Source organism: Indicator indicator, chromosome 4 (genome assembly GCF_027791375.1).
Source record: "Indicator indicator isolate 239-I01 chromosome 4, UM_Iind_1.1, whole genome shotgun sequence".
NCBI classification, from domain to species: domain Eukaryota; kingdom Metazoa; phylum Chordata; class Aves; order Piciformes; family Indicatoridae; genus Indicator; species Indicator indicator.
Window position 1 is genome coordinate 13,089,777 of NC_072013.1, and position 69,161 is coordinate 13,158,937.

The following is a 69,161-nucleotide window of genomic DNA, read 5'->3' on the forward strand; positions in this document are numbered from 1 at the left end:
TATTTAAATAAATTCTTGTTGATCTAGTTTCTGGAGATTTAACTCTGTATTATTTTTTGTTTTCCTTTTCTTTTCTGTCATAGGTAGGACAAACTTGCTGGTATAATAGGAGAGGATCTTTAGAGACCAGAAAAGCCAAGTGGAGGGTGAGTAGGTGTTTGCAACATGATTTTCCATGAGCCCCCCATTAAATCCCATCCAGTCAAAGGTGCTCAGCCTATTTTTGTTACCCAGCACCAGCTGCTCAGTAGCCCTTGCTGACTGCTCTAGCAACATCTAGCAGACACTAGATTAACTCTGAGGATACACAGGAAAAAGAAAGAAACAAACCAAAAATGACTGCTTCCAGTTGACTTTGTTTTGTTCAAGAGATTAAAACCCTCAGAAGCAGCCAACGGCTGTGGTTCCACCAGAGGTTTCCCTTCCACAACAGTTTTGCAGTGGTGCCCTTGTTAAGATGAAGCACTAGCAGAGAAACTTAGTGGAGACAGGTCCCTGTGCTCATGTCAGCCAAACACCACTAAGCTTTTTACTAACCCTCTGACTTGTGCAGGGAGCCCTTGGGTAGTACCAGGATCAGTGCCTGAGACCTCTGTTTGAGGCTTGGGGCTCATCTCAGGGAGCATCTTTGTGGTGCAACAAGCCTGAAACATTCAGTGGACTTAAAATTGACCCAAAGCTACAGATAGTTTAACTGACTCCTGTGAAAGCCTTGATTAGATGGCAGCAAAGCACAGCCAGAGGCAGGGGTGGCTGACACCCCCTCAGGGTGTGCTGCCAGGCTGGAGAGCTGGGCAGAGGGGAACCTTATGAAGTTCAACAAGGACAAGTGCAGGAACCTGCACCAGGGGAGGAACAACAGCAGGCAGCAGTACAGACCAGGGGTTGTCCTGCTGGAAAGCTGCTCCATGGGGAAGGACTTTGGAGCCCTGGTGCACAGTTAGTTCTGCATGGGACAGCAATGTGCCCTTGTGGCCAAGAGAGCCAATGGCATCCTGGGGTGCATCAAGAAAAGTGTGGCCAGCAGCGCTAGGGAAGTTCTCCTGCCCCTCTACTCTGCCCTGCTGAGACCACAGCTGCAATCCTGTGTCCAGTTCTGGGCTCCCCAGTTCAAGAGAGAGAGGTGCTGGAGAGAGTCCCAGGGACAGCTACAAGGGTGACTGGGAGACTGGAACATCTCTGCTGTGTAGAAAGACTGAGAGCCCTGGGGCTTTTTAGTCTGGAGAAGAGAAGGCTAAGAGGGGATCTGATCAATGTCTGTCAATATGTGAGGGGTGGGGGTCAGGATGAAGGAGCCAGGCTCTGTTTGGTGGTGCCCAGTGATAGGACAACAAACAAGAGGTACAGGCTGGAACCTAGAAGGTTCCAGCTCAACATGAGGAGACACTTCTGTATGGGGAGGGTGCTGGAGCCCTGGAGCAGGCTGCCCAGAGAGGTTGTGGAGTCTCCTTCTCTGGAGACTTTCCAGCCCCACCAGGACGTGTTCCTGTGTGACCTGCCTTGTGTGATTCTGCTCTGGCAGGGGTGCTGGACTGGATGACCTCTGGAAGTCCCTTCAAACCCCTAATGTTCTGTGATTCTGTATTCTCTGCTACAAAAGCCTACCTCAGCTCAGAGAGGTGTCCTTGGACACCACCTGGGTCTGTCAGGAACAACTTTTCTCTCACCTTACACACAGAGAAAGAAAATAAGAACGAAGTCTGCAGGGGTTCCCCTCCCCTTAGAACAAAAGGGAACTACAAACCCAAAGTGGCTTTAGAAATGAAGCTTCTTCCCAGTGTCCTCTGTGAAGAGCATCACTGCCAGCCCCCTGCATTGGGGATAGCTGAACTTCATCACTCAGAGGGTTTGAAAGCATTTTGTAATTAGGAAGCCTGACTATTAAACCACATTTCTTCTGTTCCTTGATACAGAAGGAAGCCACCTGAAGTGCTCCAGGTCTGGTGAGGTTTTTTTGGTTTGGTTTGGTTTTATTTTTTGTTTGGTTTTGGTGTTGTTTGGCGTTTTGGGTTGTTTTTTGGGGGGTTGGTTTTGGGTTTGGTTTGGTTTTTTTTTTAAGAATTTGCCATCTGCTGTAAAGTGGCCAAAAAAAAAAAAAGTTACAAACATATTTACCAAAAACTGTGCTTAAAACAAAAAAAAAACAAAAAAATCATTTAGAGAAAGGCTGCTGGTTGTTTTGCTTGGTCCCACTAGTCAGGGGGCTTTGTGAGATGTTATTTTTTTACCTGAGGATTTCAGAGAGAAAGGAAACCCCAATGCCAGTGGCTGAGGCATTCCAGCATTCACTGGAGGACTTGGACTGGCATCATAGCTGCTTTCTGTGAGTTAGAAATCTCTCTCTTCATGTTTCAAGGTGCTGTATGCTGCAGTTTCATTTCCTTCTTGGAAAGCAAGTCAGATGTTTCCTAGGAAAATACTTTTATTGGGAAATACTGGAACTTAATTAGTTTGCTGGATGACCCACTTGAAATGGGAATTATGTCATTTTTGCATAAGCCTACCTGGTGATGCTCAGCCTAGATAATTGCCTTCAGTGGAGATCAAGTCTCTGCTGCCAATGTGTAAAAGACTGAGCTAGCTTTGGTGAGCCTACAGCTCGTATCAGAAAACAAGGCAGAGTTAGAAGTGATGGGAGTTTGGAAGCTTTATTCATGGAATCATAGAATTGTCAGGGTTGGAAGGTACCACAATGCTTTACTGCAGAAGAGTTTTGTCAGAGCCTAGGGCCAGACTGTCCATGGGGAATGAACACCCAGCGAGCCAAAGAGGCTGTTTGTGGCACAAGCTCAGCACAATGCAATTACCACCAGCTAGAGACCCAGGGCACAGAGACTCACAGAATGGTTTGGGTTGGAAGTGACCTCCAAAGGTCATCCAGTCCAACCCCCCTGCAGTCAGCAGGGACATCCTCCACTACAGCAGGTTGCTCACAGCCTTCTCCGGCCTGACCTCTCCAGGCATGGGGCCTCAACTCCCTCTCTCAGCAACCTCTTGCAGTGTCCCTACACCCTCCTGGTGCAAAACTTGTTCCTCACATCCAACCTAAATCTGCTCTGCTCTCATTTCAAACCGTTGTCCCTTGTCCTGTCCCTGCAGGCCTTTGCAAGCAGTCCCTCTGCAGCCTTCTTGGAGCCCCCTTCAGGTCCTGGCAGGCTGCTCTTAGGTCTGCCTGGAGCCTTCTCTTCTCCAGGCTGAACACCCCCAGCTCCCTCAGCCTGTCCTCACAGCAGAGCTGCTCCAGCCCCTGATCATCTTGGTGGCCTCCTCTGGGGCCTCTCCATCAGGTCCATGTCCTTCCTATATTGAGGGCTCCAGAGCTGGACACAGCACTGCAGGTGAGGTCTCAGCAGAGCAGAGGGGCAGAATCCTCTCTCCCCTTCTCTGGCCACACTGCTTTGGATGCAGCCCAGGCTACCATTTGCCTTCTGTGTTGCAAGTGCCCATTGCTGCCTCATGTCCAGCTTCTCCCCCCCCAGCACCCCAAGTCCTTCTCTGCAGGGCTGCTCTCATTCTTATCATCCCCCAGCCTGGACTGATCTCCAGGATTGCTCTGACCTAGGTGCAGGACCTTGCACTTTGCCTTGTTGAACCTCAGGAGGTTCTCCTCATCCTGTCCAGGTGCCTCTGTCCTTCAGACTTAGCAACCACAGCACTCAGCTTGGTGTCATCTGCAGACGTGCTGAGGGTGCCTCAGTCTCACTCTCTGTGTCACTGATGAAGACATTGAACAGCACTGCTCCCATGTTGTGCTACAATCAGTGTTCAGACATAAACCACAGAGAGGTCAGTGCTCAGCAGTGGGGGAAAATAGAAGAAGCTGCTTCGTCAGGATCTCTTGGTTCAGCAGAATACTTTCCACAGATTTCAGTTCTCCCTGAACCCTTCAGGAGATGCCTGTGAACAAGTAGCTAAGTAAGTCTGAACAGTCCCAATGAAATGGGGCAAGTGCTGTCTGCCAGCTCTGGCTTCAACTCTTCTGCCCCAGCTCTGCTTCTCTTTTGGCTCACCTCTGAACTGATTCAAGTTTTTACCAGTGGCTTTCCTTAGGAAACAATAGGATAATGTTCTTCCCCCCAGTCCCACAGCACTCTTCTCTTACTTTGAAACTTACTTCACCTCACAGCAGCTCAAGAAAGAGCCAGAGATGATGCAAGGTGAAGATGTGGGAATGCATAGCCCCTAGCAAATAAGGTCAGTTGGTGCTCATCCTGTCTTGGCTCTCCATATTCAGTCAGGAAGTTGGTCAGTCAAGGCTCAGGCTGGTGCTACTGGGGGGCACTGCAGGAGATTTGGAAAGAAGACACTAAGGCACATAAATAGGTGAGATCATGATTTAATCAGCAGTTTGATGAACTCTCCCTCAGGCTGGCTGAGCACACATCACAGAATCACAGAATCACAGAATTATTGAGGCTGGAAAAGACCTCTGAGATCATCAAGTCCAGCCTATGAGCTAACACCAGGACATGAGCTAAACCATCACCAACAGCTTGTTCAGAGTGGCCACCAACAAAATCTCATTGACAGTGAAGGTTAAAAGGCAGACAAGGCAAGAGCAGCCTCTCATCAAGGGCTTCCAAGTGCAAGCTGTGAAATTCTGTTTCCTATTCATGACGACGACATTGAAGAACATTTCAAAGCACATATGCAGCAGGCTGGATTTAAACCCCCTCCCTGTGGCATGAATGAACCAGCTCTTGAAGTCAGGTTTTAAGCTTTATATCTAACTTCTAATTAAAGGGTGATCCTCTCTGTTTCTCCCCTGAAAAATAAAGGCCACCATATGCCTCAGCAGCTGGGAGCTAGAACATGTCAAATGATGCAGCAGCTGAAGTGCAGGTTGCTGAAATGTGGATTTTTAAAGCCCATCAACAAAATGTCACATTAGTTCCCTGTAGCTTTTTCCCAAAATCTTGGTTTTGCACCTGAATTTTCATCCCTCCTCTTGTGGCATTTGACAGGATTCAGAAGTAGCAAGGCATGGTTCAGTTCTTGTTTTGTTTAAGTCTCCTTTTCTTGGCTGTGTTTTACCAGACTGCTCACATCTGTCAATCAGCACCACCTTCTGGTGCTGACAGCATGAGGGAGAGTCTGGAGCTGCCACCAGCAGCTAAGAAACCTGTGAAGAGAGACAAGAGCAAAGTGAAACTCTTCTAAACCCAGGGATTTAGTCATAGGAAACAGGCAGAGGAATAAATATTAATGCCACTCTCTAAGCCCTGCCTGTTGAACTGCAGGGTCTGAGGAGCAATTTTAGACATGGATCACAGAATGTCAGGGGCTGGAAGGGACTTCCAGAGATCATCCAGTCCAACCCCCCTGCCAGAGCAGGAGCACCCAGGGCAGGTCACACAGGGACACATCCAGCTGGGTTTGGAATGTCCCCAGAGGAGGAGACTCCACAACCTCTCTGGGCAGCCTGCTGCAGGGCTCCAGCACCCTCACCATACAGAAGTGTCTCCTTGTGTTGAGGTGGAACCTCCTGGGCTCCAGCTTGTTCCTGTTGGTCCTTGTCCTGTCACTGGGCACCCTCGTGGTTCTTGCAGTCCATGAGGTAGCTCTGTGCAGAAGTGGTGACTCCAAACAGCTGCTCACACAGACACTCACTTGACAGCAAGCCTCCTGTCCTGCTGCTTCCTGCTCCACTGTGGGCACAAGGACCCAGGGCCCTGTTTGCTCTAGGCTCATGCTGCCTGAGCTGCCATTTGTCAGCTCTTCTGGGAGGCTGGAGGCAATCACCTGGTGGGCCACATGTGTGCAGTGAGTTACTCTGTTCTGTGCAATCAGCCCTGCACTTGGCCTAGCATCTTCCTGACAACGCCAGGACTGCTACCTTTAAGCTTGCTGAGACTTCCAGGCTCCCAGCCCCTGACACGTGACTCCACCACTGTGTCCTGCCATGCCAAGCTGTGTGTTGCTTCTGTGAGCTCCTTCATCAGAAGTCCTGCCTGAACCACTCTGGGGGATGACCTCCTTGAAAGCAGCTCTGTGGAGAAGGACCTGGGAGTGCTGGTGGGAATCAAGCTCACCATAGGCCAGGAATGTGCCCCTGGGGACAAGAAGACTAATGGGATCCCAGGGTTCATTAAGAGTATGAGCAACAGGTCTAGGGAAGTTCTCCTCCCTCTCTACTCTGCTCTGGTGAGGCCACAGTACTTGGTCCTGTTTTGGGCTGCTCAGTTCAAGAGTGACAGGGAACTACTTGAGACAGTCCAGTGGAAGGCCACAAAGATGCTGAGGGGGCTGAAGCATCTCTGACAAGGAGAGGCTGAGAGCTCTGGGGCTGTTTACCCTGGAGAAAAGCAGCCTGAGAGGGGATCTGATCAATGCTCAGCAGGAGCTAAAGGGTGGGGGGCAAGAGAATGGGGCCAGACTCTTCTCAGTGGTGCCCAGTGACAGGACAAAGGGTGATGGGTGCAAACTGGAACCTAGGAAGTTTCACTTAGACATCAGGAAACAATTCCTTAGCGTGAGGGTGCTGGAGCCCAGGAGCAGGCTGTGCAGAGAGGCTGTGAAGTCTCCTTCTCTGGAGACTTTCCAAACATACCTGGATGCATTCCTGTGTGACCTGCCCTGGGTGATCCTGCTCTGGCAATGGGGTTGGAACAGAGGGCAGTCCCTTCCAACCCCTACCATTCTGTGAATCTGTGAATGTCTCAGTTTTATGCCCTGGGATGGCAAAGTCTAGGCCCTGACTTTTTCACAAGTCCTGTAAGACTACAAGATGGAGCAATCAGGCCAGGTGTGTTAGGAGTACTGATGTATGGAGCAGGGAAGGATGAAGATCTGGGTCTAGAAGGTTTTTATTAAGTTACTGCTGCACTGTGCAAACACATCTTCCTAGCCTCACATCAGGCTAGGAAGAAAAGCCACCCCAAGCAGTTGTGGAGTCTCCTTCTGTGGAGACACAATCCTGTGTGACCAGCTCTATGCTGACCTGCTGGTCTGGACTGGATGATCTCTGGAGGGCCCTTCCAACCCCTACCTTTTTGGGATTCTGATCACATTACCTCTGTGCTTTCACTGTAAAACACTAGTTATGGAAACCTGCACACCTTTGAGCCCAGCTGCATTAGCAGACTGGACACATGGGGCCAGGAATCAACAAAGCTAAATCAACTTGCAACCAAATGTTTTTGCTGAAGGAAACAACAAACCCCAACCCACCATCTAAGTAATAACCACTGAGACAGACTGAACTCAAAGCTGCTCAAAGGTGGTGGTTGAGCATCTTTGTATAGGTGAGCTTGCAAAGCCTGGGTCTATTTTCTCCACTGCCCCTTCCCTGGTAAGAGTTTAGTTTGCAGAGGCAGCTACACCCCACGCTGCCCACAGGTGCTGAGGCATGCACAGGACATACTTCACTCTTAATGCAGAGCCTTTTGCTGCACTCTGTGGCACGGGAGGATAGTTTCAGGCATAGATACACTTGTGGTGCCAAGGGAGAGGGGTGGGGGAGATGTGCAACACTGAAGTTTCTTGGGTGGGAAAGCAGGCTGGGGTGCTAGTTCTGGAGCCCCTATTACAAGAAGAATATGGACGTGGTGGAATGTGTCCAGGGAAGGGCCATGAGGATGAGCAGAGGGCTGGAGCTACTCTGCTATGGAGACAGACTGAGAGAGTTGGGGCTGTGCAGTCTGGAGAAGAGAAGGCTCCCAGGAGACCTTCTTGTGGCCTTCCAGGATCTGAAGAAGGCTAGAAGAAAGCTGGGGAGGGACTTCTTAGGATGTCAGGGAGTGATAGGACTGGGGGGAATGGAGTAAAACTAGAAATGGGGAGATTCAGATTGGATGTTAGAGGAAGTTCTTCCCCATGAAGGTGATGAGACACTGGAACAGGTTGCCCAGGGAGGTGGTGGAAGCCTCATCCCTGGAGGTTTTTGCAGCCAGGCTGGATGTGGCTGTGAGCAACCTGCTGTAGTGTGAGGTGTCCCTGTCCATGGCAGGGGGGTTGGATCTGGCTGATCCTCGAGGTCCCTTCCAACCCTGACAATTCCATGATTCTATGTTAGTGTTAGCTGCAGCCTCTCCCTGCAAACACACCGTGAGAGAGAGAATCCACACCTGGACGTGGATGTTGTCATTTACACGATCCCATTTTCTCCTGCTGGATGCTTGGAAGGATCTAGGCCATGCTGCTTCATCTGCACTGCGATATCGAACAAGTAGTCATAACACTCACACCTGGAACGAGAGGAGAAGAGTTCTGCACCCTGCTGATGGTGGCAGAATCAGGGGTAGAATCCCTAGACATTCAGTGTGACCAGAACTTACTGTTTTCTAATCCCTTGTCCCATGGGTTGGAAATGCACCTACCTCGAAGGCCACTGAACCTGTGAGGTGTGACAGCAAAAGCTGCTCCATGCCCAACCGCTACTCACATCGTCTTGGCTTTCTCCCACGTCTCTCCCCACACGTAGACTCCGTGCCGCCGGACCAGCACAGCGCAGGAGTCTGGGTACTCTTCCATGGCACGAGCCATCCTCTCCTTCAGATCCTGCTCTTCTGGGGTGTTCTCCACAATGGGAACCACCAGCGTATCATCATAGCTGAAAGAGAAATGGATGAGGGATTTCAAACCAGTGCTGTCTGCGGACATAGGAAACTTCTCCTTCAGGAGGAACGACCGAACGGGCGGATGTGGGGAGAGCAGTGGACGTTGTCTGCCTTGACTTCAGCAAGGCTTTTGACACTGTCTCCCATAACACCCTCATGGGAAAGCTCAGCAAGCGTGGCTTAGAAGAGCAGACAGTGAGATGGACCAAGAACTGGCTAACCAACAGAGCCCGGAGGGTCGTGACCAACAGTTGCAGAGTCCAGTTGGAGGCCCCTATCTAGTGGTGTTCCCCAGGGGTCAGTGCTGGGTCCAGCCTTGTTCAGTATCTTCACCAACAACCTGGATGAAGGGGTGAAGTGTCCCCTAGAAGGGTGAAGTGTCCCCTAAGCCAGTTTGCTGATGGTACCAAACTGGGAGGGGTGGCTGATACCCATCAGGCCATGCTGCCATTCAGCCAGACCTGGCCAGGCTGGAGAGCTGGGCAGAGGGGAACCTCATGATGTTCAACAAGGATAAGAGTAGGATCTGCACCTGGGAAGGAACAACACCCTGCATCAGGACAGGTGAGGGGGGGACCTGCTGGAGAGCAGCTCCACAGAGAAGAAGCTGGCAGAGCTGGTTGATAGCAAGTTGTCCATGGGACAGCAATGTGTCCTGGTGGCCAAGGCGGCCAAGGCAATACTCAGGTGTATCAAGAAAAGTGTGTCCAGCAGGTCTAGGGAAGTGCTCCTCTACCTCTGCCCTGCCCTGCTGAGACCACACCTGGAATGCTGTTTCCAGTTCTGGGCTCCTCAATTCAAGACAGACAGGGATCCGCTGGAGAGAGTCCAATGGAGACTATGAGGATGATGAAGGGCCTGGAGCATCTCTCTTACAAGGAAAGACTGAGAGCCCTGGGGCTGTTTAGTCTGGAGAAAAGAAGGCTGGGAGGGGATCTGATCAATGTCTGTAACTCTTTGCAGGGTGGCTGTCAGGAGGATGGAGCCAGGCTCTTTTCAGTGGTACCCAGTGATAGGAGGAGGGGCAATGGACGTAAACTCAGTCACGGGAAATTCCACCTCAACATGAGGAGACACCTCTCTGAGGGTGCTGGAGCCCTGGAGCAGGCTGCCCAGAGAGGCTGTGGAGCCTTCTTTGCTGGAGGCTTTCCAAACCCACCTGGATGTGTTCCTGTGTGACCTGCCCTGGGTGCTCCTGCTCTGGCAGGGGGGTTGGACTGGATGATCTCTGGAGGTCCCTTCCAATCCCTCCCACTCTGTGATTCCATGATCCCATTCTGCACCAAGGTGTTAGCAGGTTCTCAGCGCATTCTCTCATCAGGTTCACTCTGTATCAGAGGAGCTCTCAGGAACTCCTCTCACACCCATACGTTTTGCTGCGCTGGCAACACTTGCGCTCCATCTGGGGCACAGCAAAACAGCACTTTCATGTGTTGGGTGTAGCTGTTTGTTCACACATCACTTTGCTGTTGGGTCCCTTGACAGCCTTCCCAGGCTCCCTTCATCATGCACTGGCATCACCTACAAGCTGCATCTCAGATTACAGCGTTTCAAAGAACCACACGGCGAAGGAGGAAATGAAGCTGTCTGCTGGAGAGCAGGGGAAAAAAATCCTTTGGGTAGTCCAAAAAGCCCCTGGAAATAAGATTGTCCTGCTAAGACATATAAATAGAAAGCAGAGTCAAGAGATGAAAAACAGTCTGTGATGGAGTCATTGGTGGGCTACATGTGATCTTCAGCAAGCCTGAGAACCCCAGTTCCAAAGACAAGATGATGCATGTTCCTCAGAGCAACTTGCCTAAGAGTTTCTTCTGAAGGAGGACTGGGATATTTGGCATTGGCTGAACCTTAATTAACACTGGCAGAAACTTGTTTAAATAGATGTAATAAATCCTCAGTCCAGGCTGAAATCCATCACTGAGATCACACAGATATTTCAGGAGTGGGTGCTAGTAGCACTTTAATGAAACAAAGAGAGCAAAGTGGTGCTAAAAATAATCCAGCAGAGCAGATCCTGAAAACCCAAAAGGTCTCACCCCTGGCAGCTTGCATAAAAACACTGCAGTGCCCTAGTTTGCTTTGACTCTGACCTGTTCTGATCACCCAAACCAGAACTGGACTCTTTGCTACTAGTGAGGCCAAAGGAGCTGAGAGATGGACTTCATGGGTTCTGCTTTCTACTTGAGCCTGGAGGCAGGTGTAGATGCTGACTCCTAATCATCACCCTGAGGTTTTCATCAAGGACTGATACTTGTGAACCCCCAAGAGGACTCTGGACCAGCTGAAGACTTGCTCTTTCTTTAGTCTGATGGAAATATAAGTAGCCCACATTTAGCCAAACCTTCATACAAAAAATATCCTGTGACAGAGTGGCACTTTCAAAGCTATTTGCCACAGATCTGTTCTCCTTCTGCTGAAGTTAAAGGTGAACCTGTTCTGGCCTCACTGGGTTCCTCTTTAGGCCAACAGACACTTGTCATTATCCCATCTGTAGCACTCTCCTGGAAAACTCCCAGAGAAGGCTTCTGGAATTAAATCCAACACATCAGCGGCCTCTTTTCTTTAAAGATCCCATTCTCTACTCACAGAACCCCAGAAGAGTAGGAGCTGGAAGGGATCTCCAGAGATCATCCAGTCCAACCCCACTGCCAGAGCAGGGTCACCCAGGGCAGGTCATACAGGAATGCATCCAGGTAGGTTTGGAAATTTCGTTTCCAGAGAAGGAGACTCCACAACCTCTCTGGGCAGCCTGCTGCAGGGCTCTGCCACCCTCACTATACAGAAGTGTCTCCTCATGTTGAGGTAGAACCTCCTGTCTCATGGGCCATTCATCTAACCCACTTTCCTTGAGTTCACCTCTGAGGGTGTGATGGGAGAAAGTCTCCAAAGCCTTGCTGAAGTCACAGCAGACACCATCCACTGCTCTCCCCTCATCTACCCATTTTGTCATGCCTTCACAGAGGGCTATCAGATTGGTCAGGCAAAGTGATCCCTTAGTGAATTCATGCTGGCTACTCCTGATAACCTTCTTTTTTTTCATGTGCTTAGAGATGGCCTCCAGAATGAGCTGCTCCATCACCTTTCCAGGGATGGAGGTGAGGCTGACTGGTCTGGAGTTTTCTGGATCTTTTTTCTTGCCCTTTTTGGAGCCTACGGTGCCACTGGCCCTCTCCCGTTCCTTAGACACCTCCTCCCCTGTTCTCCATGACCTCTCAGAAATGATGGAGTGGCTCAGCACCATCAGCAGCAGCTCCCTCAGCACTTGTGGGTGCACCCAGCAGGGCCCAGGGATGTGTGCATTTTCATTCCATCCAAAGCCATCTCTAACCCAGTCCTCACTGACCAATTCCTTCTTCCTCTTCTGCTCCCTTACTTCCAGTGTCTGAGATTCCTGAGGGCTGCTCTGAGCAGTAAAGACTGAGGCAAAGAATCTCCTGAATTTCTTTTGAATTCAGGGCACCTTGTGCAAGGCAAGGCAGTGGAACCAGCCTGGGGTGGCTCTGAGCACAGCTTTGGCTCCTTGCAGAGCTTGAGATTAGTGAAAAGCCAGGATATGGTTCTTACATCAGGCAGATCCCATGGATCAACCACCCAACTGATACTTTAGAGGAACATGGAAGACATCAAGCTGCAGCAAAGGAGGTTTAGGTTGGACATTAGGAAGCATTTTTTCACAGAAGGGGTTGTCAGGCACTGGCACAGGCTGCCCAGGGAGGTGGTGGAGTCCCCACCCCTGGAGGGGTTTCAGAGCTGTGCAGATGTGGCACTTGGGAGTATGGCTTAGTGGTGCCCTTGGTAGAGTAGGGTTAATGGTTTGACTCAATGATCTTGAAGGTCTAAAGGATTCTGTGACTCTTAATATTCTGCAGGCTTCCTAAGGAATACAATCTGCAGCTTCCATTGCTTTTGCTTTTCTGCAGCATGAAGAGGATGGCACAGGACAACTGAGAGCTATGAAACCAAACCAGTGCTAAGTCTCCTGACTAACTCTGAGGAGTGGTTAAGAATTCAAACCACATGTCCACCAAACAACATTGCTGGGTGTTTTCTTTTTAAAGCAGTGCTGTTAGACAAGTCAGCATCAGGGGTGCCTTTTACCACATTCACAATCAAAATGCTGCTGCTGACAAGAAGGCAGAGCTGGCAAGTCAGCCAGAAGTGAATCGAGGCACACAATCCCACAGCAGACATGCTGCAGGCTCCCTTGCCAAAGGGCAACAGAGAGCTACCAAAAAAAAAAAAAAATTAACATCAAAAACTGGAAAGAATTTAGCATTTCAATTTCTCCTCTACCTGTCAGGTATTACATAAATGTTGTTTGCAGATCCCAGCTCAACACTCCGTGGGTGGAGCCCTCCAAACAAGCCATCACACATATTCTGGAATAACTCAGCACTTAGCTCAGAGCTCACCCTTGAACAGTAATAACAGGAGCTTTAATGAGCTGCTTATTTGAGTTTGCTTTCAAAGGCTGTCAAGTCAAAGCTCAAATCCTCCACTCTCTTAACATGCCCTGAACTAGCACAGGCAATGCCACACGAAGTCCACCCAAAGGTAGTTTGTACCTTATCAATCCAAGCCAGTGCTGGCTGGCTCTGCTTTCAGTGGAACATTGTAGGGCTGTGCAACATCTCTGCTACTGAGAGATCTGTCAGGGCAGGGCTCATTGGCTTCTGAAGCTCAACAGGCCACAACACCCTTGACATGGCAAGATTTTATCTCAGAACTCTTCCACAGGCTTAAAGACCCTCTTAGGGAAAGCCAATGACTGATTAGCTCAGAGGTCTTCTTACTTCTTATTCCTAATAGTTTGACAGGATCACAGAATGTGAAGGTTGGAAAGCACCTCCAGAGCTCATCCAGTCCAACCCCTCTGCCAGAGCAGGAGCACCCAGCACAGGTCACACAGGAACACATCCAGGTGAGGTTGGAAAGTCTCCAGAGAAGGAGACTCCACAACCTCTCTGGGCAGCCTGCTCCAGGGCTCCAGCACCCTCACAGTCAAAAAGTTTTCCCTTCTGTTCCTGTGGCACCTCCTCTGCTCCAGCTTGCCCCCAGTGCCCCTTGTGCTGTCCTTGGACATCCCTGAGCAGAGCCTGGCTCTGTCCTCCCCTCACTGCCCTGCACATCTTCATCCCCAGCAATGAGGGCAGCCCTCAGGCTCCTCTGCTCCAAGCTCCAGAGCCCCAAGCTCCCTCAGCCTGTCCTCACAGGGAGATGTTCCACTGCCTGCAGCAGCTTTGTGCCTCTGGGCTGGACTCTTTCAAGCAGTTCCCTGAACTGAGCAGTTCTTGAACTGAGGAGCCCAGAACTGGATGCAATATTCCAGATGTGGCCTGACCAGGGCAAAGTAGAGGGGCAGGAGAATCTTTCTGGACCTACTCACCACAGCCCTTCTCATCCAGCCCAGGATGCCCTTGGCCTTGTTGGACACAAGGGCACATTGCTGGCTCATGGTTAACCTTCCATCTACCAGGACCCTTTTGCCAGAGCTGCTCTCCAGCAGACCATTTACAGACTTTAAGAGTCAACTCCAGTGATTTCTGACTGGAAAAAAACAAGTGACCAAGCAAGATGACAACAGCAAGCACAGTGTCAGAGACAGTACCGGTGGTAGCCTCCTGAGGTACACTTCTGGATTCCTTTGATCATCTCCTGGTGGGTAATGATGAACTCACTCCCTGGGTACAGAAGGGTAGCCATGACAGCAGCCTTGGAGTGAGTATGGATCACTGCACCTGCCCCTGAGAACACAGCAAGAAACCAAAAAGTATCTTTTGAATTAATCTGGAAATGTGTTCGTGAAGGAACTGTCAGTGACAGACCTGACTCATCTTATAGCATCATGGAAGGGCCCAGCCTGAATGGGACCTTAGAGATCATCTGCTCCAGCAGGGACTCTGCTGCTCTCAACTGAACTCTGCTGCTCAAGGCCTCATCCAGCCTGGCTTTGAACACCCCCAGGGAAGAGGCATCCACAACCTCCCTGGGCAGCCTGTTCCAGAGTCTCACCAGCCTCACCCTGAAGAACTTCTTCCTCAGCTCCAGTCTAACCCTGCTCTCCCTCAGCTTCAAACTGTTCCCCCTTGTCTTGTCTCTTGGACACCCTCATGAGAAGTCCCTCTGCAGCTTTCCTGTAGAATCCCTTCAGGTATTGGAAGGCAGCTCTAAGGTCCCCCTGGAGCCTTCTCTTCTCCAGGCTGAACACCCCCAGCTCCCTCAGCCTGTCCTCAGAGCAGAGCTGCTCCAGACCTTGGATCATCTTTGTTCCCTCCTCTGGACTCTCTCCAACAGCTCTGTGCCCTTCTAATGATGATAGGAAATGGGTTTAGGTTGCGCCAGGGAAGGTTTAGGTTGGACAGTGGTGAGGGGTTGGAACAGGCTGCCCAGGAAGGTGGTGGAGTCACCATCCCTGGATGTGTTCATGAAGCTGTAGATGTGATGCTTCAGGACATGGTTTTAGTGGTCATAGTAGCTGGGTTATGGTTAGGCTCCATGATCTTAAAGGCCTTTTCCTGCCTCAGTGATTCTGTGCTTTTATGATCACAGCTAGAGCTGCCTACAAAAATTAGGAGGTGAATGAGACTCAGAGGAGGTTACCATGGCTGACCCTGGACAGAGATTTCATTTGCACCTCAATAAATCAATAGAGCCCTGTCTGTTTCATTGGAGATCCCCTGCCTGAAGGCTGTGCTATTGAATATGAAGTTGTGCAGGGCCTGTTAGAGGCACTTGCTCTGCACCTCTCATCCTGTAGGCATTCATGAAGAGAGGAGTACACTGGCTCTTCTTCAGCTTCTTGTGCAGGGGAGGACCACTGATGTCCTGTCCACTCAAGTCACACACAAACATATCTTCTGGCTGTAAGAAAGGAGAGAGTCACCTGTGAGCACCTGAAGAGTTGTGTCTCACAGAATGTTAGGGGTTGGAAGGGACCTCTGGAGATCATTGAGTCCAAGCCACTGCCAGAGCAGGAGCACCCAGGGAAGGTCACACAGAAACACATCCAGCTGGGTGTTGAAAGTCTCCAGAGAAGGAGACTCCACAACCTCTCTGGGCAGCCTGCTCCAGGGCTCCAGCATCCTCACAGTGAAAAGTTTCTTCTCATGTTGAGCTGGAACTTCCCAGGTTCCAGTGTGTGTCCACTGCCCCTTGCCCTATCTGAAAAGAACCTGGCCCCTTCTTCTTGACACCCACCCTTCAGATATTTGCCTTCTTCCTCAAGGACTGTGAACAAACTTGGCACACTTAACTCCTGAGGTGCCTGAAGGGAATACACCTCTGCCCTACAGAGCTGGGGGCTCATCTTGAGTTCAATAATGTGCAGGCATGGTTGGGTTACAGCACCCTGGGGGCATCAGCAGCCCCTGGGATTTAACTGACAGAAACAAATCTTGCTGCTAAGGCAGCTGGAACTGGCAGAGGAGACCTTGACTCTACCTGCTGAGCCTCCCTGGGGTTGTGCTCCCCCTTCCCACAGTGCTCCCCATGGCTGATGCTGATCTTCAGGTCTAGAGCTGGGGCTGTTCGGCCTGGGGAAGAGAAGGCTCTGGAAAAGCCTTCCAGTATGTGAAGGAGGTCTGCAGGAGGGGTGTTTTACAGAGGCTCACAGTGACAGGGGTGATGGCTTCCAGCTGGAAGAAGCTGGATTTAGATTAGACATCAGGAAGAAATTGTTGCCTGTGATGGGAGTGGTGAGACAGTGGAACAGGTTGCCCAGAGAAACTGTGGAGACTCCAAGCCTGGAAGTGTTCAAAGCCCAGTTGGATGGGGCTTTAAGCAACCTGGTATAGTAGGAAGGGTCCCTACCCATGGCAGGGGGGGTTTGGAACTGGATGATCTTTAAGGTCCCTTCCAATCCAAACCATCCTGTGATGATTCTCTCCTCCACTAACATTTTGGAGCTTTTTTTGGAAAGGAGACAGATGGACAAGATCACCTTCTCATGGGGAGAAGGTCACCTCCTGGGGAGAAGGTCACCTTCTCATGGGGAGAAGGTCACCTCCTGGGGAGAAGGTCACCTCCTGGGGAGAAGGTCACCTTCTCATGGGGAGAAGGTCACCTCCTGGGGAGAAGGTCACCTCCTGGGGAGAAGGTCACCTCCTCATGGGGAGAAGGTCACCTCCTGGGGAGAAGGTCACCTTCTCACGGGGAGAACCCACCCATTTACTGAGAATATCAAGACCAAGATTTGTAATCACTCCAATGAAGACCAGTTCAGAGCTGAGTGTCGTGCCACAGTGACTTGAAGCTGCAGCCAGACAGCTCTAAAGCCACTCAAGGTTAGTGAAGAACAAAGCTGGATTTCAGTCAGGTCCAAACCTCAGAGCCTGCTGTGTGAGAGCAAAGAAACCATCGAGGCTCCATCCACACTGGGCACTGCAGCACCTTGGTTAGCTGTGGCAAAATCCTCTGTGTTTTCAGTAAGGCAGCCAACAGCAGAGCAAGCTGCTGACTTGGCCCAAGGAGAAATGAGACTCTAAGCACTTGGATCCATGCCAGGCTGAGCTCCCAGGCAGAAATGCAGCTGGACATACCTGTATCCTTTCCTTCTGGACCCCTGAGGGAGCGATGTAGATTTCATTCCTGAGGAAAGACACAAAGAGGGAACATGGATGAACAGGAAGGCTGCTGCACAGGCAGGAGAGCTCTGCACCCACCAACAGCAAACAGCAGCTTCAGCACCTCCCACAGCCTGGCACTCTGGATGGTTCCCAAAGGAGAGACAAATCACAACCAAGGCAGATGAGGCCTCAGACTTGGGGGGCTACACAACCAACCTTCAACTTGACCAGAGAGCTGAAATACTCACAGGAACAGGAGCTGCCACTGCTCTCATACAGCCCACAGGGCAAACCCTGTCCTGGGCCAAGCAGGGCAAGAGAGGGGATTCTGCTCCTTAACTCTGCTCTGCTGACACCCCACCACCAATCCTGCCTCCAGTTCTGGTGTCCCCAGCATAAGAAGGACATAGAGACGTTGGAGAGAGTGCAGAGGAGGCCACAAAGATGATCCAAGGGCTGGAGCACCTCTGCTCTGAGGACAGGCTGAGGGAGCTGGGGGTGTTCAGCCTGGAGAAGAGAAGGCTCCAAGAGGACCTTAGAGCTGCCTTCTAACACCTGAAGGGATCCTACAGGAAAGCTGCAGAGGGAGTTTCCATTTTCTATGAAGGTGTCTAGAGACAGGACAAAGGGGAATGGTTGGAAGCTGAGGAAGTGCAGGGTTAGACTGGAGCTGAGTTCTTCAGGGTGAGGGTGGTGAGACTCTGGAACAGGCTGCCCAGGAAGGCTGGGGATGCCTCTTCCCTGGGGGTGTTCAAAGCCAGGCTGGATGAGGCCTTGAGCAGCTGAGTCTGGTTGAGAGGTGTCCCTGCACACAGCAGGAAGCTGGAGTGGATGATTTCTGAGGTCCCTTCCAACCTGAACTGTTTTATGGCTCAGTGAAACACAGCCTTACTTCTCCTACAAAGAACAACACTCAGCTTCCCCCTGCAAGAATCCCAGGTCCCTGGAATTCCAAATAAAAAGGGAACAACGAGAAACTGCAAGCAGGTGTTGAGCTCTGACAAAAGATGTAACAAACCCCTGAGTTAAAAATCCAGTCAGCACCTATAATCAAATTAATTAATTATCTGTGCTGTTCTCCAGTGCAAGTACTCTTGGGGTTGAACTGTGCACTTTAGGGGTTTAATGCATTTCTCTATTTATTTCTATTGAGAAAAGCACAACACTGAAGTCAATGCAATTAAAGGACTGAAATCCAAGTAGAAGAGCATCTTCTTCATGTAAACCTTGCCAGGTTTACATGAACAAAGGCTTCCAAAAATGGCTTTAAATTAAAATGACTTTAAGGTATTTTCTGAAGTCTTTTCAGCAATAGCAAAAATAGAAAAAAAAAAAGAAAAAAAAACCAAAGCAAACAACAAACCCAGACTCAGATTATCTTAGCCAATTGTAAATCACTCTGTAGTGTCAAGAGGAACACACTAAATCCAGGAGCACAGAGACATCTAGTGAACAACGAGCCCAGTTACAGATCATCCAGTCCAGCCCCCCTGCCAGAGCAGGAGCCCCCAGGGCAGGTCACACAGGAACACAGCCAGGTGGGCTTGGAAGGTCTCCAGAGAAGGAGACTCCACAACCTCTCTGGGCAGCCTGCTGCAGGGCTCCTGTACCCTCCCCATACAGAAGTGTCTCCTCGTGTTGAGGTGGAACCTCCTGGGTTCCAGCTTGTACCCTGTGGTTCCTTGTCCTGTCACTGGGCACCACCAAACAGAGCCTGGCTCCTTCATCCTGACCCCCACCCCTCAGCTATTGATAGGCATTGATCAGATCCCTCTCAGCCTTCTCTTCTCCAGACTAAACAGCCCCAGGGCTCTCAGTCTCTCTTCACAGCAGAGATGTTCCAGTCCCCCAGTCACTGTAGTAGCTCTCTTCTGGATTCTCTCCAGCAGATCCTTTCTTGCCTGCATATGGTTAAGGGTGGGACTCCTCTGCTCTAAGCAGAGCATATGAAAGGTGGTGCCTGGTGAAAGGCCTTCTAAATTCCACTGTCAGTGAACTGAACCAGGAGGACTGCACTGTTCTTTAAATGCAACTTTATTTACCTTAGCTGAGGACAGGAAATAGACAGGAGGAAGTCCCTCTGCAGCTCTCTCTCCACTGGACAAGTCCCTCTGCAGCTCCCTCTCCACTGGACAAGTCCCTCTGCAGCTCCCTCTCCACTGGACAAGTCCCTCTGCAGCTCCCTCTCCACTGGACAAGTCCCTCTGCAGCTCCCTCTCCACTGGACAAGTCCCTCTGCAGCTCCCTCTCCACTGGACAAGTCCCTCTGCAGCTCTCTCTCCACAGGACAAGTCCCTCTGCAGCTCTCTCTCCACAGGACAAGTCCCTCTGCAGCTCTCTCTCCACAGGACAAGTCCCTCTGCAGCTCTCTCTCCACTGGACAAGTCCCTCTGCAGCTCTCTCTCCACTGGACAAGTCCCTCTGCAGCTCTCTCTCCACTGGACAAGTCCCTCTGCAGCTCTCTCTCCACTGGACAAGTCCCTCTGCAGCTCTCTCTCCACTGGACAAGTCCCTCTGCAGCTCTCTCTCCACTGGACAAGTCCCTCTGCAGCTCTCTCTCCACTGGACAAGTCCCTCTGCAGCTCTCTCTCCACTGGACAAGTCCCTCTGCAGCTCTCTCTCCACAGGACAAGTCCCTCTGCAGCTCTCTCTCCACTGGACAAGTCCCTCTGCAGCTCTCTCTCCACAGGACAAGTCCCTCTGCAGCTCTCTCTCCACAGGACAAGTCCCTCTGCAGCTCTCTCTCCACAGGACAAGTCCCTCTGCAGCTCTCTCTCCACTGGACAAGTCCCTCTGCAGCTCTCTCTCCACAGGACAAGTCCCTCTGCAGCTCTCTCTCCACTGGACAAGTCCCTCTGCAGCTCTCTCTCCACAGGACAAGTCCCTCTGCAGCTCTCTCTCCACTGGACAAGTCCCTCTGCAGCTCTCTCTCCACTGGACAAGTCCCTCTGCAGCTCTCTCTCCACAGGACAAGTCCCTCTGCAGCTCTCTCTCCACCGGACAAGTCCCTCTGCAGCTCTCTCTCCACAGGACAAGTCCCTCTGCAGCTCTCTCTCCACAGGACAAGTCCCTCTGCAGCTCTCTCTCCACTGGACAAGTCCCTCTGCAGCTCTCTCTCTCCACAGGACAAGTCCCTCTGCAGCTCCCTCTCCACTGGACAAGTCCCTCTGCAGCTCTCTCTCCACAGGACAAGTCCCTCTGCAGCTCTCTCTCCACTGGACAAGTCCCTCTGCAGCTCTCTCTCCACAGGACAAGTCCCTCTGCAGCTCTCTCTCCACAGGACAAGTCCCTCTGCAGCTCTCTCTCCACAGGACAAGTCCCTCTGCAGCTCTCTCTCTCCACTGGACTACTGCAGTAATTAACTCAGACCACCACCTCCCTTCTGCAGGTTACCTTTTGGGTACTGTTCATTTCCTCTTCCAGCTTCTTACTTGTTCCTGCCTTTCTAACTCTTCTCATGGAATTGCCCTCTCCCACCCCTACACACAGCCACCCTGTCTCTCACCACCACATTAATTCTGTTCCATCTTTACTCACCCATGTTTTAAGCTGATTCCTCCACCAGTTCCTGTTACCCAGCCTAAGCCATAAAATAGTCTGCAAAGCTCTGGGATAAGATTCCTTGGATGTAACTTGTCCTAGAAAGAAATAAAAGCAAGCAATTTAAACCCATCCCAAACATGATAAGACCCGAGTTTCAGTTCTGCAGCAGGGTTCAGAGGAGCAGCACTTCCAGCCTGCAGTGTGGCAGTCTGATCTCTGCTCATCCACCCCAGTTACACAGTGCCTGCATGTTTGCACAATGCCCACTGCACTCTGCCGGGGCCATTCACACCTTGAAAGGAACAAAGAACACTCCCCAGTCAAATGCAGATCTGATTGTCCTTCACAGGGAAGGTCTCACCCCCGAGTAATTCAAGTGCAGTGGCCCACAGGTGTTACAGCAGTGAGATTAAGTCAGCACAAGAAAAAAAAAAAAAAAAGATAAATGGATCTAACACTGACAAATTTGCAGCAATTTGAAGCTTTAATAGTTTTTAAAAAATGGCAAGTAATCAGTGGCTCTGCTGCTCAGATCAGGCATTGATGCCCAGGAAAGAACCCTTCCAAGAGGACTGAAAGGCTAAAGTTGAACACTTCAGACCTTGATGGTCTGAGGACTATAAGACATAAGCCAAGTGGTATTAGGACTTCCTCAAGACTGTCTCCTGGCTCTCAATGCCAGCAAGCAGAGGTTTTGTTAAATGCAGCAAACAGACCACTGGCAGCTTATTGCAGCTGCCACAGGGAGTTGCACACCACAGGAAAATGCTTCCACTTGGTGCTGGACTTGCAGAAGCAGGTGTGGGGATGCAGTGGCAGAAACATGGGAGAAAGAAGCATGAGCAGTGGCAGTGGTTGTGTGGGAGGCAGGGTGAAGTGATGGAGAAGGAAGGCATCCTGGAGCAAGTTTGACCAGGTTTGGAATCTCCTACTTTAACCTGATCTTTAAAAGCTCCAATGCCAGTCACCAACTCCTTTGGCAATCTGTTCAACTGTCCCTGATTACAAATATTTTCTTAATGCCTAACCTAAGCCTTGCTTGCTGAAACTCGTGATTTACCAAAAACTTAAGGACAGAAAGAAGACATTCTTCCCTTTTACCTCTGTGACATTTTACACAGTAACACAACTCCTTTTGCTCCTCTCCAGGGCTCCAGCACCCTCACAGCAAAGAAGTTTTTCCTTATGCCTACATAAAACCACCTGTGCTCAAGTTTGTGCCCACTGGCCCTGGTCCTGCCACTGGGCACTACTGAAAAGAACCTAGCCCCATCCTCTTGATCTCCACCCTTTAGCTATCGATCAGCATTGATCAGGCTGCTCTTCTCCAGGCTAAACAGCCCCAAAGCTCTCAACCTTTCCACATCAAAGAGACGCTTCAGCTCCTTCAGCATCTTAGCAGCCTCCAGTGGACTCTCTCCAGTAGTTTCCTGTCTCTTTTGAACTGAGAAGCCCACAGCTGGACCCAGAACTCCGTATGTGGCCTCACTAGGGCACAAGGGCAGGAGATCGTCCCTCGACCTGCTGGCCACACTCTTTTTGACGCCCCCCAGGACACATTGCCGGCTCACGGGATCCCCACCAGCACTCCCAAGTCCTTCTCCGCAGCGCTGCTCTCCAGCAGGTTAGCCCCTAACCCATACTGGTGCAGGGATTATGCCTCCCCACGGGCAGAATTCAGCACTTGCCCTTTGGAGCGCACACAGCCTGAGGGGCTGTGCGAAGCCTCATTACCTGCGCGGTGCCGCAGTCGTTGGCGGTGGGTGCCGCCATGACGCCGGGGTCCTGCCCGGGGGCTTCTCTCGGCTACCGCGCAGGTGCGCCCTACTGCCTGCCTGTCCCCGATAGAGGACGTGGACTCGACCGATGCTCTGGGCGGCGGAGTGGCGGGGGTGGGATGGAGAGACTTGCTACCTCCCCTCGGGTCGGAAAGGCAGGAGAGGGCCAGTAGATGGAAAGGAACTACGGGCGTACCTCAGGGAAGGTGGAACAAGCAAAGAGGGCTGAGGCGCGAGTGCGTCTGCGGTGGGCGTTTGCTTGTACTGGCGGGGATAGAAGCACTCAGAGCCGAGCGGGAGGGTAACCGAGAAGCCACGGCTGGTGCAGGGGGAGGGCTTGCCCAGGCGCAGGCGGGTGCGCAGCCCTTTTTTTTCCCCTGCTCAGGCAGTGAGTGAGACAGCCCCGGCGCAGGGAGGCGCCCAGAGGCAAGATGGCGGCTTCCTGGTGGTGGAGCTGCGGCGCCAAGGGGGTGGCCAGGCTGCTGCTCGCACGGCGGCCGGCTCTGGACGCCGCCGTGCGCTTCCCCGCTCGGGGAGGCTGGAGGTGTCTGCACGGGAGCCCGGAGCTACTGGGTGAGTGGCGGGCTGGGTCCTGCGCTGTTCGCTAGAGGTGTGCCTGTGCGGTTGACCTGCCGCAGGCGGGGTGGGAGGCTCGGTGTGCTCCGTGATGGGGAGGTGACGGCGCCTTTCAGCTGGATGCACAGGGCGGCAGGGCCCAGCCGGAGCCCTGGTGTCGCCGTGCAAGAGCTCCGGTGTCACCGAGCAGCGAAGTGCCTGCTTGGGACGTGGCTGAGAGGCTTTGCAGATGAGTTAGGTTAGCAGGCTGCGGTGTGGTTTGGTCTCTGGAGGGAAACTAAAAGCACCTCAGGAAGAGCGTGGCCTGCAGGCAGAGAATTCGGGAGGAGCCATGAGAATTATTAAACGTCTGGAGAATGTGGTAGCTGAGGGGAAAAACGGAAGGATTTGGAGTCTAGAGAGGAAACCACACTGATGAGAGGCCCAGCCTTTCAATATGTAAATATTCTGTTATGGATAAGAAAACGGGGGGTGGGAAAGTATTTTCTAGGTGTAGGGATAATTACTTAAAGTTTTGGGGGTTGCTTTTACCCACTGTTTGGCAATCCCACCGTTTTCTGTCATTGTTCTGCAAGTACTGTTTCAGGTGGAGAAGGGCATGGAAGCTATTGTCTGTGTTTAGGTTTTGTTGTTGGGTTTGTGTTTAGTTTTTTGGTTGGTTAGGTTTTGGGTTTGTTTTTTGGTTATGGGGAAAGAGAAAAATAGATTCAGCCTTTATCGCAGAATCTCAGAAAACATCTGATTGGAAGAGACCTCCAAGCTCATCCAGTCCAACCTTCTACTCATCACTGAAGGGTCAACACTGAACCATGTCCCTATGTTCAAGGTCTGTCAATTTCTGTTTTTTGTTTTTGGTTTGTTTTAAACAATTGTAGTCTTCAGGTTGATGCCTGCTTGGAGTAAATCTTTTAGTTCTCTACTGTAGAGTCTGTCTTAGGAAGTTATGAAATTGCTCTCTGGTGGGGCAAGTTAAAGCATCCCTGTCCAGTTAATTGCAGGCTCTTTGTCGTGACCAGGCTGTAGCTGTTTGTGTATCAAAGGAGGTCAGAAAGAGGCCATGACCTTGAACAGCTTTGAGTGCAGCATTCACTGTTGCTGGGTTTCTGGGATTGTAGTTACTAAGATGTCACAGAGGTGCAGTGGTCTGCTCTTAAAGCCCTGCTTTTTAGGCTGCTTAATATACAATCCAAGTGTGCACTGAATGTCCTCATAGAGGAGGAAGGAGGCAGGAATGCTGTGCCCAGCTCCAACTCCACTCTTCAGCGGTGAACCCCAAGAACAAGTGCTCTTGGATACACAGAGGGTTTCCTTTAAAGCAGCAGCTGCTGCCTATGTGGAGGGGGTTTAAGGCTTCCTCCTTTTGTCCTTTGTTCAGATAATTCATAAGAGTCCTAGAATGGGTTTGGTTGGAAGGGAACTTGAAGGTCATTGAGTTCCAACACCACTGCCACGGGTAGGGACACCTCCCACCAGCCCAGGTTGCTCAGGGCCTCATCCAGCCTGGCCTTGAACACCTCCAAGGAGGGGGCATTCACAATCCCCCTGGGCAACCTGTTCCACTGTCTCCCCACCCTCACTGTCAATAATTTCTTCCTACTCTCCAGTCCCAATCCCCTCTCTCTCAGCTTAAAGCCATTGTCCCTCATCCTGTCACTCCCAGCCCTTGTCAGAAGTCCCTTCCCAGCTCTCCTGTAGCCCCCTTCAGGTACTGAAAGCTGCTCTAAGGTCTCCCTGGAGCCTTCTCTTCTCCAGGCTGAACAGCCTCAACTCTCTCAGCCTGTCCCCATAGGAGAGGTTCTCCAGCCCTCTGATCATCTTCATGGCCTGCTCCAGTTGCTCTGTGTCCCTCTTAGATGGGGCACAAACAGCTGATCAGTAATAACACAGCTCATCCTGACAGCAGTGGTGGCTGGTGGCTGGGGTTCAGTTTTCCTGTGCTCATGGCTCTCTGGTCCATAATGCCAACAAGCTCCCCTTGGAGGTCCTGTGTCAGCTGCCATCACTTTTCACTTACCCATCACAAAAAAGCAACCTCCTGGAGTGCCTGTATGCACTGCCTGGACAGTGAAACCAACCTGCAGGGATGCAAGGACTCCTTTTCTTAGCTCTTCTCTCTAACAGTTATTGGGGGAAGGGAATTAAGTGAATTTCAGATTGCCCTTTTGTGTTGTTTTTAGAGACAAGTTTAGGGCTGGTTTTTGAATGTGTGTGGTCACTTGCTGAAAAGTCACTGAAGTACTTTGAAAGAATGCCATGGTTGTAGCTCTGTATCTGGTTGTGTATCTGCTGCAGAACAAGGCTCTAAACTGCAGCACTGCTGCAGTTCCGTGACCGTGGACACCCCCATGTATGAGCCCTAAATGAAGAGATGAGGTTGGTGAGCTCAGGGGGTGAGGAAGGAGTGGAGGAAATGGAGCTGAAGTGCACCTCATTCTTTCCCTTGCAGAACCACTGGGATTGTAGTTCCACAGCTGCTTTAGCCCAAGTTCTATGCCAGTTCCCATGGTCCACTTTGGATCCTGATGTGTTCACACTGCTACACGAGGAGCCAGATCAGGAAGCTAAGCTGACTGCAGCTGTCTGGGTTGGGGATCAGCTTCACTTCCAGCAGAATGCCTTCCCCAGGCTGCACACCTGGGCAGCAGCATGGGTATTAGTTCACAGTATCACAGTACATTGGAGGTTGAAAGAGTCCAACCCCCCTGCCAAAAGCAGGACCACTTAGAGTAGTCCACACAGGAATGCATCCAGGTGGGTTTGGAAAGTCTCCAGAGAAGGAGACTCCACAACCTCTCTGGGCAGCCTGCTGCTGGTGTGATTAAAAGTGTGAACAGCAACACTTGGGGCAGAAGGCTGCTTGCAGCATGGTTTGACACACATGTGGAACAGAAGGCAGCTGTGCATGGCTTCAAACATCTTCCCTGAAGTGGGCATGTTCAGAATGCAGCCTCTGCACTGCCCTGTAGGGCTCCCAGTTTCAAAAGCAATATGCAAACCAATTGGAAAACCGTATTAACCCCCAGGACTTTGTTAGCAGGCAGGGAGAGAAGAAATGCTTTTTATGTTTCAAAAGGACTTGGGTTTTGGAGCTATGAAAAGATTTGGAAAACTCCAAGTCACGTTAACAACTGTGCTCTCTGGGAATCTCTTCAGTGAGTTTGCTGACTGCAGCTGAATGCAATTAGAAATTGATTTTTTTTTTTGTTTTTTGTTTCAATCAGTGCCACAGGGTTGCCAAGTCTGTTGTTCAAGTCTTTTCTGGTGCCTCACTGGAATAGATGCTGGAGCTGCTACCACTTCATTTCATTCTGCACAGTTCAGATCAGGCTGCAGGAGGGGGAGCTCTGTGCCAAGTGAAGTAAAGCAGTTTCCTGGTGTCCTTGATCCATGGCTTACCAGTGCTCCCAGGGTTATTTCTGCAGGGAAAGTTCTTTCCTTTGGAGCCCCATTTCAAAATTTCTTCAGCTGATTGATTGATTGATTGATTTATCAGAGATCTCAAGTCTTCCATCCCTAAAATGTTCTGACTGTCAGGAATTTATATTTCCTTTGTTTTTTTTAATTGCTATTACTTTTCTTTTCTTGTTTTTTTTCTTTGATATGGCAGCAAAAGCAGCCCGCTCCAAGCCCAGCAAAGCCAACCTCCATGTGGTTCTCAGGGTAGGGGTAAAGCCTCAACTTTACTTATTTATATTTCTTTAATTTATTTTAAAAATTTATTTAATTTATTTTTATTTCCTTTAATTTTTATTTATTTTATTTTTAATATTAAAATATATTTAATTTACTTCTTCATTTAGTGTTAATTTATTTAATGTATTGCTTATTTAATTTATTTTTTAAATTAATTTTTACATTTAATGTATTTAAAATGTATTTTACTTGTCTTATTGGTTATTTATTCAATTTGGGTTTTATTTTATTTTTATTTTTTATTTTTTATTTAAATTTTATTTTTTTATATTTATTTTTATTTAAATTTTATTTTATTTTTAAAATTTTATTTAAATTTTATTTTATTTTTAAATTTTTATTTAAATTTTATTTTATTTTTTAAATTTTATTTAAATTTTATTTAAATTTTATTTTATTTTTAAATTTTTATTTAAATTTTATTTTATTTTTTAAATTTTATTTAAATTTTATTTTATTTTTTTAATTTTATTTAAATTTTATTTTATTTTTTAAATTTTATTTAAATTTTATTTTGTTGTTTAATTTTTATTTAAATTTTATTTTGTTGTTTTTAGGTATGGTTTATATTTTTACTTTTTTAATTTCCTATTTTTATTTCTTAATTTATTTTTCATCTGGTTTTCCTCTTTTTTTCTCTCTTTTTTTGTTTTTCCTGCACAACCTGCTGTCTGCAGGTGACTAGGAGCTGTCAGTGGTTCCTTAACTACTTGCTGTCAGCTTTATGCCACACACCTTAGTTTCTATTTAGTGATCAATGTTGAGCTGTAATTGCCACAGACAACAACAGGGATTGGGACCTGTCTGCAAATCCCAGCTGGGAGATGCAGAATTCCAACTGCTAGCAGCTCAGTGCTGGGTTTCTTTGTTTCCATATGCAAACTATTCTGTAATTTGAGCAGTGTGGTGACCTTGCAGTGAATGCTTGAATGGAAAACATCTGTGACATCAGGGGTTAGGGTGCTAGATGTTCCTGCAGGGCCAGCCCATGGACTGTTAGAGCCAGAGAGCTCTTCTGAATGAAATGGGCACAGAGAAGGTGTCCTGTTGTGTGGGGGTTTGTTCTGCAGGAGGAGTGTGAGGGGTTGCTAGGGACCTCCAGAAATCATCCAGTCCAACCCCCCTGCCACAGCAGGATCACCTGGAGTAGATCACACAGGAACACATCCAGGTGGATTTTGAGTATCTCCAGAGAAGGAGACTCCACAGCCTGCGCCAGGGCTCCAGCACCCTCACATTGACAAAATATTTCCTCATGTTTCCGTGGAACTTCCTCTGCCTCAGCTTCCACCCAGTGCCCCTTGTGCTGGCATTGAGCATCACCCAGCAGAGCCTGGCTCCAGCCTCTGGGCACTCACCCTGCACATCTTTATCAACATGAATGAGATCTCCCTCAGTCGTCTCCTCTCCAAGTTGAAGAGCCCCAGGCTCCCTCAGCCTGTCCTCACAGGGAGATAATCCATTGCCTTCAGCAGCTTTGTGCCTGTCTGCTGGACTCTCAAGCAGTTCCCTGAGGTCCTTCTTGAACTGAGTGGTCCAGAACTGGACACAATATTCCAGATGTGGCCTCAGCAGGGCAGAGTAGAGGGGCAGGAGAACCTCTCTGGACCTACTCACCACAGCCCTTCTAATCCAGCCCAGGATGCCATTGGCCTTCTTGGCCACAAGGGCACATTGCTGGGTTATAGGCATCCTGCTGTTCACCAGGACCCCCAGGTCCTTTTCCCCTTCACTGATCTCCAACAAGTCAGTCCCCAACCTCTCCTGCTCCATGGGGTTGTTCTTTCCCAGGTGCAAGACTCTTCCCTTGCCCTTGTTGGATTTCATTCAATTTCTCCCTGCCCAACTCTCAGCCTGTCTAAGTCTGGCTGAATGGCAGCACAGCCTGAGGGGGTGTCAGCCACTGCTCCCAGTTCTGTGTGGTCAGCAACCTTGCTGACAGTGCCCTCTGCACCCTCATCCAGGTTGCTGATGGATAGATTGAACAATGCTGGTCCCAGTACCGACCCCTGAGCCTCCTAGGGTCTGGTAAACTTTGTTACCAACCACCTGCAAAGGTCTTTTCTTTAGTGCAAGGTTCTACACCTAGGTTGGGCCAGTCCTAGATCCCAGTCCAGGCTGACACATCTGCTCTGTGCTCTGCTTGAATACAGATGCAGTATCATAGTTGAAGAGCCTCAAAATTCAGTCAGGTGCTGGGAAAAACTCCCCTTAAATACCTCTTTTTAGGTATTATTTTCACTTTGGGCTCATAACTGTCCTTCAGATTTCAGCAAGGTGCTGTCTCTTGTGTGACCAGAGGTGTGTCAGGGTGCTGCTGATTCAGATGACAGGAGGTGTGATGTGCTGGGAAGCTGAGCAATGTGGTGTATTGTGAGCCCTGTCCTCAGAAGAATCCCACTTAGATGGCACCCAGCTTGCTGCCCTGCAGTGCCACTGCCTTCTCTCCCCTCAGTCTTCTCTCCAGAATAAACATTTGAAAATGCTTCTGGAAAAGGCAACCTAGAAATGGTAGAACCATAGAATGGGTTGGGTTGGAAAAGCCCTTCCAGATCATCCAGTCCAACCATTCTCTAACTCTACCCAGGCTGGTGCTAACCCATGGCCCTCAGCACCACATCTGTGCCTCTTTGAAATGCCTCCAGGGACAGGGATTCAACCACCTCCCTGGGCAGCCTGTGCCAGGCTTTGAGAACCCTTTCAGTGAAGAAGTTTCTTCTAATGTCCAACCTGAACCTCCCTTGGCACAATTTCAGGCTATTTCCTCTCCTCCTATCAGTTGTTACTAGGAAGAAGAGTCCAACCCTCACCTGGCTCCAACCTCCGTTCAGGGAGCAATGAGGTCTCCCCTCATCTTCCTCTTATCCACACTAAACACACCCTCAGCTGCTCCTCACCAGCCCTGTTCTCCAGACCCTTGCCCAGCTTTGTTGCCCTTCTCTAGACCTGCTCCAGCCCTTTAATGTCCATCTTGGAGTGAGGGGCCCAAAACTGAGCCCAGGACTCAAGGTGTGATTTCTTAAGTGCTGAGTACAGGGCTTATGGGGAAACTTAAAAAAGAACCTCATCATGCATCTCTTGTTTAACTTTCAGCTTCCTGCCTCCCAGTTTGATTTCTGTTCAGCTGTAAACTGAGACAATGATCATACTGGAAAAGTCTTTGGTCTAAAGAACTCTTCTTTGGTCTAAAAATGTCTGTGCTTCTTTTCCAGGTACACCTGGTATTAAAGTTCTCATGCCTGCGCTTTCTCCTACAATGGAAGAAGGAAACATTGTGAAATGGTTAAAAAAGGAAGGTAAGAGAGCATTTTCTGTGGCTGAATTGTTGCAGTTCCTCAGCTGTATGAATTTATTCTGTACTATTAAGAATTATTTCTGGTTGTGCTTCAGTCTTTTGAAGCAAAATATTTGGTCTGTGGATGCTGCCTTCTTCAATACTACTGCTTTGAAATTACTGGTTCTTGAAACATTTCTACTTCACCTGTCTTCCAAAAGGTTGCATTACACAAACTCACAGAATGTTAGTGGTTGGAAGGCACCTCCAGAGATCCTCCAGTCCAACCCCCCTGCCAGAGCAGGAGCACCCAGCACAGGTCATACAGAACACATTGTGGCAGTTTAGGCTGGGTGCCCCCTGCCACTGCCGCATGAGATACACCTCTGGTGTCCTGGGTGCCCACCCATAGGGGTGGACACAGGAAACGACGTATTTCTACCCATAAATCCTGCACCCTATAAGGCCATCTGCAAAGTCATTCTCTTCCTCTTTCTTCCCTCTGCTCCCACGGGAGATGTCCTCTCTTATCGGGTAATGCCGGGGGAGTATCCTCAAGGCCTCTTAGGCCTGTCTAGGCCTAATGCCAGGAGGAGAATGGAGGGGGGGGCAGTCTCAGACCTGGCCAGCCTGAGACTTGCCTAGCAGTGGGAGGGGGAAGAAAGAGCCCTGGGGGGTTTGGGTTTACCCTCAGGTGGGAAGAAGGGAAGGATTGGGAAGCTTTGGGAATTCTGTGAGGGGTTCTGTACGCTTTGGGATACTCTTTGTCACTATGCTTTGTAGCTTGTAGTTCTCTGTAGCTTCACCAATTGCTTTTCCATTTAAACTTTCCATTACTCTCCAATCCACTTGTGTGAGTCTCATTCTTTTGTCCCTTTCGGGGCAAGAGACGATCTGTCTGGCCCCAAACCAGCACACACATCCAGGTGGGGTTGGAAAGTCCCCAGAGAAGGAGACTCCCCAACCTCTCTGGGCAGCCTGCTCCAGGGCTCCAGCACCCTCACAGTCACAAAGTTTTCCCTTCTGTTCCTGTGGCACCTCCTCTGCTCCAGCTTGCCCCCAGTGCCCCTTGTGCTGTCCTTGGACATCCCTGAGCAGAGCCTGGCTCTGTCCTCCCCTCACTGCCCTGGACATCTTCTTCCCCAGCAATGAGGGCAGCCCTCAGGCTCCTCTGCTCCAAGCTCCAGAGCCCCAAGCTCCCTCAGCCTGTCCTCACAGGGAGATGTTCCACTGCCTGCAGCAGCTTTGTGCCTCTGGGCTGGACTCTCTTGAGCAGTTCCCTGAGGTCCTTCTTGACCTGAGGAGCCCAGAACTGGATACAATATTCCAGATGTGGCCTCAGCAGGGCAGAGTAGAGTGGGAGGAGAACCTCCCTTGACCTGTGCACCACAGTCCTCCTCATCCAGCCCAGGATGCCCTTGGCCTTCTTGGCCACAAGTGCCCATTGCTGGCTCGTGGGCATCCTGCTATCCCTTTCCCCAGAGCTGCTCTCCAACAATTAATCCTATTTTTGGGAGCTTTCCTTTCTGCTGTTAGAGGAGGTGAGGGTGTTGTTTGCAATTCCCTCTGTTATGTTGATCAGCAGGTTTGGAAGGCTGAGACCCTCTGAGGCCTCTGTGTCATTGTTCTGCCTTCCAGTGCCTGAAGGGATCCTACTGGGAGGCTGCAGAGGGACTTTATATGAGGGTGTTGAGAGACAGCCCAAGAGGGAATGGTTTGAAGATGAGGGAGAGCAGGGTTAGACTGGAGCTGAGGGAGAACAGTACAAGGGTGGTGAGGCTCTGGAACAGGCTCCCTAAGGAGGCCATGGATGCCTCCTCACTGGAGGTGTTCAAGGTCAGGTTGGATGAGGCTTTGAGCAGCTGAGTCTAGTTGAGAGGTGTCCCTGCCCATGGTGGGGAGGTTGGAGGAGGTGAGTTCTGAGGCCCTTCCAGCCTGGGCCATTCCATCCTTGGATGAGATGTTGTTTCCAGTGCACAACCACCAGAGGTCGGCAGGATGCTGTCTTGAGGTTTTTCCCTGCTCTTTGTGTAAATGTGAAATGTTTTGACTTCAGGGTTCCCCAGGATGAACAGATGAGTGCAGAACAGCAGAAGGAGAAATGCTGATTCCAGCTGACAGCTTTTCCATTTCCTTCTCTTTGTTCATGACGTTTCTTACGGATTCCTCTGGGCAATGAAGTCATTCTAATAGCTGTGGTTCTAATCCCTTCTCTTTATTGTGTATGGATTTCACTTTGATGAAAGATGATTGACTGGCAGACCAGGAGACCAAAGGCACAGCTTCACAGGTTGCATCAGGCCAGATGGGACCCTCAGAGGTCATCCTGTCCAACTCCCCTGCATTCATCAGAGATACCTCTGCTAGATCAGGCTGCCCAAGGCCACATGGAGTCTGATCTTGAATGTCTCCAAGGGTAGGGCTTCAACCACATTCTTGGGCAGCCTGTTCCAGTATTTCACCACTCTCATTGTGGTTAAACCATTGCACCTCATCCTATCACCACAGGCCCTTCTAAACTGTCCCTCCCCAGCCTACCCATAGCCCCCCTTCAGATATTGAAATGCAGCTCGAAGGTCTCCCTGGACCTGGTTACTTGGGAGAAGAGAGCAGTACCAGCCTCACTCTGACCTGCTTTCAGGGACCTGTAGGGAGCAATGAGGTCTCTCAGCCTTCTCTTCTCCAGACTGAACAACCCCAACTGCCTCAGCTGCTCTTTGTATGATGCCCTCCAAACTCCTCACCAGCCTCGCTGCTCTTCTCTGGACACCCTCCAGCACCTCAGTGTCTTTCCTATCCTGTGACACCCAGAACTGAACCCAGTACTCAAGGTGTGGCCTCATCAGAGCTGAGTACAGGGCCACCATTACTGCCCTGCTCCTGCTGGCCACACTGGTTTTGATCCAGACCAGGATGCTGGTGGCCACCTTGGCCACTTGTGCACACTGCGTGCTCACCTTCAGCCAGCTCTCAACCAGCCCCCCCAGGATCCTTTTCCACTGGGCTGCTTTCCAGCCACTCTGCCCCAAGCCTGGAGCCTTCCTGGGGTTGTTGTGACCAAAGTGCAGGACCCAGCACTTGACCTTGTTAAAGCTCATCCCGCTGACCTCAGCCTGTGGATTGAACCTGTCCAGTTTGCACTTGGAAACGAAAGCTGCAGCATGGTCAGTCTGGAATACAGTCAGGGGGAATGCCCTGGCTGTGGAGAGGTTAGGGTGTGTCAGATGGCTCAGTAGCTCCCTGCCCTGGCTCAGGAGCTGGGCAGGGCAGGCTGAAGCGTGCTGCTGTTGTGTTTTGCAGGAGAGGCAGTGAGCGCCGGGGACGCGCTGTGCGAAATCGAGACGGACAAAGCGGTGGTCACCATGGAGTCCAGTGATGATGGGGTGCTGGCTAAGATACTGGTAGGGCTTCTGCTGTTCTGCCTTCACACCCTCACTCAGCACACTGCCTCAGAAATGACTTTAGGGAGCTGGATTTCCTTCTGCTCAGCTCAGACTAGAGCCTGCCTTTGCTTGCATTCCTGGTGAGAAGTGGTTGCTGGTTCCTCCAAGTAGCAGACTTGTGGTACCTGACCCTAAGTGTGTTTAGTGGACTTTGAACTCCCCTGACTGATGTTGTGTTGCACCTTAGGAAGGAGGCCTGTGCAATGTCACGCCTCATGGCATTTCTTAGAATCACAGGATCACAAAGGTTGGAAAAGACCTTTCAGGTTATCAAGCCCAGCTGTAACCCAGCTACCATGACCACTAAACCATGTCCTGAAGCACCACATCTACAGCTTATCATAGAATGGTCTGGGTTGGAGGAGACCTCTGAAGGTCATCTAGCACAACCCTCTGTGCAGTAATCAGGGGCATCCTCAACTAGGGCAAGTTGCCCACAGCCCTGTCAAGCCTCACTTGACAGGGTGGTTGGGGAGGCCCTAACCACCTCCCTGGGCAACCTGTTGCAGTGTCCCAGCAGCCTCCTGGTGCACAACTTGTTCCTCATATCCAGTGTAAATCTGCTCTGCTCTCATTTCAAACTACTGCCCCAGGTCCTGTCCCTGCAGCCCTTTGCAAACAGTCCCTCTGCAGCCTTCTTGGAGCCCCCTTCAGGTCCTGGCAGGCTGCTCTTAGGTCTGCCTGGAGCCTTCTCTTCTCCAGGCTGAACACCCCCAGCTCCCTCAGCCTGTCCTAGCATAGGTGCCTCAGCCCCCTGATCATCTTGCTGGCCTCCTCTGGATCTTCTCCCATCAGGTCCATGTCCTTGCTGTGTGGAGGGCTCCAGGGCTGGACACAGCACTGCAGGTGAGGTCTCACAGAGCAGAGGGGCAGAATCCTCTCTCCCCATTTCTGGCCATTCTGCTTTTGATGCAGCCCAGGATGCCCTTCTGGGCCACAAGTGCCCATTGCTGGCTCATGGGCATCCTTCTGTCTATCAGGATCCCCAGCTCCCTTTCCCTAGAGCTGCTCTGCAGCAGGTCAGTCCCCAGCCAGTCCCCATGGTCCATGGGGTTGTTCTTTCCCAGGTGCAGGATTTTGCCCTTGGCCTTGTTGGATTTCATTCCATTCCTCCCCACCCAGCTCTCCAGCCTGTCCAGGTCTGGCTGAATGGCACAGCCTGAGGAGTGTCACCACTGTTCCCACTTTGATGTTGTCAGAAAACTGGCTGGCAGTGCCCTCATCCAGGTCATTGATGAATATATTGAACAGCACTGATCCCAGTACCAACCTCTGAGGGCCTCCACTGGGCACAGGCCTCCAGCTAGACCCTGTCCCATTGACCACAACTCTCTGACTCCATTCTTTCAACCAGTTCCCCTCCACCTCACTCCTTGATCCTCCAGACCCACACTTCCTCAGCTTAGCTGTGACCATGCTGGGGGCCATTGCCATGTTTGTTTGCAGGAGCCAGTCCATTTTGGGGGTTCTTGGTAGTCTGTGACCCGTTGGCTCTGAGTTCTGCAGGCTGCCTGTAGATGTGTGGGATTTGGGGGGCACTGGGTAATATTCTGCACCTTATCATAGCAGCTGTCCTTGACTTCAGTCATGAGTCAGCTTGCTAACAGCAGGATCCATTGGGCTCTCTCTTCTTGGTGAAGTGCCATCCATGTGTCTGAAGTGTCCAGCTTTCCATTTGTGGTCCTCTTGTCTGGCCAGCACAGTGTGTAACTCGATGTTCTCCCTTCCTTCCATGCAGCTGCAAGAAGGAAGCAAAAACGTACGCCTGGGCTCGCTGATTGCTCTGCTGGTAGAGGAAGGGCAGGACTGGAAGCAAGTTGAAATACCAGCTGATGCTGGTGATCCATCTTCTCTGGCTCCACCAGCTCCTCAGCTTCCCTCAGCTCCTGCAGCCCCTTCAGTTTCAGCCTCTCCTAAACTGGAGCAGCAGCCTGGAAAGCTGCAGTAAGTTTGTGTGTTTGTTTGGAGGTACAGCTCTTACCTAGATTAGTGAGGCTGAAGCAAGAGGAATCCTTTGTCCCTGTTCACCTGCTGTTAGGCTGCTGTACACTGAGATGCTCTCCTGATCAGGTAAGAAAGCTTGCCTGGCTTTTGCTTGTGAGCCCAATAAATCAGTCTGGACAATGTAACCTTACGGGAACCCCTTCTGTGGCTGTGCTTTTGTTCCAGCAGACAGCTGCTTTGTGAAGGAGGCCAGGCTGGGTTTAGGAAGAAGCTGTGTTCCTGTACACTGGATGCTAATGCACCAGCTGCTCTCTTTGCTTATTCCTTGGTTTCTGCTTATTATTTAGGATAGGAAGGCCACAAACAAATGGCACACTACAAACCCCTCCCATGCTCTTGCAGTTTTGGTATTAGATAAAAATTTCTTCTTACTTCCACAAGTGCAATGCAAACAACTCCAAACTGTAGCTTAGGTCCTTTTTGTTAGTTTTGATTTTTATCTGTTAGGGTACCCTAAGCAGTGCAGACATCTCAAATGAGCCCCAGAGTGTTAATCATGCATCAGAAGTCTGTAAGCCTGTGTTGCAGGGTGCACTCTCTCTGGGGGTCTTGTTCCTCCTTTGGAGTGAATTGTGCTAATCCAAATCTGGTAAATGACAGCCTGCTAAAGAAAAGGATAGGAAACTACTTTAGGCAGCATGTGGGCTGGTTGTTTTGGTGGGGTTGTGGTTGTTTCCTGGTTGGGGGTGGGGATTTAGTGGGAATTTATTTGGGGGGTTTTGTGTATAAGACTCTGGGGAGACCTTAGAGCAACCTTCCAGTACCTGAAGGGGGCTACAGGAGAGCTGGGAAGGGACTTCTGACAAGGGCTGGGAGTGACAGGATGAGGGACAATGGCTTTAAGCTGAGACAGAGGGGATTGAGACTGGAGAGTAGGAAGAAATTCTTTCCAGTGAGGGTGGGGAGACACTGGAACAGGTTGCCCAGGATGCCCCCTCTTGGAGGTGTTCAAGGCTAGGCTGGATGAGGCCCTGAGCAACCTGGGCTGGTGGGAGGTGTCCCTGCCCATGGCAGTGGTGTTGGAACTCGATGACCTTCAAGTTCCCTTCCAACCAAACCCATTCTAGGACTCTTATGAATTATCTGAACAAAGGACAAAAGGAGGAAGCCTTAAACCCCCTCCACATAGGCAGCAGCTGCTGCTTTAAAGGAAACCCTCTGTGTATCCAAGAGCACTTGTTCTTGGGGACACCGCTGAAGAGTGGAGTTGGAGCTGGGCACAGCATTCCTGCCTCCTTCCTCCTCCATGAGGACATTCAGTGCACACTTGGATTGTATATTAAGCAGCCTAAAAAGCAGGGCTTTAAGAGCAGACCACTGCACCTCTGTGACATCCTAGTAACTACAATCCCTTCCAACCCAAACCATTCTGGGAATTAAAGCCTGCTGAAGGGACACAGCCTAAGGTCAGTGTTAGGACCAGAGCCTTTGAGCAGAGCTGTGTAGAGCACAGCTGTGTGGTTTCTCTCCATGCCCATCAGGTGCAGTAAGTCACTCTCACTGCTTCAAGAGTTTCTCTTTTTTCTCCTCCTCTCTTTAGGATTCGCCTAAGTCCTGCTGCTCGCCACATTCTGGAGACACATGGGCTAGATGCAAGCAACCTGGTACCTTCTGGGCCTCGAGGGATCTTCACCAAAGAGTATGTAGACATTTCAGTAAAGCTGCCACCTCCTATTACCTTCTTTTTCCTTGGAAGCTGGAGCAATCTCCATCAGCTTGGAAAGTCCATTTCTTTTGAGAGCCAATTTTTTGTTCCGGGAGGGGGTGGAAATCACTTGGTTAAATTTACCACAGCTGTTGAGAAGATGCAGAGAATAGGTTAGGAAATGTTGTAAGAGGGGGAAGCAAACAAAACCAAACACAGCAGCAAACTTGGGGTTGGTTTGTTTGTTTGTTTTTAAATCAAGCCCATCTGATATGGTGCTGCTGTCACACTTCTGCAGCTGAGCCTGGTGGTGGCTTGTCAGCACCTAGGTAAGGTTGGTTAACCACCACGGTGAATCTCAGGAGTTTACTGCTCAGAGATGTCTTCAGAGCCAAAATAAAATCCCAGTGGCCACTTCTCTTCATCTCCTTTCAGAGCTTCTGCTTCTTTCACTGAGGTTCAGTTAAGGCCTGGCAGGGTTTAACTTGTTCTGCTTTTTTCAGTAGCCTGGGTAGAGCAGTGAGGTGTGATGGTAAGATATCCAGGGGCTTGTTTTCCTCTCATTTTATTTTTTTTTGGGGGGGGGGGGGTTTCCCCATCTTTGATTTTAAGAATGCTTGTTTACAAACCTGTGGTTTGCTCTGATCAGATTGGTAGTAGTTGACTGTGTTCTTTGATTTTGACCTAATGATTTCACTCAAGCCTTGGAGTGAGGAACTCGTGAGCATTTTGGGCAGGAATCTTTACAGCTCTTTCTTTCCTACAGTCAGTGGCTGAGTTGAGATGAAATAAAAGATGTGATATCCAATGGAACATCAAATGATCAGCCATTATTTTGCCTTAATTATGGAAGTGCAGTGGTAATTTATGGTATGCTGATAGGCTATGGCAGGTGGAACCCCTCTAGGACTTGGAGCTAACTAATTAATGTTGCCTGGCTGTCAGGGAGATGCAGCAAAACATTTCGCTGTTGATACCAACTGGGAGGCTTGGCTGAGACTCCTGAAGGCTGTGCAGCCATTCAGTGAGACTTGGACAGGCAGAGAGGAACCTAAGGAGGGTCAGCAAGGATAAGTGCAGAGTCTTATATCTGGGAAGGAAGAATAAACTTCACCCTATAGGCTGGGAGTGGATCTGCTGGAGAGCAGCCCTGTGGAGAAGAAGGACCTGGGAGTGCTGGTGGCCAACAAGTTCTTCACAGGACAGCAATGTGCCCTGGTGGCCAAAAGGGACAATGAGATCCTGGGGTGCATTAAGAGGAGTGTGCCCATCAGATCAAGGGAGGTTTTCATCCCCTTCTACTCTGCCCTGGTGAGGCTCCACCTGGAATATTGCATCCAGTTCTGGGCTCCCCAGTTCAAGAGGGACAGGGATTTGTTGGAGAGAGTCCAACAGAGGCTCCAAGGATGCTGAAGGGACTGGAGCACTGCCTGGTGAGGAAAGGCTGAGAGACCTGAGGCTATTCAGTCTGGAGAGGAGAAGACTGAGAGGGCATTTAATAAATGTCTATAGATATCTGAGGGCTGGGGGTCAGGAAGGAAGGGACAGGCTCTGCTCACTTGTGCCCTATGATAGGACAAGGGGCAATGGATATAAGTTGCAGAACAGGAGTTTCCACCTCAACATGAGGAGGAATTTCTTTCCTCTAAAGGTCCCAGAGCACTGGAGCAGGCTGCCCAGAGAGGTTGTGGAGTCTCCTTCTGTGGAGCCTTTCCAGCCCTGTGTGGATGTGCTCCTGTGTGACCTGTGCTGGATTCTCTGGTCCTGCTCTGGCAGGGGTTTGGACTGGAAGATCTGCAGAGGTCCTTTCCAACCCCTAACACCCTGTGAGCCTGTGATTAGCTGTAGCTATGAGAATTAAATAACAAAATCCTCATTTTTTTCCAAGCTCCTTCCTTCCATGCAAAGGTCTGACTTTGAAATGTTCTGGTAAGATCTGGGCTGGGGACTTGTAACCCTTCTTTTGAAGTGGTGTTGATCTCTCAGATGCATGCAGGCTCTGCTCCTGTGTTCAGCTTGAAATGTTTGCAGGCTTTTGTAGGAAGCTGCTGTAGATGGTCAAGGAAAGAGTGTGGCCAGCAGGTCTGGGGAGGTTCTCCTGCCCCTCTAATCTGCCCTGCTGAGACCATGCCTGAAATACTGTGTCTAGTTCTGGGCTCCCCAGTTTAAGAGAGACAGGGATCCAATGGACAGAGTCCCAACAGGGGCTATGAGGATGATGAAGGGACTTGAACACCTGCTGTGAAGAGAGACTGTGAGCCCTGGGGCTGTTTAGTCTGGAGAAGAGAAGGCTGAGAGGGATCTGATCAATGTCTATCAATAGCTGAGGGGTGGGTGTCAGGATGAAGGGGCCAGGCTCTGTTTGGTGGTGCCCAACAGAGCACCACCACAGGTGCAAGCTGGAGCCCAGGAGGTTCCACCTCAACACGAGGAGACAATTCTGTATGGTGAAGGTGCTGGAGCCCTGGAGCAGGCTGCCCAGGAATCTCCTTCTCTGGAGCCTTTCCAACCCCACCAGGATGTGTTCCTGTGTGACCTGCCCTGGGTGCCCCTGCTCTGGCAGGGGGGTTGTACTCCATAATCTCTGGAGGTCCCTTCCAGCCCATACCATTCTGTGACCATAAGTGGAAGTAATTTTAAAGCACTTCCTTAGCTTTAGAATATATCAGAATTTCTCAAAGCTTTATTTGATGAGCAGATGCTCTCTTATGACTGCCAAGTTAAAACTCTGCAGTAATTTTTGGTAGCTTCTAGTATGTTAAGTGGGAAGGTTGCATGAAGTCATGCAGTTACCTCCTTTTGTTTCAGGTTGCAGTGCTGGGAGATCATTTTCCTTCAATGGAGTTGCCCAGGGAGGTGGTGGAAGCCTCATCCCTGGAGGTTTTTGCAGCCAGGCTGGATGTGGCTGTGAGCAACCTGCTGTAGTGTGAGGTGTCCCTGCCCATGGCAGGGGGGTTGGAACTGAATGATCCTTGAGGTCCCTTCCAACCCTAACAGTTCTATGATTCTCCCCCAGTGCAGTGGCTCTGTTAAAGAGGAAACCCTTCCTTTTGGAACAACTCCTGGCTCAGATGTTGGTTTGGGAAAGACGAGGAACAGCAGTGACAGGTTGGCATCCCGAGCTCAGGCTGCAGTATTTTTAACATCATTTGCTGAACTGTGTACTGAAGCCAGAAAGAAATTGAAGCAAGTCAGCAATCAGTAAAAGACATTGGGCAGAGCACAGCTTTCCAGCTGTCAGGGCTGGCTCCTGGAGCACTGCTGACTCTCACTCCAGAAGGGCCCCTGGCTCCATCAGATGGCTTTGTTATTCACTATTAATACCTTGTGTCTTGAAGCCCTGCTGTGGTTGCAGGCCTCATTTTTTTTTTTTTTTTTTTTTGCATTTACTTTCAATTTCTTCCTTCAGTTTCTGTAACAAACCTTTGTGTACATAAACCTTTGTGTTCAGGCTGTGCTGATGTCTTCCTGAAGTGATCTTTACCTGGGGTGTGTGGTACAGACTTCTGTGTTCACCTCTGGAGCACAGGACAAGGGGGAATGGTTGGAAGCTGAGGGAGAGCAGGGTTAGACAGGAGCTGAGGAAGAAGTTCTTCAGGATGAGGGTGGTGAGACTCTGGAACAGGCTGCCCAGGGAGGTTGTGGATGCCTCCTTGCTGATGGTGTTCAAGGCCAGGTTGGATGAGGCCTTGAGCAGCTGAGTCTAGTTGAGAAGTGTCCCTGCCCATGGCAGGAGGTTGGAGGAGGTGAGCTCTGAGGTCCCTTCCAACCTGAGCCATTCTAAGATAAAGAGATGAGATCTATAAGTGGTACAGCTTCTCTACCAAGCATTTGGTGGAGGTACAGTTACAGTTGCAAACCAGAGCTTGTTCTCTAGTTGATTGTCCTGGCAGTTGGCAGTGGTGGTGGCACTGCAGTCGTTTCTGTTTAGCCTGCTAGGTGCTAATCCTTGGTGTGCTGCTGCTGGAGAGGATGTGCTGGTGTAGTTTCCAGGTGGGGAACCTACTGATGTCACGCTCTGCCCACAAGAGGGACCTGTGGTGGTGGCAGCTATATCATTATGAAGCCCCTGGGAAGATCTTAACTGGAGTAGATGAGGTTCACACACACGTGGGACTGTGAGATGTTGCTCAGTTTTGGGCTTTGGTTCTTCAGTCTGGTGCTGTCTTTCTGACTGCTTGTGAAGCACAAGCTGCTGTCTACACTTGTCTGTTTTTGTCAGAAAGCTGCAGAGAACTCAGTGATCAATGTACCAATTGTCTGTCAGCCCTAATCACATCAACTGCAGGTGGAACAGCTTTCATCTGAGACTTTCTAGCCCTAGTAAGTGCACTCTGACTTAACACAGTGCCTCACAGATTACCTTCTCCACTCACCATTAGTGATGATGAATGTTCTGCTTCTCTAACAGAAATGTTTTCTGCCCTTTTAGTCACAGAATTTAATGGGAATTGCCTGAAGACATCACAAAAGACACAACATTGCTGTCAGTCAACAACAATCATGTTGTGGGGGGGTGGGGATTGGTTTGACAACAGAGATGGAAGAGCACAGAATTGGCAAAGGAGCTGAAGCAAGTGCTGGAGCAGTGCTTCTTTGGGCAGTTGGGAGATCATTTCTTTGTCTGTATTTCACTGTCTTTTAATTACCAGGGATGCTCTCAAACTTCTGCAGAAGCAGAAGGGCAAACCCACTGAACTGAAACCTGAGGTTTCCCCAGCTCCTCCCCAGCCTGCTGCAGTGCCTTCTGCTGTGCAAGCAACAGCTGTGACTTCTGCTTACCCAAGGCCAGCAATTCCACCAATTTCCACCCCAGGAGAACCTGCTGCACTGGTAATGCTTCTGTTAAGTCCTCAGCATGGCTACAGCTAAATGTTGCCATGGCAGGGGGCTGGGAACTAGATGATCTTTAGGGTCCCTTCCAACCCAAGTAATTCTATGAACCTGTGAAATTGCTGGAACTGGATGGATGAAGGAAACCAAGAGCACCCAGACTGCAAGCTCAGTGGTTAGTTCTGTTTGCCAGCTTTTGGTCTGGGTGCTTCTAAAGCAGTGGAACTGCAGAGCCCTGGAAGTGATGCTCTGCTGCACGCTGCTTTGTGTACAGCTGCAAGCTGAAGCCATCTACAAATTCACATTGCAGGCCTTGGAAAGGGGAAGTCAGGGAGGCAGCAGTTTTATTTCAGTCCCCAAACAAGATGCCACTAGTTTAGAAATACCCAATACATCCCTCCTCTTGGCCCCTGCAGGATCAATATGTCAGGTGGGATTTCTAGACTGGAAGAGACTTAAATCCTGCTTTATTTTTACTGTCCTTCATTCTTTGCTTTCCTGGGATCTAAAAGTATAGGCAAATGGCCATTGATCAGTTGGAAAGGTCTTGGTGGTTCCCTTGAAGAGTAGTTTTTCAAACTCTAGCACCGCAGTACACTTCCTGTGCTACTTTTTTTTCCCTATACAAACAACCAACCAGAGCACAGAAAACTCAAACTTGGATAATTTTCCTTGACAGAGAAAAGCTCCTTTGTGTAACTGCAGCAGCAGGGGGCTGTGTGCTGAGCACTGCTCAGGGTGTAGTGCACAGGGATACTCCAGCTCCTTCCTGACAGGAGAGACTTATTTCCTTGCTTGCTGCAGTCACTTGTACTCCAAGAGATTCCCTGACAGGTGACTGACAGTTGGGAAAAACTTCTGCCTTGAAGCATGACACAGGGTGTCTGGAAGGAGACAGAAGAGTAACAAAAGAGACAGTGAAGCTTCTCTTAAGGAACCACTCAGGGAACTGAAAAAGCAGTACTGATGTGTCCTGGTGGCCCAGAGGGACAATGGCATCCTGGGGTGCATCAAGAATAGTGTGGCCACAGGGCTAGGAAGGTTCTCCTGCCCCTCTGCCCTACTGAGACCACAGCTGCAATCCTGTGTCCTGTTCTGGGCTCCCCAGGTCAAGAGAGACAGAGACCTGCTGGAGAGAGTCCAAGGGAGAGGCAGGAGGATGCTTAGGGGACTTGAGCATCTCCCCTGGGAAGAGAGCCTGAGAGCCCTGGGGCTGTTTAGTGTGGAGAAGAGAAGGCTGAGAGGGATCTGATCAATGTCTATCAATAGCTGAGGGGTGGGTGCCAGGCTCTGTTTGGTGGTGCCCAGGAACAACAGGGTACAAGCTGGAGCCCAGGAGGTTCCACCTCAACACAAGGAGACACTTCTGTATGGTGAGGGTGCCGGAGCCCTGCAGCAGGCTGGCCAGAGAGTTTGTGGAGGTCTCTTCCTCTGGAGCCTTTCCAACCCCATGTGGAGGTATTCCTGTGTGACCGGCCCTGGGTGACCCTGCTCTGGAGGGGGGGTTGGACTGGATGATCTCTGGAGGTCTCTTCCAGCCCCTGCTGCTCTGTGGTTGTACTGGGGAAGCCCTCTGCTGTGGTTTAACTGGCACCAAGCCCTGTTGTGTTGGACACGCCAGCTCTGGCCAATGGAGCAATGCTGCTATGCTCTGGCCCTGGGTCCATGGTGTGCAAGACTTTTTCTAAGCAGCCTGCTGGAAGCTTGGGGTTAGCTCTGTGCTTTGAGCCTGTATTTGCTCTGCACACCCTGCTGTGTTCATCCCAGTGACGTGGGACAGACCAGAGCACTGGTTGGCCTCGCCCATACTGATTGCAGGGGTGGGTTCTTGGTATCTAGACACACTTGAATTGAGCAGGAGCCACTGATGAGGACCTGCCAGTGCTGCAGCCCTTTCTCAGCACGGGGAGAGCACCTTTGCTCTCCTGCTGTTTCCTGTGCAGTCTGTGATTCCTTGCAGGGCACCTTCACTGAAATCCCAGCTAGCAACATCCGAAGAGTTATTGCCAAGAGGCTGACAGAGTCTAAGACAACCATCCCCCATGCCTATGCTGCTGCTGACTGTGACATTGGTGCTGTTTTGAGATTGAGAAAAGAGCTGGCCAAAGGTTAGTGATGAAGCTAGCTGGCTGGAACCCCTGCTCCTGATGCTTGTCTGCCTTACGCCAGCTTGCCCAGGTGAACAGGCACTGTGTGCTGAAATCTTTTTTTGGTGTTCTCTGATACTGGACTTGAGCTGCAGTTCCCTCTGATCACTGCATGGGACAACTTGCCAAGATAGAACCATAATGGACATGAGGAGGAACTTCTTCTCTGTGAGGGTCCCAGAGCACTGGAACAGGCTGCCCAGAGAGGTTGTGGAGTCTCCTTCTCTGGAGCCTTTCCAGCCCTGTCTGGATGTGTTCCTGTGTAACCTGTGCTGGATTCTCTGGTCCTGCTCTGGCAGGGGAGTTGGACTGGATGATCTCCAGAGGTCCCTTCCAACCCCTAACATCCTGTGAGCCTGTAACAGCTGCATAAAATGAGCCAATGTGTGCCCAAGTGGCAAAAAAGTCCATCCAGGCCTGGATTGGCAACAGTGTGGCCAGCAGCAGGGCCTGGGCAGTGATTGTCCCCCTGTACTGGGCACTGGTGAGGCCACCCCCCTTGAGTCTTGGGTTCAGTTTTGGGTCCTCACTCCAAGAAGGGCATTGAGGGGCTGGAACATGTTCAGAGAAGGACCATGAAGCTGGTGAAGGTCTGGTGAGAAGCAGTTGAGGAACTGTGGTTGTTTAGTCTGGAGAAGAGGAAAATGGGGGGAAACCTCCTTGCTCTCTACAGCTCCCTGAAAGGAGATTGCAGTGAGGTGGGGGTTGGTCTCTTCTCCCTAGTAACAGGTGACAGGAGGAGAGGAATTGGCCTGAAATTGTGCCAGGGGAGGTTCAGGTTGGATATTTGTTACAGTGTGGTAGGCTGAAGTCCCCCTCCCACATTAACAATAACCAGGCTAACTCAGTTTGCAAGCAAATGAACTATCACACATTAGAAGAAACTTCTTTACTAAAAGGGTTCTCAAAGCCTGGCACAGGCTGCTCAGGGAAGTGGCTGAATCCCTATCCCTGGAGGTGTTTCAAGGAGGCATGGATGTGGTGCTGAGGGCCATGGCTTAGCACCAGCCTGGGGAGAGTTAGGGAATGGTTGGAGTGGATGATCTGGAAGGGCTTTTCCAACCAACCCACTCTGTGGTTCTACCATCTCTAGGCTGCCCTTTCCAGAAGCATTTCCAAAAGTAGGTGTATGCCAGAAACCAGACCTGAAAGTGAAGAGGCTTTGTTTCTCCCTCTGTTCTGCTGACAGCAGTGGTGATGGTAGTAGTGTAACTTTTTTTCATGTGAGGAAGGGGCATTTAATATCATCTAAATACCTTGCATCTTCAGGGTGATCTTGCAGCAGCTGTGACTTTACATTCTACACTGTAACCTGTAGGCTTTGCTTCTAGATTTGATTTTAATTGGCACTTTTGTGCTTCTCAACCCCTGGTGGGGGGAAAAAAAGGCAAACAGCACAGCAAATCCAGACTTTGTTTCTCTCCCTAATTTCTCTTGAGCTTTTGGGATAAGGAAGCAAAGATGCTGCTGCTCAGGATTTAATTGGCTCACCTCAGGAAGATCCAGTCCTGTACAGGTCATTGTATTTGGTTATGGCTTCAGAAGGTCACAAAGATGCTGGCACAAGTCCAAGGAAGGGTCACAAAGATGATCCAAGTGCTGGAGCACCTCTGCTATGAGGACAGGCAGAGGGAGCTGGGGGTGTTCAGCCTGGAGAAGAGAAGGCTCCAGGGGGACCTTAGAGCTGCCTTCCAACACCTGAAGGGATCCTACAGGAAGGCTGCAGAGGGACTTTTCATGAGGGTGTCCAGAGACAGGAGAAAGGGGAATGGTTTGAAGCTGAGGGAGAGCAGGGTTAGACTGGAGCTGAGGAAGACCTTCGGGGTGAGGCTGGTGAGACTCTGGAACAGGCTGCCCAGGGAGGCTGTGGATGCCTCTTCCCTGGGGGTGTTCAAAGCCAGGCTGGATGAGGCCTTGAGCAGCCAAGTCTAGTTGTGATGTGTCCCTGCCTGTGGTGGGGAGGTTGGAGGAGATGATCTCTGAGGTGCCTTCCAACCTGAGCCATCCTATGATTCTAATGCTGCCTTTTGTGTGTGCTGCTTTGCTTTGAACTTAACAACTCTGTCACTGGCTTTGCAGCCTGCTTGAGAACAGATTGTCAGCCCGCTTTAAGGATTATTGGCAGATGCCTTCACCTTGCTAATTTTTACATTCAAAGGCCCCTAGAGAACAGGAGGCTGCTGCTGTCTGGCTGCATGCAAGCTCATCTGTGCAATCATTGCAGTTAGTGCATCACCCTCCATTGCCAACAGCAGTCTGCACTGTTGTCTCTGTGTCTTTAGATCCTCCAGTGGACAGGAAAGCTGTGAAACATATCTGCTCCTCTTTATAAGGAGGAGTTTGCAGCTTGTCTGCAAACTAGTAGTATCTAGCAAGATGTCTCTGCTCAGGAGACTTCTCCTCAGTAATACTCCCAAAAGAGAGAGAAGTTTCCTTGCTGCTGCAGTTGGAGTTTGGAGCTGAGTTGTTGCTGGCAGAGAAGCATTTCTGCTGGAGCACTGGAATCTTGTTCTCTAGTGCTGATCATCAGCCCAGGAGCAGTGATTCTCTGTTTGTGTCTTTTGCAGATGACATTAGAGTGTCTGTCAATGATTTTATTATCAAGGCCACTGCAGTTACTCTGAAGGTAAGTGTATAATGGACTTTTAAAGATACCTGTTTGACTGTAAACTGCCAGAGACAATGGCAGCATTCTGTGGGCCTGTGTGGAGATAGGGAAGTGAGCACAGCAGAGCTTTGCCACTCACTGTCAGGGGCTGGCTGAGCTCTCAAGGTAACATTCTCTGCACTGGCTGTGCTCTGGACTGTGAAATGAAGGCAGATCGAGGGAGGTTCTCCTCCCCCTCTACTCTGCCCTGATGAGACCTCACCTGGAATATTGCATCCAGTTCTGGGCTCTCCAGTTCAGGAGGGACAGGGATCTGCTGGAGAGAGTCCAAGGGACGGCTCCAAGGATGCTGAAGGGACTGGAGCAGTGCCTGGGGAGGAGAGGCTGAGAGCCCTGGGACTGTGCTCAGTCTGGAGAGGAGAAGGCTGAGAGGGGATTTAATAAATATCTATCAATGTCTGAGGGCTGGGGGTCAGGAAGGAAGAGACAGGCTCTGCTCAGTTGTGCCCTGTGATAGGACAAGGGGCAATGGATATAAACTCCAGCACAGGAGGTTCCACCTCAGCATGAGGAGGAACTTCTTCACTGAAAGGGTCCCGGAGCACTGGAACAGGCTGCACAGGTTGTGAAGTCTCCTTCTCTGGAGACTTTCAAGGCCTGTCTGAAAGTGTTCCTGTGTGACCTGTGCTGGATTCTCTGGTCCTGCTCTGGCAGGGGAGTTGGACTCAATGATCTCTAGAGGTCCCTTCCAACCCCCAACATCCTGTGATCCTCTTAGTAAAGATCCACTTCTGCAGGTAACAGCTGCAGCTATCAGGGGCTGCCTTGTCAGCAGACTGAAGCTGTTGGTAAGATACTGTTGCATCTAATATGCAAATACCTAATTATCAAATATCTCATTCTCTAGGGTGTGTCTCTGTCTCGGTCTCTGGGCAATGTCTTGGTCTCCAGTATCAAATAATGTCTTCTTCTAAACAAATAAGTGCCCAGTTTTCACACCAGCCTGCATTGCCACAGATGTGTTCTGCTGGCCTACTCAGTGACCTCTGCCTGGAATCAGGTGGAGGACAAGATGACCTTTGAGGGTCCTTTCCAACCCAGTGCCTTCATCTTGACACCCACTCCTCAGATATTCATAGACATTGATCAGATCCCCTCTACACCTTTTCCAGACTGAACAGCCCCAGGTCTCTCACTCTTCCTTCATAGGAGAGATGTTCCAGTCCCCCAACTGGAGATTTGGACAGAAAAAATAAACAGGTTTCTGGGCAGCTTCATAAGGAAGTGCCTGTGAGAAGTTCTGGGCAGTGCAGAAGAAACTTCCCAGAAGGCCAATGGCAGCCTGGACTGCACCAAGAGCAGTGTGGCCAGAGATGGGGAGAGAGGACTCTGCCCCTCTGCTCTGCGCTGCTGAGCCCTCACCTGCAGTGCTGTGTCCAGCTCTGGAGCCCTCCACACAGCAAGGACATGGACCTGATGGAGAGGCTCCAGAGGAGGCCACCAAGATGATCAGGGGGCTGGAGCAGCTCTGCTAGGAGGACAGGCTGAGGGAGCTGGGGGTGTTCAGCCTGGAGAAGAGAATGCTCCAGGCAGACCTAAGAGCAGGAGCTGAAGGGGGCTCCAAGAAGGCTGCAGAGAGACTGTTTGCAAAGGCCTGCAGGGACAGGACCAGGGGCAGTAGTTTGAAATGAAAGCAGAGCAGATGGAGATTGGATGTGAGGAACAAATTCTGCACCAGGAGGGTGCTGGGACACTGTAACAGGTAGCCCAGGGAGGGAGCTGAGGTTCCATCCTATGACTTTGTAAGCTTTTGTTATTTTTTTTTCCCAGCACCACAAAACCCCTTTTGCCTGCCCTGCTGTTTTCAGTTCCTGGCACTCACCTTGCTGCTGTCTCCCAAAGCAAGCTTGAATAGGAGCAATGCAAGCTGATCAAGGGCATCTGCTCACTGCCTGTCTCAGTGAGCTCCTTTGTGGGTTTCATTTTGTCCTGCTCATGGCAGTCCTGCTGACAGCTGTGCCCTCTTCTTCTGCCTTCATTTACAGCCAGCAGTCTGTGAGGCACTAATTAACGTGGGGAATGCCTGCACACAGCTGTGTGCCCTTGCTAATTGACTGCACTGCTGTTCTTTTCACAGCTGCCTTTTGTTTGCTCTCTCTTTCCTGTAGCAAATGCCAGATGTGAATGTTACCTGGGATGGAGAAGCCTGCAGGCAGCTGCACTCCATTGACATCTCCATCGCTGTGGCAACCGAGCGAGGCCTCATTACCCCCATCATAAAAGATGTTGCTGCCAAGGGGATAAAGGAGATTGCTGCCTCTGCAAAGGTAGGGCTGAAACCCACAGCAGGCTGAGCAGTGCATGGTTGGTGCAGCAGGGAATGCAGAGTGAGCCAGGTACACGTCAGTAGTAACAAAGGCAGCTTCCAAAGGGGTTGGCAGCAGCTCCAGCCTTTCTTCAGCTCCCAAATTAATAGGAATTTTGGAACTCTGTTCAAAAGGAGTTCAGTCCAGCTAGTCACTGGTGGTACCTACTAGGGCTTGGTACTGAGTGGGGCCACTTCTGTTTCATCTCTTCATTAATGATTGGGATGAGGGGATGGGGGAGACTGTCAGCAAGTTTGCACCACGCTGAACTGAGCAGCAGTGTTGATCTGCTGCAGGGTAGGAAGGCTCTGCAGAGACATCTGCACAGCTTCAATCCATGGGCTGAGGCCAACACAGTGAGCTTTAACAAGGCTGGGTTCTGCACTTGGGTCACAACAACCCCATGAAAGCTCCAGGCTTGGGCCAGAGTGGCTGCAAACTGCCTGTCAGAAAAGGTCCTCGGGGTGCTGGTAGACAGCTGGCTGGGTGTGAGCCAGCATGTGCCCAGGTGGCCAAGAAGGTCACCTGAGGGGTGCAGATGGACCCCCAGGGCTGAACACAAGCCATACTGCTCTGCTGCAGCCCTGCTGCATGAGGGCACTGCTGGCTCATGGCGAGCTTCTCAGCAACCAGCACACCCAAGGCTCTTTATTCAGGGCTTACAGCTCAAGTTGAGTGCTTGACAGGATAGCCACAGGGGACACACACACAAAATCCCCCCAGAGCCCACTGGTAACTCCTGAAAGCAGGTGCTAGAACAGGTCCAGAGGAAGGCCATGAAGATGATCAGATGGCTGGAGAATCTCTCTTCTGGGAGTTGGGGCTGTTGAGCCTGGAGAAGAGAAGGCTCCAGGAGACCTTAGAGCAGCCTTCCAGTACCTGAAGGGGCTTCAGGAGAGCTGGGGAGGGACTTTTGATAAGGGCTGGGAGTGACAGGATGAGGGACAATGGCTTTGAGCTGGGAGAGGGGAGATTGAGACTGGAGATGAGAAAGAGAAATTCTTGACAGTGAGGGTGGGGAGACACTGGAACAGGTTGCCCAAGGAGGTTGTGGATGCTCCCTCCCTGGAGATGTTCAAGGCCAGGTTGGATGAAGCCTTGAGCAACCTGGGCTGGTGAAAGGTGTCTCTGCCCGTGGCAGGGAGTTGGAACTGGATCATCTTTTAAGGTCCCTTCCAGCCCAAGCCATTCTGTGAATCTATGACTTTTAATGGCTGTATGTAAATGAACTTGTCTGTTACCACACTTCAATTTCTATTTTCTCTCCTGTTTTTCATATTCCTCAGGCCCTAGCGAAGAAAGCAAGAGATGGAAAACTGTTACCAGAAGAGTACCAGGGAGGATCTTTCAGGTAACACTCTCTGGCACTTGATCTGTGCAGCATGGGTTCAGAACTGTTTCCATCTCAGCTGTTCCATCGTGTCCTAATTCTTTACCTTGGGAATATCCTGCTCCATTTAGCATGAAATTCCAAGGGATGATTCTGAGGGCCAAACCTAGGTTGAATGTCTGGTATCTGGGGGAAAATGATAGTGGGCAACAGGATGACTGTGAGCCAGCAATGTGCCCTTGAGGCCATTAAGGCCAAGAGCATCCTGGGCTGGATTTAGAAGGGCTGTGGTGAGTAGGTCCAGAGAGGTTTTCCTGCCCCTCTACTCTGCCCTGCTGAGTCTATATTTGGAATGTTGTGTCCAGTTCTGGTCCCAGCAGTCCAAGAAGGACCTCAGGGAACAGCTTGAGAGAGTCCAGCCCAGAGGCACAAAGCTGCTGCAGGCAGTGGAACATCTCCCTGTGAGGACAGGCTGAGGGAGCTTGGGGCTCTGGAGCTTGGAGCAGAGGAGCCTGAGGGCTGCCCTCATTGCTGGGGATGAAGATGTGCAGGGCAGTGAGGGGAGGACAGAGCCAGGCTCTGCTCAGGGATGTCCAAGGACAGCACAAGGGGCACTGGGGGCAAGCTGGAGCAGAGGAGGTGCCACAGGAACAGAAGGGAAAACTTTGTGACTGTGAGGGTGCTGGAGCCCTGGAGCAGGCTACCCAGAGAGGTTGGGGAGTCTCCTCTGGGGACTTTCCAACCCCACCTGGATGTGTTCCTGTGTGACCTGTCCTGGGTGCTCCTGCTGTGGCAGGGGGGTTGGACTGGAGGATCTCTGGAGGCCCCTTCCAACCCCTGACACCCTGTGACTCTGTGAATCTCGTGGTACAGGTTTCTTTCAGCTGAGGCTGGGGTGTAAAATTCAATGATTTTCATGCTGAGACTGATGGGACTTGGATTTTTTTCCCTCACCTTATTTTTCCCAGCTGCAGAAGAATGCTGGGGTTTGTTTTAAAATTGCATTGTGTAGCCAGACAGCCCTTTTCCTGACAGCTTAAATACCCTGAATACTCCCGTTTGGTTTCAGTTTGCTCTTTGGAGCAGTGTCTCCAGATGGGCACAGTGGCACAGTTGTCACCAGGCAACATTTCTGGTGAAACAAACTGTAGCTGAACTGACTTTTAGTCAGTTTTTAAAAGGTAATTCTGAATGCTTATCCTGTCTTCTAGAACAGATAGTGTGTGGTGAGTGACACCCCAGAACTTCTGCAGAAACATTGCTGCTGTGGGCACTGATGTGCCAGGGTTGCAACTGGAGTGTGTCTGCTGCTGGAGGAGTGGCTCAGAAATCTGTGAGCTTCTCAGCAGAGAAACCTAATGGAATAGAATCACAGGATGGTGTGGGTTGGAAGGGACCTCCAGAGGGCATCCAGTCCAACCCCCTGCAGTCAGCAGGGACATCCTCCACTACAGCAGGTTGCTCACAGCCTTCTCCAGCCTGACCTCTCCAGGCATGGGGCTTCAACTCCCTCTCTCAGCAACTTGTTGCAGTGTTCCAGCACCCTCCTGGTGCAGAACTTGTTCCTCACATCCAATCTCAATCTGCTCTGCTCTCATTTCAAACCATTGGCCCTGGTCCTGTCCCTGCAGCCCTTTGCAAACAGTCCCTCTGCAGCCTTCTTGTAGCCCCCTTCAGGTCCTGGCAGGCTGCTCTTAGGTCTGCCTGCAGCCTTCTCCAGGCTGAACACCCCCAGCTCCCTCAGCCTGTCCTCCTGGCAGAGCTGCTCCAGCCCCTGATCATCTTTGTGGCCTCCTCTGGAGCCTCTCCATCAGGTCCATGTCCTTGCTGTGTGGAGGGCTCCAGAGCTGGACACAGCACTGCAGGTGAGGTCTCAGCAGAGCAAAGGAGCAGAATCCTCTCTCTGCATCTCTGGCCATGCTGCTTTGGATGCAGCCCAGCAGCTATAAGAGAAAGCAGTTGGTGCTGAGTCAGCTTTCTCTCTAGACCATCTCTCACCATAGAGTCCAAGCCTTTCCTAGTACTCTGTGTGGTTACACAGAAATGCTGAAGGGAGAGAGGCCTCATCAGGCTTTCTGTGCCTGAGGGATCTCTGTATGCCCCAATGGTATTGCTTGGTTCAATCTGAAAGAAAGTGTGGCTGGGAACAGAGACAGGCAAAGTTTATTTTCCTGTCCTACTTTCTGCTTGCTTTGTTCAGAGCTGTAAAGAAATAGGACTTTTAAAAGCATCTCTTGGTTGCAATTGCAGAAATCCCAAGCCTCTGAAATCCAGGTTGGGTCTGTTTTGAAGCTGATGAGTTTGGCCTTGGGGGAGGACTGGGTCACAGCAGTCACTGCTCTGCTGAGACCCCACTTGGAGCTCTGGGTCCAGTTCTGGAGCCTCTGTTCCAGGAAGGATCTGGAGGTGCTGGAAGGTGTCCAGAGAAGGGCCATGAGGATGAGCAGAGGGCTGGAGCTGCTCTGCTCTGGAGACAGACTGAGAGAGTTGGGGCTGTTCAGTCTGGAGAAGAGAAGGCTCCCAGGAGACCTTCTTGTGGCCTTCCAGGATCTGAAGGGGGCTCCAAGAAAGCTGGGGAGGGACTTTTGAGGGTGTCAGGGAGTGACAGGACTGGGGGGAATGGAGTAAAACTAGAAGTGGGGAGATTCAGATTGGATGTTAGAAGAAATTCTTCCCCATGAGGATGGTGAGAGACTGGCAGAGGTTGCCCAGGGAGGTGGTGGAAGCCTCATCCCTGGAGGTTTTTGCAGCCAGGCTGGATGTGGCTGTGAGCAACCTGCTGTAGTGTGAGGTGTCCCTGCCCATGGCAGGGGGGTTGGAGCCGGATGAGCCTTGAGGTCCCTTCCAACCCTGACAATTCTATGATTCTATTCTGGCCTTACTGGCAACTCTCTTGTTTGGTTTTTGTTTTTTTTTTTTCTCTTCCCTTTAGCATCTCCAACCTGGGCATGTTTGGCATCACTGGTTTCACTGCAGTCATAAACCCGCCCCAGGCCTGCATCCTGGCCGTGGGCCGGGCGAGAACGGAGCTCAAGGTCGTGGAGGATGAAGAAGGGAATGAGACCCTGGAGCAGCAGCAGCTTATGACAGTGACTCTTTCAAGTGATGGTCGTGTGGTAGATGATGAACTGGCTTCCAAGTTTCTGGAGACCCTGAAGGCCAACATAGAGAACCCAATACGTCTCGCCTTGTGTTGAGCTGGGGGCGCTGGGCCTGGCTTGCAGAGCAGAGATCAGTATTATGTCCTTCCGATAGGTGTTCTGTAGAGAGGAATAAATATCTGCCTGGAGATGGGCTGCTCAAACACTTTATTTATTGAATTGATGTCAAAAAAAGGAGGAGCTTTCATGCTGTGAGTCTCTGGCAACGAGCAGGTTTTGTGCTGTTAAAGCTTTCGAGCTCGCCTGCTGCGGTTCCTTAAGCACCTGGGACTGGTGGCACAGCAGATGGCCAGAGAGGAATCTCTCTCCTCTGGAAAAGAACAACTTGATGAAATGTAAAGGGAAGTCACAAGATAGTTTGTGCTGGAAGGAGCCTGGAAAAGTCATTCAGTCCAACCCCCCTGCAGTCAGCAGGGATATCTTCAACTAGAGCAGGTAGCTCGGAGCCCCAAACACCTTGGCCTGGAATGGTTCCAGGGATGGGACATCAGTCACATTTCTAAGGCAACCTGAGCCAGGGTCTTGCCACCCTCAGCATGAAAAAAAATAAAGAAAATGTTTCTTTCTCCCCAGGCTGAATCTCCCTCCTTTACTTTCAAACCATCCCCCCTTGTCCTGTCAGGCCCTGCTCAAAAGTCTGTCCCCAGTTTTCTTAGAGGCCCCTTTATGTTCTGAAGTATCAGGAAGGTCTCCCCAGAGCCCTCTCTTCTCCAGGCTGAATAACCTCAACTCCCAGCCTGCCTTCACAGCAGAGGTGCTCCAGCCCTCTGGTCATTTTTGTGGCCTCCTCTGAAGCTGCTCCCACAGCTTGTCTTGTATTTGAGCACTGCAGAGCTACCTGCTGTGCTCCAGTGGGGTCTTTCCTGTGCTGAGAGAGGGGATGCTTTGTTGAAGGGCTAAATATCCAGCTTCCAGAGGGAGGAAACTGAGCCAAGTGCTGCCAGGAGTCCTGGTCCATGCCAAGATGATGCAGTAGCTAAATCATATTGCTGCAGTAGAGAGCTTTTGAGTGTTCAGAACCTTTTCTGGCAGATTGTGCCATCCACATTTAGACCAAATTAAGATTTAGAAGATCTTGAAGAAGATCTTCTTGCATAAGAGCAAAGGAGAAAAAAACCCAAAACAACAAATAAATAAATAAAAGGGAAAGCTCTGCTTTAATTGAATTTGTCAGAGGTTTAACTGTTCTTCATCTTAGCCTTTACTATAAGCTCCAAGGTGGCTTGTAGAGATGAATGGGGAAAAGATGTGACAGAAAAGTCTGGGAGACTAAATTGGGTCACAGATAAGGCAATTTCTCCAGAATATTGAAGTCATCTGGAGAAATCCACAGCTTCATTCAGATAATTGGAACTCATCAACACCCTTTTGAACTGTAGCTGCATCTCTTTGTCCTACTCTCTGAAGATAACTCTACTGCCTTGCAGAGGAGTAAAAAAAACCTTAGAGCTGCCTTCCACTACCTGAAGGGCTCCTACAGGAAGGCTGCAGAAGGACTTTCCATAAGGGTGTCTAGAGACAGGTTGAGGGGGAGTGGTTTGAAGGTGAGGGGGAGCAGGGTTAGACTGGAGCTGAGGAAGAAGTTCTTCAGGATGAGGGTGGTGAGACTCTGGGATAGGCTGACCAGGGAGACTGTGGCTGCCTCCTTGCTGGGGCTGTTCAAGGCCAAGCTGGATGAGGCCTTGAGCAGCTGAGTCTAGTGGAGAGGTGTCCCTGCTTATGGTAGGAGGTTGGAGGAGGAGATCTCTGAGGTCCCTTCCAAGCTGATCCATTCTGTTTCTTGCATAGCTCCATCTGCTCTGCCCAAGCAAGCCTGCAGGCTGGTTTAAGATCTGGTCCTCTGTACACGATGCTCTCGTGGTGTTTGCTGCCCAGCATTTGTATGTCATGGCCTGGAGCTGGCCAGAGCTGAGGGCTGCATGGCTGCTGTGCTGAGCTGCAGGTCCCTCTGTCTGTGCTCCTGCAGTGTCAGAGTGCTCTGTGTTTGCTGCTGAAGCCACTGGAAGGTGCTGTTGGCTGTAAGAATGGGACCTTGGCCACATCTCACTCATGGGGGTGCCAGTACAGCTGCTCCTGCTCACCAGACAGGGGAAGACTGCAGCTAAATCAACCTCTGCAACTCTTGACCTATGCAGATCTCCCCAAGGCTCATGCAAGCTTTAATTCCAGTTTCTTTACACCCAGCTCTCTGCTTGCCAGCTTTGATTGAAAGATAGATGGATGTCATCTGCAAGTCAGTTGCAAGTCCTGGTAAGGGCATCTCTGGAATTCAGATGTGATGGTGTCGGCTCTGCCTCAGAGCCAGCGTAGCTACAGAGCCAGCAGGGCCAGGGAGGGGATTCTCCACCTCTGCTCCACTCTGGTGTGACCCCTCCTGGAGCACTGTGTCCAGTTCTGGAGCCTCTATTACAAGAAAGATCTGGAGGTGCTGGAAGGTGTCCAGAGAAGGGCCATGAGGATGAGCAGAGGGCTGGAGCTGCTCTGCTCTGGAGACAGACTGAGAGAGTTGGGGCTGTTCAGTCTGGAGAAGAGAAGGCTCCCAGGAGACCTTCTTGTGGCCTTCCAGGATCTGAAGGGGGCTCCAAGAAAGCTGGGGAGGGAGTTTTGAGGGTGTCAGGGAGTGATAGGACTGGGGGGAATGGAGCAAAACTAGAAGTGGGGAGATTCAGATTGGATGTTAGGAGGAAATTCTTCCCCATGAGGATGGTGAGAGACTGGAACAGATTGCCCAGGGAGGTGGTGGAAGCCTCATCCCTGGAGGTTTTTGCAGCCAGGCTGGATGTGGCTGTGAGCAACCTGCTGTAGTGTGAGGTGTCCCTGGCCATGGCAGGGGGGTTGGAACTGGCTGGTCCTTGAGGTCCCTTCCCACCCTAACAATTCTATGATTCAGGGTACTTGAACCATTGGGTGGCATAGAATCACAGGGGTTGGAAGGGCCCTCGAGAGATCATCCAGTCCCACCACCCTGCCAGAGCAGGAGCACCCCAGGACAGGTCACACAGGAACACATCCAGGTGGGTTTGGAAAGTCTCCAGAGAAGGAGACTCCGCAACCTCTCTGGGCAGCCTGCCGCGGGGCTCCAGCACCCTCACCATACCAAAGTGTCACCATTCCAATGTTTGAGAACTCTCTCTGTGAAGAAACATTTCCTAGCATCCAGCCTGAACCTGCCCTGGCACAGCTTGAAATCAATTCCTCTGGTCCTGTCACTTGACAGCAGTGAGAGGAGGTTACCCCCCCCTCACTCCAACCTCCCTTCAGGGAGCTGTAGAGAGCAATGAAGTCTCCTCTCATCATCCTTCTCTCCAGGCTGAACACCCCCAGCTCCCTCAGCCCCTCCTCATAAACCAGCTGCTCCAGGCCCTTCCTCAGCCTCATTGCCCTTCTCTGGACATTCTCCCACCCCTCAGTGTCCCCCTTGTAATGAGGGGCCTCAGCAGTGCTGAGCACAGTGGGGTGATCACCTCCCTGTCCCTGCTGTCCACCCTGTTTCTAATCCAATCCAGGATGCCTTTGGCTTTCCTGGCCACCTGGGCACCTCTGACTCCTATTTAATCGACTGTCAACCAATACCCCCAGGACCCTCTCTGAGTTGCAGCTTTCCAGCCACACATCCCCAGTTCTGTAGCTGCTCATAGGGCTGTGTGCATCCTTTGCACATGTGTGTCTGCATGTGTGCTGGGGTGGGCTGCTGAAGAGGACCAGCTGCTCTTTCAACTATCTTTGTGAAACCCTTTCAGATTCAGGCTACAGGATGAAAAGAGGGGCAGGTTTCTGAATTGCCCTGCTGGGACTTCCAGATCCCTGCTTCAAGGTGTGTGTGTGTGTGTGTCTGTGTACAGGTACAACATTGAGGGAGGCCTGGGAGAAACCTGCCCTGATTGCATTTGAAGGAAGTAATTGCAACATGGCATCTGTTGCTCAAACACAGGTGGTGAGGTACTTGGAGTGATAGCTGGGAGCAAGTACTCTTGGCTAAGAGATACCCTGGAGAAGCTGTGAAGCAATCTCGGTGTGAGAAAGCAACTTTCCCTCCTGTGTGCCTCATCACAGAGTTCTGGGATGTGGGAAGAGTTGTCCTGCGTGAGGACAGCACACCCAGCCCTCTTGGAGAGGCTTGGAAAGCTTCTTGGTGTGAAAGGCAATCAGCTCACCAAGAGAGACCTGCAACTGCTGCACAGTGCTTTGTGCAGGTGGCTGATCGCTGTAAAAACAGGGAAGGAATATTCTAGCAACCACTGCTTTAGGCATAGCCCAGCCCATGGTTTTCTCTGTGCTTTTCTAACCCTGAATCCTGTTTAATCTTGCAGCTGCTTATGGTGGTGAACCCCATGCAGCACTACAGGGTGGCGGCAGAGTGGCTGGAGAGCAGCCAGGCGGAGAGGGACCTGGGGGGACTGGGTGACAGCAGCTGAAGAGGAGCCAGCACTGTGCCCAGGTGGCCAAGAAGGCCAATGGCATCCTGGCCTGCATCAGCAAGAGTGTGGCCAGCAGGAGCAGGGAAGTCATCCTGCCCTGTGCTCAGCTCTGGTTAGACCACACCTTGAGTGCTGTGTCCAGTTCTGGGCTCCTCAGTTCAAGAAAGATGATGAGATGCTGGAAGGTGTCTAGAGAAGGGCAACAAGGCTGGGGAGGGGTCTGGAGCACAGCCCTGTGAGGAGAGGCTGAGGGAGCTGGGGGTGTTTAGCCTGGAGAAGAGGAGGCTCAGGGCAGACCTCATTGCTCTCTACAACTGCCTGAAGGGAGGTTGTAGCCAGGTGGGGGTTGGGCTCTTCTCCCAGGCAAGCAGGGACAGAAGGAGAGGACACAGTCTCAAGCTGTGCAGGGGGAAGTTTAGGCTTGGTCTTAGAAGTTCTTCCCAGACAGAGAGATTGGCCATTGGAATGTGCTGCCCAGGGAGGTGGTGGGGTCAACATCCCTGGAGGTGTTTAAGAAGAGACTGAATGAGGCACTCAGTGCCATGGTCTGGTTGATTAGTTAGGGTTGGGTGATTGGTTGGACTTGATGATCTTGGAGGTCTTTTCCAACCAGGCTGATTCTGTGCCCAGCTCAGCAGGGTGCCTTTAGACCTCTGGATGAGGCCTCCAGCAGCACAGCCCAGCTGAGAGGCATCCTTGACCATGGCAGGAGGTTGGAGGAGATGATCACAGAATCATGGAGTGGTTTGGGTTGGAAGGGACCTCCAAAGGCAGAGAACTGCTCACAAGAAGATAAGAAAGCAGCTGGCCAGGGACTGACACAGTGAGGAGCCAAGGTCTGGCTGGAGAATGGGTAGTGGAAATGGAGATGCTGGGAAGGCAATGGAGAGAGCCAGGAGAGGACTTCTTACAAGGGCTTGCAGTGACAGGACGAGGGGCCATGGATTGAAACTTCAGGAAGATTGAGACTGCGGAGTGAGGTTATGAGACTGGACAAGCTGCCCAGGGAGGTTGTGGATGCTGTAGCACCTCTGCTATGAGGACAGGTTGAGGGAGCTTGGAGAGGAGAAGACTCTGGGAGGACCTTAGAGCTGCCTTCCAATAGCTGAAGGGATCCTACAGAAAGGCTGCAGAGGGACTTTTCATGAGGGTGTCCAGAGACAGGAGAAGGGGGAATGGTTTGAAGCTGAGGGAGGGCAGGGTTAGACTGGAGCTGAGGAAGAAGTTCTTCAGGTATGAGGGTGGTGAGACTCTGGAACAGGCTGCCCTGGGAGGCTGTGGCTGCCTCCTTGCTGGGGGTGTTCAAGGCCAGGTTGGATGAGGCCTTGAGCAGCTGAGTCTAGTTGAGAGGTGTCCCTGCCCATGGCAGGAGGTCAGAATAGATGATCTCTGAGGTCCCTTCCAACCCAAACCAGTCCATGATTCTGTGTTGATGCCAATGCTGAATGCTAGCAACCCATCTAACCTGAGTTCCAGGTGCCAGAAATGATACCTGCCCCAGTGGACTTGATGAAATGATACCTGCCCCAGTGGACTTGATGAAAAGCTGTTGGCTGTGCTCATGTGTTCACCAGGAGAACACTGTGCTTCAGGAAGTCAAATCTGCTGACATCCAAGCCCTGCAGGACAGATTCTTTCCTGAAACTGCTGTTGCTCTTTAGCTGGAGGCAAGAAGGTATTTTGGCTTTCCACAGAAGCCAGTGGTTCCAGGATTACAGAGAGCAGGGTGGGTGCTCAAGAAGGGAAGGGTTTCTCTATAGTAACTAAATACATGTTGTGGTATGTCATCCCTGAGGTGGCATGATCCAGCTCCAGTGGAGTATCCATCATTCTGTCTGGAGCTTTGGAAAGAGTTGAGGCTTTCCAGGCTGTTCCCAGAGAGTGTTGTTTAGCGTGAACCTGCCAGAATTTCAGCAGGCAGAATTTACAGCAGCTGCTTCAGCCAGCCAGCCACTTCAGTTCACCTTACTGTAAAGCAAGCTCTATTTTCAGGAATGCATCAGAGGGTGTGGAGAATTGGCTGAAGATGCCTGCACTAGGGACAGAAGGCTGAATGACACAGGAGGAAGTGAACTGCTGGTACCAAAGCCTGGCTAAAAATTCACACAGAAAACTTCCTGTGCTACCTTCTAACAGCAGGAGGGATGCAGAGAAGGGTGGCTGGGAACTGAGAACTCTTTGCAGCTCAGTACAGCCAGAGATACAAGACACACAATCACAGAATGGGTTGGGTTTGGAGGGACCTCCAAAGGGCATCCAGTCCAACCCCCTGCAGTCAGCAGGGACATCCTCCACTAGAGCAGGTTGCTCACAGCCTTCTCCAGCCTCACCTTGGATATCTCCAAGAATGGGATCTCAACCACCTCCTTGGGCAACCTGTTGCGGTGTCCCAGCACCCTCCTGGTGGACAACTTGTTCCTCACATCCAATCCAAATCTGCTCTCCTCTCATTTCAAACCATTGCCCCTGGTCCTGTCCCTGCAGCCCTTTGCAAACAGTCCCTCTGCAGCCTTCTTGCAGCCCCCTTCAGGTCCTGGCAGGCTGCTCCTAGGTCTGCCTGGAGCCTTCTCTTCTCCAGGCTGTGAGAGTTACTGGATGGAAAGCAAACATCAGGGAATCTTCAGGCTTGATGCTTCTTAACTGAGAAACAACAAATCTCTTCATTTAAATTGCTTTAAAACATCTCTCCCACCTCTGGAAATCCAAGACAGGCAAGTCTGAAGGCTGGCAGACCACTGCTGTCTTTAGGTGTAGTCTGCTGTACTGCCTGTTCTGGACACATTCCTGTGTCATGAGTGGAGGGTTACAGAGTAGGAGCTGCAAACTCAATGTCACAGCAGGCAGAGGCAGCCAAATTAATCACTTCTTGGCTCTTCATTCTACTCTGATGGGATCCCCACAGGCAGCTCATGAGGAGTAGTGAGCCTCAGCTCCCTGGATTGCCTTTGCTTTTCCTGCCTGCTAAGGGCAGCTCTTGCTGCAGCCAAGGGCAGCCTTCTGGGCTTGGGGTTAGTCACAAACCCATGCCTTTTGTAATGGCATGATTCAGCAGACAGTCACACAGAGATTTTTCAGCCTTTCCAGCTCTTCCTATTTCCTAGGACCTTGCTATTTTCATGAGCACCATTCTCTGGTTGCTGCCAGGCCAAATGAGATGAACCAAAGGCCTGTGCAAACTGCAGCATCACAGTTAGATGTTTACACACCTGACATTGCACTGCAGGTGTGTCAGGGTTCAAAATACCAGCATAGAGCTGCTAATTGACACAGGCACCCTGTTTGGGCAACCAGCAGCTTTGGAAATAGGAGTTCACTGGATCTCTTAAGTCTTGTCTCCTCTGTACTCCAGCTGTATGTGGAAGACACAGCTGCAATCTGTCTTCCGCGCTTACTCACTTTGCTTTAGCATGCACTATGCCTCTCTCTCCAGAGATGTTTGCATGCAAATCATCATCTAGGATTCTTTTTTTTTTTATGGGCAGTGATGGATTCCTTTTGGCTGGTGTTTGGACACAGAGCAATTGAAAGAACAAAGCAAGAGTAACATCACTGAGGGCTGCGTGTCAAGAGGGAGGGGACAGGATCTGCTTAGTTGCACCCTGGGATAGGACAAGGGGCAAGGGATATAAACTACAGCACAGGAGGTTCCACCTCAACATAAGAAGGAACTTCTTCCACGTGAGAGTCACAGAGCACTGGAACAGGCTGCCCAGAGAGGTTGTGGAGTCTCCTTCTCTGGAGACTTTCAAGTCCCATCTGGACGCATTCCTGTGTGCCCTGTGCTGGATTCTCTGCTCCTGCTCTGGCAGGGGGGTTGGACTCGATGATCTCTGGAGGTCCCTTCCAACCCCTAACATCCTGTGATGCTGTCATTCTGTGATCCTAGTCTGGATGGTGTTTTGAGAGCAGGCTGTGTAGGCTTAGACATGCCCAGCTCCCCATCTCTATTGGTGCTCCTCCATGTTACTGGGCAGCCTTTGTCTGGTGATGAGGTTCTGCCATGGCACCCCAGTGCCTTCTCTACCTAGTTCCTTCCAGTGCACTGCAGACCACCTCCTACTGAAGCCTTCTTGCTGGATTCTCTGGTCCTGCTCTGGCAGGAGGGTTGGACTTGATGATCTCCAGAGGTCCCTTCCAACTCCTAACATCCTGTGAGCCTGTGATCACCGTGGGGTTTGTTCTCAGGAGGGTACCACATGTTTTAATCCTGCTGATGCAAGCCCCCAAACCAAAAAGCTGTACAAGCCTTTGCTTGGGGTGTTTGCATTTCTGCAAAACAGGCTTTGTTGTGAAGTATTCTGCAGCAGGTAAGGACCAGTTAGGATGGAGGGAATAATCCCTTGTTTTCTGCTTCCTCAGGTTGCCTTTCAGTGCACCATAAACTCATTTTGGAAAATTGTCTTAGCTGGAAAATTATTACAGAAGCAGCAAGAAACAAGCAGTAATTATAATAGCACATTACAAAATAAGGTACTGTTGGAACCAGAAAATCCAGAAAGCAACCTGCTTGTGGCTTCCTTCCTGAGTGAGAGAAAGAGTTCTGGCTGGGAGTGGGAAGAGGAGGATTATGTGACAGAAATGTAGGAATGGCCATCCATGAAAGAGAATCTAATAGGCAGCAAAGTTTTGGGGTGCAGATGACTAACAGGGGACATAATTTCATTCCCTATATCCTGCCCATGACTCTGAGAAGGGTTCTGCATCAGCTTTGGCTTTAGGGTTAAATCAGCTGATGACCACCTCACTGTAACTATGCCTCTGAACATTCCTTTGTGTTTGAGAACAGGACCCAGAATTCTGCTCAGGCTCCAAGCCACTCTGTGATAGAATCATACAACTGTTAGGGTTGGAAGAGACCTCAAGGATCAGCCAGTTCCAACTCCCCTGCCATGGGCAGGGACACCTCACACTACAGCAGGTTGCTCACAGCCACATCCAGCCTGGCTGCAAAAACCTCCAGGGATGAGGCTTCCACCACCTCCCTGGGCAACCTGTTCCAGGGAAGAATTTCCTCCTAACATCCAATCTGAATATACCCATTTCTAGTTTTGCTCCATTCACCCCAGTCCTACCACTCCCTGACACCCTCAAAAGTCCCTCCCCAGCTTTCTTGGAGCCCCCTTCAGATCCTGGAAGGCCACAAGGTGGTCTCCTGGGAGCCTTCTCTTCTCCAGACTGAACAGCCCCAACTCTCTCAGTCTGTCTCTATAGCAGAGGTGCTCCAGCCCTCTGATCATCCTTTCTTTTTCCTTAAATTCTCACAGATGTTCACCTGAAATAAGCAGCTGTCAAAAGAGGATAAATTCAATCAGCTGCTGTGCTGCAGCGACAGAAAAATTTATCCTGAAATGTAGCCTGCAGTTAGAGCCCATTGAGGCTGATGGCCTAATGGATCCATTGATGGTGGATGCTAAAGAAATAGCAAATTCTGTCCATCTGAAGCACCCACAAAAATAAATATTGACTAGAGATTGCTAAACCAGCTATTGCCCAAATTGCTGGGTGGGGAAAAGTACAATGGATGTGTTTTGTACTTTACGTGGTAGGTTTCAAGCTGAGGTGTAATTTGTACAGCATAGCTGGTGCCAAACAGCACCAGAAGATCAGTTGTTTCATGCCAGTCAAAAGATAACAGCAAACAAAATCACACAATCAGAGAATTGGTTGGGTTGGCAGAGACCTCTAAGATCATCCAGTTCAACCATGCTGGGTTGAAATTATCACCCCCCCAAAATAAAATTGCCAGACTAGCTCAGATGGAAAGCAAATGAAGCTCTATTTACAAGCACAACTACAATCTAGAAACAGGGCATGCAATGAATATGAACCAAATATACAATATTTGCATGTATTTATAATTGATAAACAACACAAGAACCCCCCTGGACAAAACCAGGAGGGGAGGGCTACCAATAGCTTCCCCCTCTCCCCCTCCCCAGGACAAGGGAAAGAGAAAGAGAAGAAAAGCAGAGAGCCTCTTGTTAGTGTTTAGCCACAACAAAGAAACTCAGCCAAGGTCACAACAGCCAAGCAAAAGCAACCAGCAGGTATCTGCCAGAGCAAAGAAGCCAAAAAGAGAATTAGTTTATACAACTAACTTTATGTTAGTTACCAGACCAATGTGATTAATTTAGACCTTATCATTAGTTTCCCTTTTGCATCCAATGGTAATTTATTTACATTCTACCCCTTTCCTACCCGGTCTGTGGAAGATTTTCCTAGGCATCAGCCTGGAACTGTCACACAGCCTAACACCATGTAAGGAGTGGTGGGAAGAGCACCCTCTATCTCATCATTGTCATCAGGAATCAGGAGCCCCTTGCACCAAGCAATCGCAGAACCAACCAGGTTGGAAAAGACCTCAGAGGTCATCAACTCCAACCTATTACCTAATACCTCCTGACAACTCAACCATGGCTCCAAGTGCCACATCCAATCTGTTTTTGAACACCTCCAGGGATGGTGACTCTCCCACCTCCCTGGAAGAGGAGCAAAACTCAGTCTAACTTCTTAGCATGAGTTTTTGCAGCAGTCTACTCCATAAGTTGTTACTGATGAAGTGACTGAGCCTGTACATTGGAGTGTGGTCTCCATGGTTTTCCAGGTGCAGGTTCTGTGGGAGAGTCCTGGATAGTACCAGCAGTCTGTGCCTGCCAAGTATGATGGACAACCCTAATGTTTGTGATTATCACTTCAGAACAGAACTGCACTCAAGAGAGACTGGTGCCCTGGTGTTGCCAAGGGAACCAACAGGAACTGGTTGCAAAACAGAGTCCACAGAGTGGTGGTCAGTGGTGCCAAGTCCAGCTGGAGAGCTGTGACTAGGAGTGGAGTCCCCCAGGGATCAGTGCTGGGTCCAGTCCTGTTCAACATCTTCATCAATGACATTGATGAGGGAACAGACAGACAGAGAGAGTCTGCTCAGCAAGTTGCCAATGATACCAAACTGGGAGGCTTGGCTGAGATACCTGAAGGCTGTGCAGCCATTCAGTGAGACTGTGACAGGCTGAGAGCTGGGCAGAGAGGAACCTCATGAGGGTCAGCAAGGATAAGTGCAGAGTCCTGCACCTGGGAAGGAAGAATAAACTGCAGCAGGACAGGCTGGGAGGGGATCTGCTGGAGAGCAGCCCCAAGGAGAAGGAGCTGGGAGTGCTGGTGGCCAACAAGTTCTGCATGGGACAGCAATGTGCCCTGGGGGCCAAGAAGGCCAATGGGGTCCTGGGGTGCATTCAGAGGAGAGCAAGGGTGGTTCTCCTCCCCCTCTACTCTACCTTGGTGAGGTCCCACCTGGAATATTGCATCCAGTTCTGGGCTCCCCAGTTCAAGAGGGACAGGGGTCTGGTGGAGAGAGTCCAAGGGAGAGCTATGAGAATGCTGAAGGGACTGGAGCACTGCCTGGTGAGGAGAGGCTGAGAGCCCTGGGGCTGTTCAATCTGCAGAGGAGAAGGCTGAGAGGGGATCTAATCAATGTTTATAAATATCTGAGGGCTGGGGGTCAAGAGGGAGGGGACAGGGACAGGCTCTGCTCAGTTGCACCCTGGGATAGGACAAGGGGCAATGGATAGAAACTCCAGCACAGGAGGTTCCACCTCAACATGAGGAGGAACTTCTTCACTGTGAGGGTCACAGAGCACTGGAACAGGCTGCCCAGAGAGGTTGTGGAGTCTCCTTCTCTGGAGCCTTTGCAGCCCTTTCTGGATGTGTTCCTGTGTGACCTGTGCTGGATTCTCTGGTCCTGCTCTGGCAGGGGGGTTGGACTGGAAGATCTCCAGAGGTCCCTTCCAACCCCAAACATCCTGTGAGCCTGTGAACCATGAACCTTAGTGAACTCTGCTCATTATAATGTCATTAGAATACACAACCACACCTGGCCTGAGGCTACCCAACTCCAAGGCAGACCACACCTTGGTCACTCCTCCTTGGGCATGCCTGGAAGCAGAAGGGGCAGAGAGAGGCAGAGTTTGGAGATTGAAAGATGTTTCTCTAGCAACAGGAGTTGGTTTTGAAGAGGTTCTGAAGAAGGAACAGGTTTACATCAAGGAGAAGAAGTAGTGACAAGAAGAAGACTTTGAAGGAAAGCTTTCCCCACTAAGATCAAAAAGGACCAGCAGCACTGGACCTGGGACCAGAAGGATGTCATTGGACCCTTGCATTATTGGTAGCTATAGACCTCTTTCCCTTTCCCCTCTTCACTTTACCTTTCCCCTTTCTCCTCTCACTTTTCCATACTTCCTATGGGCAAACCATAAAGTTTTACTGCTGATTGAAGTGAAGCCCCTGGCATGAGTCACCTGAGTATTTTGAGATCACAGTAACAAACCATCACAAGTCCACTGTTCAGACCCTTACACAACCACCATGGCCACTAAGCCATGTCCCAGAGTGCCATGGCCACAAGTTTTCTGAACACCTCCAGAGAGGGAGGTCTGGACAGCCAATCACACCCTGGGATGCATCAAGAGAAGCATAGCCAGCAGGGTGAGGGAGGGGATTCTCCTCCTCTGTCCACTCTGCTGAGACCCCACCTGGACTACTGCATCCAGTTCTGGAGCCTCTATTACAAGAAGGATCTGGAGGTGCTGGAAGGTGTCCAGGGAAGGGCCATGAGGATGAGCAGAGGGCTGGAGCTGCTCTGCTCTGGAGACAGACTGAGAGAGTTGGGACTGTTCAGTCTGGAGAGGAGAAGGCTCCCAGGAGACCTTCTTGTGGCCTTCCAGGATCTGAAGGGGGCTCCAAGAAAGCTGGGGAGGGAGTTTTGAGGGTGTCAGGGAGTGATAGAACTGGGGGGAATGGAGCAAAACTAGAAATGGGTAGATTCAGATTGGATGTTAGGAGGAAATTCTTCCCCATGAGGGTGGTGAGACATGGGAGCAGGTTGCTCAGGGAGGTGGTGGAAGCCTCATCCCTGGAGGTTTTTTCAGCCAGGCTGGATGTGGCTGTGAGCAACCTGCTGTAGTGTGAGGTGTCCCTGGCCATGGCAGGGGGGTTGGAACTGGCTGATCCTTGAGGTCCCTTCCAACCCTGACAATTCTATGGTGACTCCACCAACTCCCTGGGCAGTCCCCCCCCCGAGCTGTTCAAGAAACATCTGGACCTGGCATTTTGGGGTATAGTTTAATGGCCATGGTGATGTTGGGTTGAGAGTTGGGCTCCATGGTCTTAAAGGGCTTTTCCAGCTGAAATGATTTGATGTTTGTAAGTCTGAACCACCCGAGTCTTTGCTAACTCATGTTTTGAGTGGGCTGTTAATCAACTGCTCTGCCTTTAACTGGGTGCTAATGAAGGGGAAAAGACTTCAAACACCCACAGCAGCCATTCCCCATTCTCAGTTTTAGAGAGGGGTGGTTACAATTGGGTGTAGTAAGTAGTGGTTGGACCTGCCCTCAGATGAAACACCTGTGCTAGGAGCAGTCAGCAGTGCTGACTTTTTCTCGGTTTCTGCAGATAACAAATCCACTCTGCTACCTCTGTGCACTTCAAGGAGTCAGAAAGAAAAATAACAAGCAAAGCCAAGAACAAACCCCAGTGTCTGAAGCCCTACACTGATACAAGATACTGTGCTCTGCTCTCTCTCTTCTCCTTTGTGGTTACTCTTTGTGCTCCACCTCCTGCCACAAGGCATCAGTTGGTGATTTACTGCACCGAGATGTTGGAGAAAAAGGTGTTTGCTCATCCCCCAAAGGTGGGGGACAGTAAGAGAGAAACCATGACTGAAACCAGGGGAAACAATCAGGTGGTGGTTTACTCAGGGGTCAGCATGAGGAATATTCCAGTTCTATATCTTCAGTCAGTAATGAGGTCAGAAATCACAGAGCGTGGAAAAAGCCTCAGTGCTGTTTTTAGATGATGAATGTTCAGTGGAGAGCTCACAGAGCTGCTGATAAACTGGAAGCATTCTAGAGCAAGGCATTAGCAGCAAAGTAATTATGGTCTGGAAAGATTGACTTGGGAGGAAAAGGTGAGATGATAACTTGGAGGTTATCCTGATAGCAGCCTGCAAAAGCTGCATGCCACAGGAGTGGAATCTGCTGTGATGCTGCCGGGATTAATAAACTGCAAAACGTGGAGAAGTGTAACTGTGAGGCTCCAGAACATTTTACAGCACTCTCAAAACCCAAGAGTGCCCAAAATGTCTACAAAACACAGTGTAGGAACTGTGCTGAGCCCTGGAGCTGGGTAACCTGCTGTGGTGCCTGCTCCTGCTAGCCCTGCCTCTGCTGCTGTCTGCCTGCCAGCAAGGCCAGCGCTCCGAGCTGCTCCACTGACTGTTGCAGTGCTGGCTCTCAGCTGGGCTGGGACACATCACCTGCAAAAGCAAAGGCCTAACCTCTGCCCTCCTTCCAGTCAGCTTCCATCCAATTAGCTGGAGAAGCCTCTGCAATGCTAATCACAGGACTTTAGGGGTTGGAAGGGACCTCTGGAGATCTTCAGGTCCACCCCCGCTGCCAGAGCAGGACCAGAGAATCCAGCACAGGTCACACAGGAACACATCCAGATGGGGCTGGAAAGGCACCAGAGAAGGAGACTCCACAACCTCTCTGGGCAGCCTGTTCCAGTGCTCTGGGACCCTTAGAGGAAAGAAGTTCCTCCTCAGGTTGAGGTGGAACTTCCTGTGCTGTAGTTTACCCCTTGTCCTGTCACAGGCACAAGTGAGCAGAGCCTGTCCCTGTCCCTTCCTTCCTGACCCCCACCCCTCAGCTATTGATAGACATTGATCAGATCCCCTCTCAGTCTTCTCCTCTCCAGACTGAACAGCCCCAGGGCTCTCAGCCTCTCCTCACCAGGCAGTGCTCCAGTCCCTTCAGCATCCTTGGAGCCCTCCCCTGGACTCTCTCCAGCAGATCCCTGTCCCTCTTGAACTGGGGAGCCCAGAACTGTATGGGCTCCAGGTGGGACCTCACCAGGGTGGAGTAGAAGGGGAGGAGAACCTCCCTTGATCTGATGGGCACACTCCTCTTAATGCACCCCAGGATCCCATTGGCCTTCTTGGCCACAGGGGCACCTTGCTGTCTCCTGGAGAACTCAGTGTCCACCATGCTAGTGAGACCTATGAGTTTTAAACTATGGAACAGGGGAAGAAGGTGGGAAGAAACCTGCATGGGTTTGAGGCTTACTGATTGCTCACCAAGAGCATAAACCCAGTAAGGATACAGCAAAACAGGAAGGAACACCCTCAGCGAGCAGAAACAGAGCAAATGGAAGGAGGTGTTAGGTATTAGG

The 69,161-nt window shown here is 50.6% G+C and overlaps 2 protein-coding genes across 3 annotated transcripts; one reads left to right on the plus strand and one right to left on the minus strand.

The window, feature by feature from the left end:
* Positions 1–4,353: 4,353 nt before the first annotated feature.
* On the minus strand, positions 4,354–22,439 carry APIP (APAF1 interacting protein). Its single transcript, XM_054400425.1, has 8 exons — positions 22,400–22,439; positions 20,660–20,760; positions 17,096–17,144; positions 15,302–15,419; positions 14,167–14,302; positions 8,384–8,551; positions 8,067–8,186; positions 4,354–5,122 (listed from the first exon to the last, which is right to left on the minus strand). The coding sequence occupies exons 1-7, from the start codon at positions 22,436–22,438 to the stop codon at positions 8,087–8,089; spliced, it is 711 nt and encodes a 236-aa protein (XP_054256400.1). The 5' UTR covers position 22,439; the 3' UTR covers positions 4,354–5,122; positions 8,067–8,086.
* A 517-nt stretch (positions 22,440–22,956) lies between these two features.
* On the plus strand, positions 22,957–54,079 carry PDHX (pyruvate dehydrogenase complex component X). Of its 2 annotated transcripts, none has more exons than XM_054400204.1 (11): positions 22,957–23,016; positions 29,925–30,008; positions 33,287–33,387; positions 35,168–35,373; positions 36,974–37,072; positions 41,731–41,911; positions 43,872–44,019; positions 46,626–46,684; positions 48,835–48,993; positions 50,319–50,383; positions 53,295–54,079. In XM_054400204.1, exons 2-11 carry the CDS (start codon positions 29,948–29,950, stop codon positions 53,557–53,559), a joined length of 1,344 nt encoding a protein of 447 aa, XP_054256179.1. In that variant the 5' UTR covers positions 22,957–23,016; positions 29,925–29,947; the 3' UTR covers positions 53,560–54,079. The 2 variants fall into 2 exon arrangements, with proteins under 2 accessions (XP_054256179.1, XP_054256180.1); XM_054400205.1 differs by lacking the exon at positions 22,957–23,016 and adding an exon at positions 26,656–26,679.
* The last annotated feature ends 15,082 nt before the right edge of the window (positions 54,080–69,161 follow it).

What these genes read in the sequence shown, in the direction of transcription:
- APIP (XM_054400425.1), bottom strand. Translation starts at nt 22,438, where the DNA reads ATGGCGGCACCCACCGCCAACGACTGCGGCACCGCGCAG. An exon ending in ACGACTGCGGCACCGCGCAG is followed by an intron (nt 20,761 to 22,399) that starts GTAATGAGGCTT and finishes ATTTCTTTCTAG; the next exon opens with GACAAGTTACATCCAAGGAA. An exon ending in GAATGCCTACAGGATGAGAG is followed by an intron (nt 14,303 to 15,301) that starts GTGCAGAGCAAG and finishes CTGTGTTCTCAG; the next exon opens with GGGCAGGTGCAGTGATCCAT.
- PDHX (XM_054400204.1), top strand. Translation starts at nt 29,948, where the DNA reads ATGCCTGCGCTTTCTCCTACAATGGAAGAAGGAAACATTGTGAAATGG. An exon ending in CAGCAGCCTGGAAAGCTGCA is followed by an intron (nt 35,374 to 36,973) that starts GTAAGTTTGTGT and finishes TCCTCTCTTTAG; the next exon opens with GATTCGCCTAAGTCCTGCTG. An exon ending in AGATTGCTGCCTCTGCAAAG is followed by an intron (nt 48,994 to 50,318) that starts GTAGGGCTGAAA and finishes CATATTCCTCAG; the next exon opens with GCCCTAGCGAAGAAAGCAAG.